The following is a 72,089-nucleotide window of genomic DNA, read 5'->3' on the forward strand; positions in this document are numbered from 1 at the left end:
CAGACAGGTAGGTAGCTCACGGGCTCAGCTTGAGAGAGTTTGCTGCCACCAGCCCTAGCAAGAACTGCGCTTCGCAGAATCTACCACTGAATCTAAACCGGAATAGCCTTTCGAGGATAATGGCGATTGGGTAGGGAACAACAATAACTCACAATTCATATTCGTTTTATCTCTACTATTATGTTTTTTTAGCCATTTCAATATAGTTGCTCGAGGAGCAATTAATGTCGACTCCTCGAGCTAATTACTGGCAATCAAAGTCGGATTTACACTAAGCGCTTTCCCAGGGCCGCGATATTTTCCACTGCTCAAACATTTGACGTGTGAGCAAAAAAATTGCTTACTGCGCTTGTAATGGACTGTAGGATTAGGACGGGCAAGGAACTTAATAAATAAACTCGCGAGAATTGCGCGCATAATTTTTTTTTTTTTTTGAAAATTTTATAATTCGCGTATAATAAGCAGGGAAAAAAGAGAATGACAAATATAAGACATTTCAAGGTAGGTGGCGGTACTTACGTTGTAGATGTAAACCTTCGGTAACCACTTAACACCAGGTGGGCCGTGAGCTCGTTCCACACAACTAAGCAATAAAAAAAAATAAAAATAAAAGTTCAATATATAAATCATTTTTTAATTCTTAAATCTCCTTGTCTTATCACGAAGCACCCGTGCGTATTCTTTTAGCATAGATAAAACATTTATAGCAAGCAAATACATTGAATAAACATGACTAGATACTGCTTGCTCTCTCTTCTGATTTGATACCTTGCTCGTGTCATTGAACTTTACCTTTGCTCTGTAATTAAACTTAAAATGATAAAACTATCGTTTATGTTCGGAAAATAACGTTTTTTTTTTGTCGCGTTTCAATGACGTTTATTTTTTTTCCCGCGAAATTTAGAAGCGACCGAGTCAAGCCGAGCGCAGCCGAGGTCAGCCGAAATAAAACTGTCTGGTGAAGTTAAAAAAAAAACAATTAAAGGTTAAAAAATATTTTAAAAAATCGTATTGCGTATTTGCACAATATAAATTGCATTAGATAATAAACGGTAGGGAGTATTGTAATTCCCTACAGTGAGTTTAGTGCGAGTAAAAACCTCTCGAATTTTTACGCGATCGACAAGCTAATTATAAAATTCGCACTAAGCACAGGAGATGCCACCATTCTGCCTATCTTTGTAAAGAATCTACCACGCGTATCGGTTTAATAAGTCCGATAGCCGCTATTTAATTCAGTCCTTATTAATATTATATTATATTATAATTGAAAAACAGTAGTAGTGATTGCGAAGCAACACTTTATAACCAAACAAAAAAAATCTAGTAGATTTTGATGTCTCCGTGTTCAATTAAAATACTAATTTAAAAAATTGAAAATTCAAAAAGTGTACTTATCATAAGTTTTTAATTCATAAATTCATCGTTATTGTCAAAATTTGTCTTTTACGGATGTTGTATTGCGACTTTAATATTAATTCAAAATTACCTATTTATCATCCGTCAACTCAAAACTCTGTAGTCCTTAATAAGAGAAATACCGCTAATCGCTTGCCTTAATATCAGTTTATACATTATGATGTTATCTCACGCTCACTGCAATGATGCGGTAAATAAATGTGTGTGTTAATGTGTAAAAAGCTAAGTCTTTTATGCGTTTTACTGTAAATAATACGTAAATACATTAAATTTAAGATTCTCTTGTGTATTTACCGGATCAACAGTGTACATCTAAAAGTTATATAAAATTAACGCAATTGACTTGTAGTCAACGCAACTGGCAGTAAGTACCTAAGTCGTATTAAAATTACTCGAAAGGGGGCGAGCACGAATGACTATCGAAAAAAATCGGTTGTCTGTAAAGTCGGTTTACTGACGACAACATCATAAGAAAATACTGATGGAATGAAATCATTTCTTTCGCTTCGTTTCAGGTGATCCGTTCGCTGTTTCGCTTCGATTACTAACTGCTTCCGTGACACCCCTGCAACGCTTTTATAGCAGATATGACATCCCTAGAATTATCGAGAACATTCCTCACAAGCCGAGTATTTTCGATATGCGTTTCCGCCATTTGACAATAGATGGCGTTGTACTTGTCGAGCGTTATCGAATTTACCAGTTATTTTGATATTCGTTATATTCCATACAGTCTTGAGAAAATGCTCAAACCCTGCGCGGGTTATTTCTTCAGCATATGTATTGCAACCAACAAAGATTTTTCTTTTTATTCTTTTTGGCGTTTTTGGTTTTATGATTCGCATTTTATTAATTATTAGAAACGTTACATTAAAATTTATATTTTTAAATACCATAATGATAAAAGTGTCACACATTCCAATTGTCGAAAGAATTTTCAGAATTTTATTATTTCTAAACTCGATTTAAATTTTGAATTAAGTTTAATAAAGCTCTGTTTTTAAATTAAGCACATCACGTTCGTGTCGCTTGTTTATCGCAATACGCAAAAATTAACAAGTAATAACCGTCAGTATTTGGTTTTTACGGATGTTCCGTTATAACTACTGAACCATGCATCCGATTGATTTGAAATTTGGTATCCATGTAGAAAATACATGTACTTAATGGATAGGCTAATATTTATATGAGCGTTGGACTCCCTACGCCAGTTGCGGGGGCGTTAATGATGAGAATCTTTGTGGGGGTGAGAAATAATAATGTTAATTTTAAATGCCCAGCGAAGCTCACGGGCACAGCTAGTAATATAATGGAAATTTTGTTTTGATCCACGGACACAACCTTTGACAGTTCAAGACAACCGTACGAACTCGGCAAAGAGTTCGACATGCAACCTAGTCCGCTGAGTTTCACGCAGAATTTTCTCAGCGGGTCACGATTCCGATCCGGTAGTAGATTCATTCGCGAAGCAGCTGCTCTTGAGTTGTTAGGTCTCCTTCGGAGGCGCTCGGGTAGCTGTTGACTGATCCCACCCCTCCTGGCTGAGCCTTTGCTCCTTGAGTCCTGGTGAAACTGTAAAGGCCTCCGGGCCACCAGTAATCCTTCAAAGTTCAAGTTTTGATATAAACAACGAAAAATCTTCAATTGATTTATATTAAATTCATAAAAAAATAATCTTTTTAATTTTATGCACATGTAGTTTGAGGTTAATAAATACCTTTTGCTTGTCAGGCACAAGTCAAGATACTCATCGAGTCACGCGTCACGTAACACGCGTAATACGTCACGTGATTAAGCCACTACAACAATGCGGAGATTCTGAATCGTGCTATCTGAAAATAGTCACAGTACGCACTAATGATAAAAAAAACTTTTTTATTTCTTAGATGGGTGGACGAGCTCACAGCCCACCTGGTGAAAAGTGGTTACGGAAGCCCATAGACATCCACAACGTAAAGGCGCCACCCGATATAAGTTCTAAGGTCTCAGTATAGTTACAACCGCTGCCCCGCCCTTCAAACCGAAACGCGTTACTGCTTCACGGCAGAAACAACCAGAGTGGTCATATCTACCCGTGCGGACTTACAAAAGGTCATAAATGCGATCTTTGATGGTTTTTAATGGCTGCCCTGGACACGGGGCCGAAATTTGTTCCCAACGAAAATTTATTAGAAGAAAGAAGATACTAACAATTGTTTGGTGGACCACGATTGCCGATGGAAGTTGTTAAAGACATACATATATATAGAACATCGGAATATATATCGGAAATTCGCAATTCCGGAACGGAGGCTGGTGATTTTACCTACGTCGACTTAGGACGTTCAGCTATTATACACTGCACGACAGACTGTCACTGAATTAGAGAAGCGGTATGCGGAAGATTTTCTTCACGTCCAAAATTTACTGGTGGTAGGACCTCTTGTGAGTCCGCACGGGTGGGTACCACCATCCTGCCTATTTCTGCCGTGAAGCAGTAATGCGTTTCGGTTTGAAGAGTGGGGCAGCCGTTGTAACTATACTTGAGATCTTAGAACTTATATCGGGTGGCGCATTTACGTTGTGGATGTCTATGGGCTCCAGTAACCACTTAACACCAGGTGGGCTGTGAGCTCGTCCATCCATCTAAGCGATAAAAAAAAATATACTCAGCAGATTACACTTGCTCAATTCAGTGCTTTTAGAACTAGAATCAGATGTAACTGCATCAGATGAAGCAATCGCCAGCCTTTTTTGCCCATACCTCGTAAGAAAGACCTCATAGTCTAGTCTTAAATAGTTGCGGGAACCTATGTAGATCAAGAACGTAACTTCGGTCACCTACCTTGAGAATTACATATGTTCATATAGTTCTCAAGAGAGCTTAGCTCCCGACGGGCCGTGAGCTGACATGAGTCTAGTGTAATATAAATACCGAAAAAAGGGATACTCATTACTATGTGGGATGTGGTGTTGGCGAAGAATGCTCCGCATACCGTGGACCGCCAAGAGAACAAGCAAATCTGTCCTCGAGCAACTTCGTATAGAAGCTAGACTGTCGACGATTTGCTACCAGAAGGTTCTGGACTACTTTTTTTTTTTATTTTTATTGCTTAGATGTGTGGACGAGCTCACAGCCCACATGGTGTTAAGTGGTTACTGGAGTCCATAGACATCTACAACGTAAATGCGCCACACACCTTGAGATATAGTTCTAAGGTCTCAGTATAGTCACAACGGCTGCCCCACCCTTCAAACCGAAACGCATTACTGCTTCACGGCAGAAATAGGCGGGGCGGTGGTATCTACCCGTGCGGACTCACAAGAGGTCCTACCACCAGTAATTACGCAAATTATAATTTTTTTGGTCATATTACTCGGCGTCCACCAGACTACCTTGAAAGATTGATTGTGGTGGGCAAGGTAGAAGGGAAAAGACCCGCCGGCCGGCCACCAAACCGTTGGTCGGATCAGATAACTGCGCTCACTCTCTGTTACGAACGCCCTGAGAGAAGCCGAAAACCGAAGCAAATGGAAGCTGAGGGTACAAAGAGCCACGAAGGGCTTTCAAGGACACGACCTTCAGCAATGAAGTATTAAAATAAGAAGAAGAAGAAGAAGAAATACTATGTTTGTTATTTTGCTTCATCCTAGTGCATCTAGGCAGCGGCTTGGCTCTGCCCCTGGCATTGCTGAAGTTTTTTTTATTTTTTATTTTTTTATTGCTTAGATGGGTGGACGAGCTCACAGCCCACCTGGTGTTAAGTGGTTACTGGAAGTCCATCGGCGACGGTAACCACTCACAATCAGGTGGGCCGTATGCTCGTCTGCCTACAAAGGCAATAAAAAAAAACTTTTCTACTTGGATCTTATGCATAGGGCTCCACTCATTGGCCTCACATAAAACTTTTATTTTTACACAAAACGCGCGATGTGTTAATTAATGTTTTTATGCCATTTCGTGGCGACAGTAAAGCAATTTATCGACATAAACATTTAATATTAAAAATTACGAGATTAAGCAACAATCAGAAACAAAAGATCAATGTTTTGTTTGTGTGGTGGCTGCTAATTGGTTATTAGGATGACATATCTGTGATGTTTCGACATTCCTCTTTTTGTATACCGATTTGTAAGACTTAAAGTATGCTGTACGATTTAGAATGTTTAGGAAACTGCCAACGTCTAACTAAATAGTTTGTTGCCATAGTTGGATGAGTCGCTACCTACAGTTTGAGTAGCTATGAATGATCGCTTCTTAGGATCTATCAACTTCCAATAAATTCTAGTTCAGTCGCGTTATGAATAATTTTTTCTCAGGCACGGCGTATACAATCATTTTCTTGAAGGCACTTCAGAGCGGAGGCTTTGGTCATCAGTGAGAATAGGGCGTTAACTGACAGTGACGCTGTCATCTAAAACAAAGGATATTATGGCAATAAAGCCGTAGACATGAGTAAGTATAGTTACGATGATTTGTCTAACCTCTACACGAAGGCCGCGTCGTACGAATTTGTTTGTTTAGCGATCTCCGTTGACTTAAGCGGCCTACACACGACCCTAAAATCAGTTGCAATATCGGGACAGGGGTGGGGAGAACCTTAAATCGTACACTAAATCACCTCTTGTATAGGTGATAGGTGACGTGTATAGGTGATAGGAGATAGGTGGACGTGCTCACAGCCCCCCTTGGCATTAAGGGGTTACCGGAGCCCATAGACATCTACAACGTAAATGCCGCCCCCCACCTTGAGATATGAGTTCTAAGGTCTCATTATATAATAGTTACAACGGCTGCCTCACCCTTCAAACCGAAACGCATTACTGCTTCACGGCTGAAATAGGCAGGTTGGTCGTACCTACCCGTGTGGGCTCCATAAACACCAGCTGCGCATTGAGTTTGTTTAACTATCAAAAGAATAAACAAAATTCGTAGCACTAGTGCTTGAGGTAGTACTGGTGGTGAGCAAATCACATATTGCTCGTGGAACAGATGACCGCTGGGGCCAAAAAGTAATCTAGTGGGGAAAGGCGAAACGTGGATATGCCTCCTATAAGGACAATCTGATGGATGCTTAGGATCGGTCGTTCTGGCGTACCTTGAGGTATATGTCCAGCAGTGGACCCCTGTTAGCTAACAGAAGAAGTACTTAACGTCTTCCGGAGTTCCTCGGTTTCATTGGGTTAAACGGATTGTCTTCAAGATCTTACGACCAAAAACCAGCATATTTTTATTACACATACTGTTCCCCCAGTAGTCGAAATTCGACTATAATTAAGTGAAATTATAAGTTTGAACATTATTATGGTTTTATTGTCAAAAACTATTAAACTTACTCATTAACAGATTTCGCCAAGACTACGCTATAGACAAATAATATTAAAGAGAAACAATATTAATTTAGGTATTCTCAATTTGACCACAGACTAAACAATAACAAAAGTTTGACAATAAACAAATATATATTAAATGTGTGTTGTGTCAAATACATGGTAGTGTGTGTAATGTTTATTAATTTATTGATTTAATGTATTATTTATGTATAATTAAAAAAAATATTAACATTCTGCACTCGTTCTCTAAATTCGCTATAAGTGTGGGAAATTTCATACTCCTCCGTTCGCGCACGTTTCGGAAAAAGGGTACAAAGTTTTTGCTTCACGTATTTATATAAAGACGATTCTTCTGAAAGAAATATACTTTGATTTTTAAATTCCTCGACATACTTTGCATAATTCGTTCCGATCATGGCTAATTACAAGACCCGATGAATTTCGAAATCTTCTTATTCTAAATCTTGACGTCTAGTCACGACCGTAGGTAGGTACGACCTTTTCTATATCAAATCACAACCATTAATCTAGTCTATTGAAGTTTACGATAAAATTAAATCAGCGTAAAAATTGTATTTACGGAAACTAGAAAAGTTATATTCTCATCAGCAATGTGTTTAATCATTATGTTTATTATAGAATATTCTCTGGACCTTGTCTTCTCAACGGACTCCGGCGAGGACGGCTATGTTCAAAATAATAATTAATATGATATATTTGCGCTCTGTTTTTAAAAACAAAGGTGCTTAAAAGCGAAAATGAAGAACGTGTAGTTTTTAATCTGTCAAATTTCGAATAAATCTTCTTTGTGTTGTCGTAGTGTTTGAGCTTGGTAATACTGATATTTGGAACAACACTTTTTAATCAACTAGTAATTTAAAATGTTATTAGAACACTGTCTATAGTGTTCTAGTTTTTAAATAAACAAAGTATTTCATACGAGAGCTTAATGAAAATAAAAAAAAAATCTATCTTTTAGCGGCACATGTATATTTCGATTTAAGACGTTAATCTTTAAGATTAAGCAGCATCGCTTATTTCTTTTTCCAGATATAACCAACCAACGATAGTTTGGTAACACACATTTATATTATCTTTTCTTCAACGGGTGTAGAGCTCACAGCTTATCTTTTTTCTTTATTGCTTAGATGGGTGCACGAGCTCACAGCCCACCTAGTATTAAGTGGTTACTGAAGCCCATAAACATATGCGACGTAAATGCGCCACCCACCGTGAGATATAAGTTCTAAGGTCTCAAATATAGTTACAACGGCTGCCCCATCCTTCAAACCGAAACGCATTACTGCTTCATGATAGAAATAGGCAGGGTGGTGGTACCTACCCGTGCGGACTCACAAGAGGTCCTACCACCAGTAATTACGCAAATTATAATTTTGCAGGTTTGATTTTTATTACACGATGTTATTCCTTCACCGTGGAAGTCAATCGTGAATATTTGCTGAGTACATATTTCATTAGAAATATTGGTACCCGTCTGGGATTGGAACACCGGTGCATCGCTCAACACGAATGCACCGGACGTCTTATCTCTTAGGCCACGACTTCAAAATCCGACGTTAACTTATACGACGTTAAGTGGTTACCGATCCCTTAGACGCCGTAGAAAATAAATGTCGCCACTTACCTTGAAACATGCGTACTAAGTCTCAAGTTATAATATAATGTGGACCATTTCGAGCATGTTAGGAGCGTATCTTTTCCCAGTACAATCAAATTCGAGCGACGTTGATTGTATGACCAAAAGGGATACATAAATCTCTTAGTTTCAAAATGATTAATTCGTTTATTTCACAGCTAACTGTACTAAACTTTAAATCGTGCTGACTCGCTTCTTAATGGCTTACTAGTCTATGCTCCGGAAACGGATATATTCCGTGATGGTTTGCAGAGATTTCTAGATGTTTCTAGAAGTTACTTAAGCTAACATTATTAACTTACAAACGTTCTGGTTCAACTGTTAGTTTGTAAGAAGACCGAAATAAATTGTGGTAGGACCTCTTGTGAGTCCGCGCGGGTGGGTACCACCACCCTGCCTATTTCTGCCGTGAAGCAGTAATGCGTTTCGGTTTGAAGGGCGGGGCAGCCGTCGTTACTATACTTGAGACCTTAGAACTTGTATCTCAAGGTGGGTGGCGCATTTACGTTGTGGATGTCTATGGGCTCCAGTAACCACTTAACATCAGGTGGGCTGTGAGTTCGTCCACCCATCTAAGCAATAAAAAAAAAAACATAAATAAATGGATACTGTCAAACTGAATTCAGAACAGATAACTTTCTTCGATGAGTACCTATATTTAAGAAACACTGATTGTGTGTAAGCCTTTATTTATTTCATCTTTGTTAAAAGCCAAAAACCGAAGCCTAGTGTTAGTAATGCTCACAAACGAATCACAGATAAGCATGCCTAAAATATAACGCTTGGCGCGCTGTTTCGAGTTTAGTAGTCGTATAAAAATTTCCTCTAACGAGTCACCTTAAGTGTTTTTTTTTTTAATATTTAAAAGTCATGACTAAGTTCTGATTTCCGAATAATAAATCACGAAACCGCAGATATAATTTTTCACGAATGTCAAAGTAATAAAGGAAATACACAAAATTCGCCAAGGCTCTCTTATCGATTATTTTACATATTTTCGCCGCGCAAGCCACTAGGAAATAGCTCTGTATTTACCCTGCCGGTGTCTTTAGCCTTTAAATACGGCTACTCCGTCAGATTCGTCACACACTTTCTGGTCGTTTCTGATCGCCTGGTACTCGGTACGCGAAATTGAAGTTTAGATTTTTTTAAAAGTTTAAATTAAAAGTTCAATTAATTGTGCATTTTAATAAAGGTGGACGGACATTAAAAAAATCGAAACCCAAACAAATAAAAAATGTTGTTTGTCAGTTTGTGTTTTGTATTATTGATTACCGGATTGAAAGCCAGAACGTATTTCGAGGATGAAACTGATTCAAGAGAGGATTATTACCCTTTCAATTTTCTCGATTTAGAAGATTTAAATGAGGTAATAGATCTTTCAAGTCTCGGTCCTGCTGCCTATGGTGAACCGCGCAAGGAAAGTGGTAAGTAGATTTTTTTTATATTCACTTGATCAGTCGATTATATTACTTAGCGACCCTCCGACCTTAATCGAACGGAAATAGGCAGGTACGTATGTTAAAATAGGAAATTTAGCTAACAGAAGAACAGGTCATACTACTAATATAAATAATCCCGTCTTAAATGACCTTACACCAATCGTCGTGGCCTAAAGGATAAGACGTCTGGTGCATTCGTATGAAGCGATGCGCCGGTGTTCGAATCCCGCAGGCGGGTAAGAATTTTTCTAATGAAATACGTACTTTACAAATGTTCACGATTGACTTCCACGATGAAGAATAACATCGTGTAATTAAAATCAAACCCGCAAAATTATAATTAGTGTAATTACTGGCGGTAGGACGTCTTGTGAGTCCACACGGGTAGGTACCGCCACCCTGCCTATTTCTGCCGTGAAGCACTAATGCGTTTCGGTTTGAAAGGTGGGGCAGCCGTTATACTGAGATCTTAGAACTCATATCTCAAGGTAGGTATATTTTTCCTAAACTGCATACGATCCTTCTAATATTCCTCTTGCGTTACTACCTCATAACTTCGCTGAAAGCCCGGGTCAGTTTGTGGCTGGGGTCACATTTGATTTAATCGATGGCAGGAAAAAAATATTATCAATCTTCTGACCGAAATATTAAATGTAATACACCTAGAGGTTCTAAAAAAAAGTTATTTACTTGAATCAATTAAATTTTTGGTTCAATATCGTTCGATTACTCGGTTTTTTTTCACGCTTTTATCGACCTATGTCTCTATATCTATGTAATGGATATTGTTAACGTAATTCTAAACTTATTTCTAGAAGTCCGATGAAATTTTACACACGTATCGTGGGCCGATGACAGTACAATAATTGCATTAAATTAGCCTAACGTTCTCTGTGCCACCATTTTTACCAGGATAAATAAAAGATTATTGAATTATTATTATATTATTATCTGTGAATTTTTTGTTCGGTTTTATATTTAAGCTCTCACATCTAACTAAATATCAAAGTCGATGTGTGTATGTCCCATATAGACCCCGAAATGACTGGACTGATTTCGTGGATATTAATAGGAAACCTTTAAGTTCCACCATCCTATTTGGTAGCTTCTTTTTTTTAAATATAAATATAAATATTTACTAACAATCACGCCACGTTAACTGGTCCCGTGCTAAGTTCGTAAAGAACTTGTGTTACAGGTACCAGATAATGGATATAAATGTAAGATTTTTATTATACACATACATATATTTAAGATACATCCATAACCCTGGAAAATACATTTTATATTTATCATACAAATATCTTTCCTTGGCGGGATTCGAACCTGCGACCCCCTTGTGTAGTGACCATGTCACTTACCACTACACCAGACGGCCGTTAAAATAAAATAATAAAAGCCAAGTTATAAAAGCCAAGCGAATAAAAGCCAAGTCAAAGATCGGTCAGCAAGTCAGGCGCGGCTCGATTAGTTACCCAATATATTCTGGATTTAGTCTTAACTTCTTCTTTGGACTTATTTGGCTGGAACGCGAGGAGTGAACCTTTTTTTTAAATTCTTAGATGGTTAGACGAGCTCACAGCCCACCTGGTGTTAAGTGGTTACTGGAACCCATAGACATCTACGACGTAAATGCGCCACCCACCTTGAGATATAAGTTACAACGGCTGCCCCACCCTTGAAACCGAAACGCGTTACTGCTTCACGGCAGAAATAGGCAGGGTGGTGGTACCCATCCGCGCGTACTCACAAGAGGTCCTACCACCAGTAATTACGCAAATTATAACTTTGCGGGTTTCATTTTTATTACACGATGTTATTCCTTCACCGTGGAAGTCAATCGTGAACATTTGTTGAGTACGTATTTCATTAGAAATATTGGTACCCGCCTGGGATTCGAACACCGGTGCATCGCTCAACACGAATGCACCGGACGTCTTGTCCCTTAGGCCACGACGACTTCATATTTGTGTGAATTGTCAATAATTGTGTGATTTGTTTTATTTAGTCTATTTAGTGTTTCTTCAGGTTTAAATGTGTAATAACGGTGGTTTATTAACTGTTTAATATCTGTGAAAGTGCACAAATGTGCGAAAATGAAACGAAGCCACTGGATATAACTTATCGGGATCCTCCAAAAAGTCCACTGAAAAAATCTCAGTAAATGACCAAAATTTAACTGAGATCACTCCATATCATCTCATCTCATTTCGTTTAATTTCATTCCAGTTGATTAATGTCACAAATTAATCATCTTCATTTTATTTCACTCCTATTATCATTTTTCATAAAATTAAGAATATAATTTAAAATAAGATATGACTTAAAGGTCTTAGTTACCAGGTCATAAAATCCCTTAAAAAAAACTTCTTCTTTGTCGCAACAGTTTTGGGTACAGTGCTTTCGCTGGTAGCCATGAAAGAGGTTATTCCAGCTTCTCGCGGACGGGTAGGTGAGCTCACAGGCCCAACCTGAGGAAATTTGCTAACACTAGCCCTAACAATAGCAGTGCTTTGCAGAATCTGCCACCGGATCGGAACCGCGACCCGCTGTTCATATAGGAGTGGGATGATACATATGGGAGTTAATTTTGAAATTTTCCACTATTCCAAAAAGACAATCGAGCTTAGCTCGGATTTCAACATGGCACTGACTCTAGCTGAGTCATGTGTTCGTAATTAAAAAGCATGTTCACGAGTGCTTACGACCGCAACTATCCTTCTAGATTGGTTACATCATTAATTACGGCCAATGGAAGCCGCTGACCTGCCTAAGATACATGTTTTAATTTCTGTTTGATCAACAAAAACAAATGGCTACACGTTATTAACATAGGCTTACACACTGCAAATATAACACAGTAGTAAAATGGGGCGACGCTCCGAGGTGACGATAGTTCAAATATATGTCTATGAAAAATTTCCAATATATTTTGCTGAAATAATAATTTTTAGCGCTTTTTTTTTCCTACCTAAGCTGATGGTCTAGAGTACTCTAGAGGCTAGAGAGACCATATCAGCGTCACCGAGCTAGTAGGTGAGCTCAGGGGGCTCAGACCTGACGATGTTGCTAACACGAACCCTAGCAAGAGTCGTGCTTCGCAGAATCTAGCACCAGATCGGAAACGCGACCCACTGAGAAGAGCCGGCGAGAAACTCAGTGGGCTACTCTCAATGTGTGTGTTTGTCTCTTTTAATACGCTTTTATTAGCTTCAGCTTCAGCTTTTATTATTTACAAAAAGTATCGCGACAGCATAATATGTCTAACTATTGTAATGATGCCGCAATAACTGTTCTTTTATTTAAAATAATTAAATATCGTTAAATATCGTTGAATTTTTTGTTAAAGACCCGAGCGGAGCCGGAGCGGGCCGCTAGTATAATATATTTATTATTTGTACAGACAATTGATATTCATGATGACTTGATGAATTTTTTTGGACTGTTATAAAGAGACTACTGGATAAGAGAATAACTCTTTTCTAATACTATTTAAATTCCGTCAATGTTCCTTCGGAGTTGTCCGATTGCGCTGAACTTATTTTAAGAGAAATAGATGTTTTTTCTGATTGTCTCACTATTTACAGGAAAAATCTGTCGCGGATCATCTCCCAATTAAATTAATCTTAAGCAATGAATGAAATGTATTCAAATCTTAGCTGTATATTTTTTTTATTTTTGATGTTAATGCACTGTCGATTGCACCTATAATTGAGGTGACATCTGCCATGAACTTTTGTCAATTTGTCAATGTTTTGTATTGATGATCACTTTGTTGGTGCAACTTAATAAATAAATAAATAAATAAATAAATTCGAATTCAAAACCAAAATCTATTCAAGATCTATTATCAGACTGGCTAACGAAGTCGTCTTTGTTTTGCACCATGTAAGACCGCTGGCGTGGAGACCTGGCATTGTCAATGGCAGCTTTGCGTAAGCTATACCAAACTCAATAATGCTTTTTTATCCTGCCTATTCGCTGGCAGCGTAAGGGGCTATTAGGTGATAGGTGAGCTCACGGGCCTTAACCTGAGAGAGCTTGCTAACACTGACCTTAGCAAGAGCAGTGTTTCGCAGAATCTACTACCGGATCGGAAACGCGACCCACTGAGAAGATCCGGCGAGAAACTCAGTGGGTTGTGTTTATAGTAATACTTCGACTAGGCGATAGTCCTGCGGTTTTGCCCCGACCTAAAAAAAGGAGATGCCATAAGCCGGCCGGTTTTTTTTATTTTTATTTTTTTATTGCTTAGATGGGTGGACGAGTTCACAGCCCACCTGGTGTTAAGTAGTTACTGGACCCCATAAACATCTACAATGTAAATGCGCCACCCACTTTGAGATATAAGTTCTAAGGTCTCAAGTATAGTTACAAGGGCTGCCCTACGTCTTATCGTTTAGGCCATGACGACTTCAAAACATGTACAAGACTTAATTTAGCATTGTAGCTATCAGCGAAGGCTCTAGGTCTTGTGATAAATTTGACGAGCGTTGCAAACCTTCAGTTATGTTTGCGTGGCAAACATGACAGTTGACAATGAGAATTTTGAGATAACGTTGACGAACGCGTGCGACCAAGACAGGCCCATAAACTCGCGGTTGCGATGTCCTGACAGGCTTAATTTGCTGATAAGATATACCCATGTTTTTTTTTGTATTTAATAGGCGCGTTTTTAATAACTTTCTGTTACGATGTGAAACTATTCCGTGAGCTGTGAGTAAAACTCATCGGATTCTGCTCGGTTCTTGTGAAGCTTTCGTAAATTACTGAGGTGTCTGTGCCTAGGGGGCAAGCGGGGTGCGTGGAACTTGATAATCTGCAGATGTTGAGAGCAGACCGCGGGTCTAAGGATGTTTTTAGGGCCCAACCTAATCAAAAGACTGACCCTGCACTCTCTTATCCGACATTCGATCTTCGCCCGGTCAGAATCCGGTCAGAGTAGGGTGGTTCCTGCGGTCAACACTTCAACCAGACTCGCGGAGCCGCCCGTAGGACTCTCGACCGACGGTTCGTCGAGACGTTAGTCGACGATTCTATATCGGCCGCCTCCGTACGGCAACCCATCAGGCCGCCCCAGGCAAACTGATAGATGTAGGTAGGGATAACACTAATTAAATAGTTTATAGGTAGGGTTTAATGACGGAGGGAAAATCACGTCGGGGTCACCGGTATGGGGATATACGACAAAGGGAAGAACTTCCACCGAGGGGGTGATATTTCTCGGTAGACCGACGCTCCGTATGTTGTTGTTTGGAACCTGTATAGACGCAAGCTTATCTTGAAAATGTCGTAAGCAATGTTCGGAAATCTGTCAAATATCTTGCGTTCCGTGATGGCTACCGCTACAGTAAGTACCGCCCAGCCTAGCTCTGCTCCGTAATGCGTCTCAAGGGTGGAACAGCCACTGCAATAGGAATACTGGAGCTTCGAACTTATGTCTCAAGATGAAACCATTTAACACCAGGTATGTCGTGAGCTCGTTCACATATCTAAGCAATAGAAAAAAAAGGCCATTGTTGACATTACTGAGGTCAGGCCAAGCCCTGTGAGTATCACGGGTAGCCGATTGTGAGTTATTTAAGACAACAATTTTTAATGAATCCCGAAATCTCGGCGCTGATACAATAGATGCGTTGAACAAGTGCTTGTAATGTATAATAGATAAAAATGAATTGCTGTTCGTTAGTCTCGCTAAAACTTGAGAACGGACCGATTTGACAAATTTTGGTCTTAAATTATTTGTGGAAGTCCAGAGAAGGTTTAAAAGGTTTATTTTATACAAAAGCTTAGGTATTTAATTTATCGATTGAGGCACTATGAAGTCTGCCGGGTCAGCTAGTGTATAATAGATAGCTGCGAAAACATAAAACGATTTTTATTATATAAATGGGTGAACCGGCCCACCTAACGCTAAGCGTTTATCGGAATTAATAGATATCAAAACAATTCTTGAGACAAGTGCGCTAGGCGACTTATTTTTATCTGTCTGTCCTAACTTTTTTTTAGTGCCTTTGTAGGCAGACGAGCGTACCTTATGGTAAGTGATTCAAATCAAATCAAATAAAAAAATATTTATTCAACATAAATGAAAGTACATACTTGTTGAACGTCAAATACGTCATTACCGTCGTTCATAGAGGTCAGCAATGCCATGGACAGAGCCAAGCCCCTGCCTCTCGTTAAGTACTCTCCACAAGCATCGTTTGAAGAAGGACATGTCTATTCAAACCAGCTAAGTCGCTGCCTATTTATCTATATATTAATACGTGAAGAAAAAACTTTGTATCCCTTTTTAAGAAAATTGCGCGGACGGAGGAGTATGAAATTTTCTACACTTATAGAGAATATAGAGAAGAAGTGCACAATGCTAATATTTTTTTTAAATAATGCATAAAAGATACATTAAATCAATAAAGAAAACATTACACACACTACATACCGCACGTATTTGACGCACACACGCATGCATACTATTTATTGTCAAACTTTTCTTCTTGACGTCTGTTGTCAAATTGAGATTAAATTTTGTTTGTCTTTGTTAATATTTTTTATAACGTAGTCTTGGCGAAATTTGTGATTATAGAAGTATAAAATACAATCATAATAGTGTACAAACTTACAAATTCCAATTAATTATAGTCGAATTTCGACTACTGCGGGACCTCTAGTTATATTTGTTATATGATCTACCTACTATTTTTATAATATGATCTTAATATACATTCAAAGATCGATGCGTATTTGTACGTTCCCTATAGACTGGAATGGATTTCGATTTTCGTAAATGTTCTTATTAGTCCAACTGGCGACCTTGTCTGTGGTCTGATAACGATCGGACCAAAGTCATATCAAAAATCGGCCAGCAAAGCGGGCCGGGCTTGTTTAGTTAATCACAAATAATAAATAATAGTTTAAAAAAATTAACAAAATACGCTTTTATAGAAAATTCAACTAAAAAATAAATTTTAATATATTTGAATTAAAAATAGTGTAAGAAAAAATGATTATATTGTAAAAAAGCGTGGGGTGCTTTTTAGGATATTATCGACATAACCCTTTTACTCATCTGTTCATAAAATATTTATAACTACTGATACCATGCACCCCACGCTTTTTTTACAATAAAATAATTTTTTCTTACACTACTTTTAATTCAAATTTAAAAAAACTATTTTCTATTTTTTAGTTGAATTTCAATTTTTTCAATTTTTTTTTCAACTTTTTTAAAATTTTGAATTGTCACCGGTCCTTAATAAGTATACCAAATTTCGAGCTAGCCCGACGTTTTGAAGGGGGTCAAAATCATGTTCAAAAGTTCCGTTACAAACATACGTCTGAAGCTAATAAAAGCATAATATTAAAAACTATCGGACCGCTCCGGCTCCGCTCGGGTCTTTAACAAAAATTTTAACGATATATGACGTTTTATTTTTTTAAATAAAAGAACACTTATTGTGGCATAACTATATGAGTTAGACATATGCTGTCGCGACACTTTTTGTAAATAATAATGTGTTCTACAAAGTCGTAGTACATTATTTTATTCTGTCATCAATAGTTTTCGCAGGGCACGCCATGTAAAGAATATTTTAGGTAGTTTTTTTACACCTTGGGTTACATTATTGGAGTTTTTAGAATGGATCACTAATTCAAAAAAAAATTATAGCCTGTGTCACTCGGACATAATGTAGCTTCCATTCAGTGAAAGAATTTTTCAAATCGGTTTAGTAGTTTCGGAGCCTATTCAATACAAACAAACAAACAAATCTTTCCTCTTCATCATATTAGTATAGATATAGATGACTAAGTTAACTTAAATTGTTCCATACAGGTGATGCTGTGGCGCTATGGTCGGAGTCGTCGCTTATGAACCCAGAGGAAGTGGGGGGTTACGTCGAAGGCGACATCCTGTTGTCGTCCTCGCGGGCCAGGAATGGCGTCAAGGAACAATCATTCTTATGGCCAAAGGGACACATTCCTTATTTAATCGATGGATATTTCAGTAAGTTTTATTGTAAATTCATAATTTTCAATAGGGACATTTATGAGCGTAATAATGTCGGTAAGTACATATTACCGTGCGATAAACGGTCTATGATTCGAATAAAAAAATAATTAAATAATAAATATTTACTAACAATCACGCCACGTTAACTGGTCCCGTGATAAGTTCGTAAAGAACTTGTGTTACAGGTACCAGATAACGGAAATAAATGTAAGATATTTTATTATACACATACACATATTTAATATACATCCATAACCCTGGAAAAGACATTTATATTTATCATACAAATATCTTCCCTTGGCGGGATTCGAACCCGCGATCCCCTTGTGTAGTGACCATGTCACTTACCACTACACCAGACGGCCGTTAAATATCATAATATAGGCAATATCATGTAGCATTTTCTTTACATGCCCTAGATACATCCTGACGGATCCATCAGATCCAATGACCCTTGCATTAGACGCCTTCAGCTCTAACGCTAGAGCAGGCTTATAGACCCGTCACCCTACTCGAACTCTTAGCCGAGTTCGACCAATCTAAGTTCGTGCAACCTAACCCATGCATCAGCCCGCTGAGTTTCTCGCCGGACTTTCTCAGCGGGTCGCGATTCCGATCCGGTAGGATATTCATTCGCGAAGCAGTTGCTCCGTAGTTGTTAGGTCTCCTTTAGAGGCTTTCAGGCAGCTGTTGGCAAATCCCACCCCTCCTGGCTGAGCCTTTGCTCGCCCACCTGTTCTCGTGAAACTGGAAACTCCTTTGGGCCACCAGTAATGCCTCATTCATAAAAATAAAAAATAAAAGCATTTTCTGTGTGAATCACGTAAACTGTGACGCATTTAAAAAATTGGAAAGAATGTAATGACATGAAAAAAACGCAAGAACAAACGGTAAGAATAGTTTTAATAATACGCGAAGCAAAACTTTGTATCCCTTTTTACGAAAATTGCGCGGACGGAGGGGTATGAAATTTTCCACACTTATAGAGAATATAGAGAAGAAGTGCACAATGCTAATATTTTTTTCTAAAATAATACATAAAAGATACATTAAATCAATAAAGAAAACATTACACACACTACATACCGTGTATTTGACGCACACACGCATGCATACTATTTATTGTCAAACTTTTGTTCTTGACGTCTGTTGTCAAATTGAGAATAGATTAAATATTGTTTGTCTTTATTAATATTATTTTATAGTGTAGCCTTGGTGAAAATTGTGATTATAGAAGTATAAAATACAATCTTAATAGTGTACAAACTTACAATTCCAATTAATTATAGTCGAATTTCGACTACTGCGGGACCACTAGTAGTTTTAATTATGTCAAATTAAACGATTCATGGTTTGGTAAATTAATTTAATTTAAGTTTTGTCCATTCTGAACATTAGGCGCAGTGAGTGTAAGGACGTTATTCCGACTAAGTGCTAAGGTATCCTTTAATGTAGATAGATGCTCACGAATGACCTCCACGATGAAGGAATAATATAGTGGTATTAAAATGATTTTAAAAATTACAATTTGTCTTATAAGCCCGCACAGATAGGCAAGAAAGACCACTCGGCCTATCTCTACCGCAAAGCAATTAGGTGTTTGGTTTTGAAATCAAAGAGTCTGAATTCTTATATACTATATCCATAATACCAGGGTCAAAATATTATATTAAAAATGTTGCATCGGTACCAGGACCGCATAATTAAGAAGAGCTTATTTTTTTCGATAGACTCTGAACAACGCGAAACTATCATGAAGGCCATCGCTGATTACCACCGGCTAACTTGTCTGCGCTTCGTTCCCTACACCGGCCAGCAAGACTACATCGTTATTCAAAGCAAGAACACGGGCTGCTGGTCCAGCGTTGGAAGGATGGGTGAGAGATACCTCTTGTTAATTTATGCTTCTCTGGTAAATTGAAATATTATTTTTGTTAAAAGAGTGCAGCAGTTTTGAATGAAATTCTGTGCCAGAATGCTAATAATTCACTCAAACATGTTGTTGCTTATACGAAAACATGAAAAAAAAAACATTTTAATTTAAGGACGTCGAAATATTGCCTCAGCCATGAGGCCATAATCGCCAGGCTTGGCATAAGGTTTGGTGATCGCAGTATGCTGCTATAATAATCGGAGAAGGTTGCTGTCTATTCTCTGGAGGATTCCTTAGTCGCCTTTTACGACAACACGGGAGGAGATGGTGTTATTCTTTTTTGAGGCCAAAACCACATGGTGACGTAAAATGTGTAGGCTTCCTATAAGGTGAATCGAAGACCTATTACGGTTCGCAGGGATCCCCTGGACGCAGGCAGTGCAGAAACGATCGCAGACGTTTGTGGGCTGAAGTTTTTTATTTATTTTTTTATTGCTTGATTGGGTGGACGAACTCACAGCCCATCTGGTGTTAAGTGGTTACTGGAGCCCATAGATAACTACAACGTAAATGCGCCACCCACTTGAGATATAAATTCTAAGGTCTCAGTATATTTACAACGGCTACCCCACCCTTCAAACCGAAACGCATTACTGCTTCACGGCAGAAATAGGCAGGGTTGAGAGCTCGTACATATATTCGAGTAAGCACATAATTAAAACACCTCTGACAAACATAAAAATGTCGGTATATTAACAGCAAACAATCATCGCTGGTTCTAGAATGTTCTTCTTTGCAATGGGTCTGAGTCTAGAATGGTGTCTCATTCGCCTCGTCTTAAAGTGTAGACCATTAAAGTGGTGTCATCTCGTTTGAATAAACGCAAAGGTGAGGATTGTGATGACCATTGTGTGTGTTGTGTGGTGGTACCTACCCGTGTGGACTCACAAGAGGTCCTACCACCAGTAAACGTTGAAATGTTTTTATAATTATACATTAATGATAATTCTTCGCCACAGGTGGACGCCAGGAAGTGAATCTGCAGGTCCCTGGGTGTGTCAGTAAGAAGGGCACGGTGCTGCACGAACTGCTTCACGCGATCGGCTTCATGCACGAGCAGAGTCGGCCAGAAAGAGATGACTTTGTCTATGTCCATTACAACAACATTAAGCCGGGTAAGATCCCTTAAACCTTCTTAAATCTACCTACATATAAAGTAAAAAAATATATTTAGGACCGTTGCGATTTGAAACTGGCCATTATCATCAACCCACATACGTCTACTGCTGGATAATATAAGACCCCAACGGTTGTCACAGTGAATGCTGTTTACTGGTGGTAGGACCCCTTGTGAGTCCGCACGGGTAGGTACCACCACCCTGCCTATTTCTTCCGTGACGTAGTAATGCGTTTCGGCTTGAAGGGTGGGGCAGCCGTTGTAACTATACTTGAGACCTTAGAACTTATATCTCAAGGTGGGTGGCGCATTTACCTCGTAGATGTCTGCAAAAGAACGAAAGATCAGTCTGAAGGTTTTACTTCTACTGCACACAGCTTTATTTCAATACCTTCGATAGGAGACGACCGTATTGGAAGAAACATTAACAACTGGACGCGAATAAATATTGGAGCTATATTTTTTTTTAATTGGATGACCGTGATGTTGAGGTCTGTAAGTGAGTTCTTGTCCAGGTTCGGAAGGTAACTTCAGGAAGGCTGACACGAAGAGCTCCCACGGGTACGGCGTGCCGTATGACTACAATAGCGTTATGCACTATTCTGAGTACGCTTTCTCGAAGAATTCGCAGAAGACCATCACTCCTAAGGTTGGTCCTCTCATGTGAACATGGATGTATTATATTGAACATATGAGCGCTTGTTTGTTGCTATGGGCAACTGCCCTCAAGCTTTGAGGTATGTCGATGGGCAGCACCATTGGAGCTGTGAGCAAGTTTCCTATCCAAAAGTTTAAAATTACCATTTAAAAGCGTTTTTCCCAATAAGAAGGTAGGAGTTTCATATGTGGTTCACTGGTGGTAAGGACGTCTTGTGAGTTCGCACGGTTAGGTATCACCACCCTGCCTATTTCTGCCGTGAAGCAGTAATGCGTTTCGGTTAGAAGGGCGGGGCAGCCGTTGTAATACTAAGACCTAAGAACTTGTATCTCTAGGTCAGTGGTGGCATTTACGTTGTAAATGTCTATGGGCTCCGGTAACCATTTACCACCAGGTGGACCGTGAGCCGTCAATTCAGCTAAGCAATAACATAAAAAAAGGATTGTGTGGTTTTATGAAACCACGTTAAAAGTGAAACTTTTTTTCACATTATAGACATTTAACTCTGACAAACAACATTTACATTAAACACTGACAAAAACAAACAAAATAGTGTGGAGCACTGGCACAAATGAGTAATAGTCACTACACTACACGGTCAGCTGCTGCGATCTATAGGTGCCGCCATATTGGCCTTGGCTGCTCTGACGAGCGCCTTTCGCTTTATCCCTACTCCGCAGCCGACCGTCACGCGACATGCAACACACAGATATACAATATGCAATACATTTTGTAAAAATAATGTATGAATTGCAGGTGAGCAGCGCCAAGCTCGGACAGAGGGAGGGACTCAGTCGGGGCGACGTCAGGAAAGTAAACAACATGTACAACTGTAAGAAAGAGTAAGTGTTCACGCGTCAAAGTCACACGAAAGACGTAATGTACTCGTGTGTGGAGAATGGGACTTAAACAATGGAAATATATAGAGCAGAGTCGTCGCTTGCGACGAAGCGATCGACGAGTGAATTAACCCATAGACACAGCCCACTGGGTTTCTAACCGGATCTTCTCAGTGAGTCGCGTTTCCGATCCGGTGGTAGATTCTGCGAAGCACTGTTCTTGCTAGGATTCATGTTAGTAACGTCGTTAGGGTTGATTGACTCGGTGGTGCAGTAGTTAGAAAGAACCTTTGATTGTTGCGCCGGGGTTCGTGAGTTCGACTCCCACATCGGACAAACATTCGTGTGACGAACTGGTCTCTCTCTCTCTATCTCTCTCTCTCTCTCTCTCTCACATTATCTATTAAAGTAGGTATATATTTCAATGTATATAAAACTATTTCAGTCTTTGCTACCCATAACATAGGTAATCCTAAATTAAGACTGGATGACCGTGCGTGATTTGTTCCCAGATTTAAATTATTATTTTTTAGTGACGTAATAATCCGTGAGTAATCCCTCAGCACGTGCTGGTGAGTTATTACCGCCGTTTGTAGACGCCGGCAATATCAGGGGCCGCTGCCTAAGTCTTCAACTGATAACACTAAAGTTCTTCAATGGTTACTAAACAAAAAAAAATCGCTCGACAAACAAACGAGAGAATGATACAGCCGTTTCGTCTTTGCCTATTTAGATATAGATAAGATTTTGCTTCACGTAGAATTGTGTGCGTGTTTCTAACGGCTTATAATATGAAATAGTTGAAATGAATGTGCGATAAATGTAAATTAACTAGGGTTTATTATATATTTTTGTTCCAGAGAACCCCAAACCGGCTGGCTCGGCGGAATCTTCCAGAACATATTCGGAAAACCAAAGAACTACATAAGTTCGTTTTACTACTAGTGAAATACATCGAACGGTACACTCGGCGGCCCGACCAACCAAGATCTGATCTAGTTTTTAATAATTTAACTTCTTTAATATCCTAGTCTCCTAGTACGTAAGAGTTGAAAAATTGAATAAAATAATAATTTTGTTGTGTTCATTCGTTTTTTTTTTACATCCCATGCGTAATATCCGCCAGACACCATTTCGAGCCCCAGTGTGGTCAGGGCGCGGAGGGCCCAATCTCTACGGTCCGTGCTGGAGTCATGGTCCAGGCGGCTAGCCGATCCATCGTCTGGTCGAAGGACCGTCGAGGCGATTCGCTTGGTCCTTGTGGATTGGATGAATTGTGACAGAGGACGCCTCACCTACCGGCTCACGCAGGTGCTCACTGGGCATGGTTGCTTCGGTGAGTTCACTGTGATCTCGTCGCAAAAATAGGAAATGGCTTGTCGTTGCCGAGTGTTGTGACGTCGCTGCTCGGCGGCGACGAGTCGTGGAAGGCGATACTCGACTTCTGCTTGTGCAACATCTCGTGGAAGGAGGCGGCGGGGTGCGTGAGAGACGCACGAGCCTGTCGCCGTCGAGTGGGGGCCAGGGAGGCGGATCTCGCCTAGCCCTAGCCCTCTAAGTGTTTCGGGTCGGTCGAGGTCGGTTTGAGGACCGGCGAGGGGGGCCTAAGAAGATGACATGCAAGCTGCTCTGTACGCGTTTTACGCAAGAGCATCCGGGTGATAAAAGGCTGGCTATCCTCGACCCGCGCTGGTTCTGACCAAGCGGGGTATTCCGTAGGATAAACCACTCTAACCAGCGCCATCTAGGCGGGCTCCGGACAGCCTGCCGACCGAGGGGGAGGGTGATGGGAGATATTATGTACTCCACACTAAGCGCTTCACTCTCCCTCCTTTGCCTTTTCATGAGTTCTGTCTCATGCGAGGCTCGGGCGTGGGTTGTTGAGCGACAGGAGGTTTAAGTCGGTTCGACTCCGACATACCTGCCCACCATCCCCAGTGGAGGATGTGAGTCCGGCGATTTCCTCCTGACCAAAAAAAAGCCACCATTACGAAACGGCAGTTGCTGATATATTTATAACTGAAATAAAGAATGTAGAAAGAATAAAACTCCTTCTAATCTAAGTCCACGCGTAGAAGATTCTCCCATCCGCGAAGCAATCATGAAGTTACGCACATCTTGAAGCATTTATCTATGTTAAATTTCAGGCTGGTCGTGCACGCAGTATGGATAGCAGGGCACAAAGATTACACGCATTTACTATCTCAATGACGTACCTATATTTAGAAACTTTTATATGAATAAATGCGTCTGCGTATCGGAAACTGCAGCCTGGGTGGAGCTTCAAGAGGTGGACCGAATCTACTGGATGTGAGCTTCATAGAACCGGCCGTTATGGCGAGCCTTGGAGATATTCAATAGTGTACATTAGTGGGCGGATGATGATGACGAAAATAAAATTAAAAAAAACCCAGTTGCAATATTAGTACTCTAATGATTATTTATTTATTATTTATTGCTTAGATGGGTGGACGAGCTCACAGCTCACGTGGTGTTAAGTGGTTACCAGAGCCCATAGACATCTACAACGTAAATGCCGCCTCCCACCTTGAGATATGAGTTCAAAGGTCTCAGTATAGTTATAACGGCTGCCCCACTCTTCAAACCGAAACGCGTTGCTGCTTCACGACAGAAATAGGTAGGGTAATGAGACCAGGTTATGTTGGCCATCAAATGAATGCATCAAAATAATGTAAATAATAGTATAAATCTAAAATAATTCCCTCAATAAAACGAAATTCAAGCATTCATTGATTTTAATTTAAAACTCAGAGGCCTAATGCGTAATATTTTTAATTTTAAGAACAAAATCATTATCTGTCGCTTGTGTTGAATCAATTCTTTTCCTCGTATCTGTCAATCTCCATGTACATGAGACATTTCACGAAATTGTATGCCTTTTCGCATCTGCATTTCTCATCTGAAATAAAATTTCAAAAATGTGTTTATGTGTGTATGTGGGCATCCGGTAGAATCCAGGTACGCGCCAAAGACATTTTCAAGTAACATAAATATGTCGCTTTCGCGTGAGTACAATTTGTCTACGAGATACAAACGTTGAGGACATTTACAGTCTAATAGGGTAGAATGAAATAAAAACGTGTGCTCAATGTGCTTAGTGCGAATTTTTCCGGTCACCGTACTCGTCGAACCCGTCGCTTGCGGCGAAGGGCTCGACGAGTAAATTAACCCAAAGACACAGCCCACTGAGTTTCTCGCCGGATCGTCTCAGTGGGTCGCGTTTCCGATCCGGTATTAGATTCTGCGAAGCACGGCTCTTGCTGGGGTTCGTGTTAGCAACGTCGTCAGGTTTGATCTCCGTGAGCTCACCTACTAGTTAAGGTTCCGCTGAAATTGCCTCTCAAGGCTATCAGCTTAGGCAGAAAAAAGAAAAAAAAAATGTATATAGGGTTCAAACAGCACCCCTAGCGGAAAACGGCAATCGAGAAATTAAAAGACTCGCACTAAGCACACTATCGTATTGTTTGACTTGATCGTTATCAGCCTGGACAGTATGTTTGAGTAGTGATTAATTGGAAACTCCAAATATTAAAAGACTACGAGTATTACTTTCTCGTTTGGATCTGTGCAGTGGGTCCCACAATTTTTTTTTTCCTACCTATTATAGTAACCTCGAGGGATTATTCTAGATTCACCGCGCTAGTAGGTGAGTGTTGCTAACACTGGCCCTAGCAAGAGCAGTGCTTCGCAGAATCTACAACCGGATCAGAAATGCGACCCACTGAGAAGAGCCGGTGAGAAACTCAGTGGGCTGTGTCTATGGGTTAAGAGCCCGTAAAGAGTGGTCGCGAGCGCTATAGTTTTGTCAGCCGCTCCGACATACATATATCTATTAACTCAATACATTTTTGTAATTGTAATGGGTAAGCCAACATTCGGGTGTGCTGCTCCCATTAGTTTTAAATTGAGAGGCGCGAATGTTTCGCGGCGGAAATAGGTAGGACGGTAAAAGCATTCGAACAATACGTCCTGCTATCGAGCAAATACCTCAAATGCGCCAGTGGAAGGGCTACTCACGTCTATCAGCGCACGCCACAGCCATCTCCTCAAGGTCGGACATCGGTTTTCCGTTTCTCTCCCCCGCAAAAACAAGCGCCGCTCTGGCTGGATTCAAGACGCCCTCTTCTGACAGTATTTCTGTTTTTTCCAGGACACAGCGAATATAACACTACGCAAGAAAGTACCGTTTTATTTTATTTTGAAGTCGTCGTGGCCTAAAGGATAAGACCTCCGGTGCATTCGTATGTAGCGATGCACCGGTGTTCGAATCTCGAAATCGGGTACCGATTTTTGTAATGAAATACGTACTTGACAAATGTTCACGATTGATTTCCACGGTGAAGGAATAACATCGTGTAATAAAAATCAAACCCGCTAAATTATAATTTGCGTAAATACTGGTGGTAAGACCTCTTGTCAGTCCGCACGGATAGGTACCACCACCCTGCCTATTTCTGCCGTGAAGCAGTAATACGTTTCGGGTTGAAGGGTGGGGCAGCCGTTGTAACTATACTGGGACCTTAGAGCTTCTATCTGAAGGTGGGTGGCGCATTTACGTTGTAGATGTCTATGGGCTCCAGTAACCACTTAACACCAGGTGGGCTGTGAGCTCGTCTACCCATCTAAGCAATAAAAAAACTTTCATTGCAATACACACTTTAATAGAGACAGCCTACTGAATTTCTCGCCGGATCTTCTCAGTGGGTCGCGATTCCGATCCGCTGCTAGATTCAGCGAAGCGATACTCTTGCTAGAGTAGATGTTAGCATTCTGTCAAGCTGTGCTCTGTAGCTTGCTTATCAAACAAGGCAAAGCCAGAATAGCCACTCGAAAAAAATAAACAATTGAAAGTTGACTACTGTTTTCCGTAAATACTAGTTTAGGGAATAATTTTGTTATAAAGGTTGATAATGTTACTTATTTGCTTAGGACATAAAAATATATATTTAAAACTATCACTATGTTTTATACCGCAATTAATTTTCCATAAATTTCATTATTAACTGTTGGAGAACCAAAAAAAAAGTACCTTCGGCGTCTTGTCGGTTTCATCGGGGAAACTGCCGCTATCGTTCAGAGATTCCAAGTACGCTGAAAAATCACATTTCATTACACAACTGATATGTAATAATAATATTCTTAAATCGATTTTAAAGTCCTTAGTGTTATTGAACTTCTCCTAATTTATGTTGTCCTGGTATTTTTGTTAGGAAATATGAAGTTAATTTTTAACTTTTACTATTTTCCCACTTTTTTTCGTTTTCCTTCTTTACATCATCCTCGGTCGACTAATCCGTGGACTCTGACAATGACAGGGGCACTCTCAAATTTACATAAAATGAAGTGTCAAAAAAGTACTCCTAAAGTAAGTATTAATTAACACTTGAGAAAAATATTCTGTGGATAATCTTAGTAGTTTTCCAGACAGTTAGGAAGACACCCATCCTCGCAACTGGTGGTCTGGTGATGTCGGGACATAATGCGATCATTTATTGGTAGATTATTTCCTCAGGGCCTTCTACTTGCCGTGGAATAAATTCTATGAAACTTTGTAAACTGTTGCTATTGTATTTATTACTAGCTGACCCGGCAGACTTCGTAGTGCCTCAATCGATAAATAAAAAACCTAAACTTTTGTATAAAATAAACTTAAAACCTTCAAAAATTTCCTATTTCTTTACCTTTTAAACCTTCTCTGGACTTCCACAAATAATTCAAGATCAAAATTAGCCAAATCGGTCCAGCCGTTCTCGAGTTTTAGCGAGACTAACGAAAAGCAATTCATTTTTATATATAATATACAGATAGATTTTAAAGAAAACTGCGCATTCAAGTATCTGAAAAGAAACTTTACTGACCATATTCAATTCGGAATGATTCGTTGCACGCCGACATTATCTCTTCCATATCTAATTCTTCATAACCCATGTTGTCCTGGTCATTGAATAGTGCGGTTTTACTTTTAGGGGCCTCCGTACTTTTTAATCTTGCCATTGACAATGTCATTAGAACGAATGTGAGCAACAGAACGAGATTGGCCATGTTTGCTGACAATGAACGACATTGGCATTGTCATGGACAGTTTCATCGAGAGGCACTTTAAGAGAAATCATCGTTGCAGATGCTACCAACTTTTGTGTTTCTTTGTTGAATTTTTGTTAACTGTTTGAGCTTTTTATGAGTATATTGTTTAAAAAAATCTGCGTCCTTTCTCTGAAATTATGGATTGTTATACACTGGTGTTCATATTAATTAGTTCGCGCTCAGAGTTTAAATTAGAAATGTTTTGAATCTTAAATATTAAGTGTATTGTGTCTATGGTTTTGAGGTTATTGATATGATCAAATCAAAATTTACATTTAAGCCGTTTATAGAGTATATCAATATACGCTAAATTATTTATATGAATAAAGCCACTGACTATGTAATTTAAGAATAAAATCAAGATATACATCTTTGTTATATCTATATATTAATACGTGAAGCAAAAACTTTGTATCCCTTTTTACGAAAATTGCGCGGACGGAGGAGTATGAAATTTCCTACACTTATAGAGAATATAGAGAAGAAGTGCACAATGCTAATATTTTTTAAAAATAATGCATAAAAGATACATTAAATCAATAAAGAAAACATTACACACACTACATACCATGTATTTGACGCACACACGCATGCATACTATTTATTGTCAAACTTTTGTTCTTGACGTCTGTGGTCTAATTGAGAATAGATTAAATATTGTTTGTCTTTATTTAAAAAAAAATATAGTGTAGCTTTGGCGAAATTTGTGATTATAGAAGTATAAAATACAGTCATAACAGTGTACAAAGTTACAATTCCAATTAATTATAATCGAATTTCGACTACTGCGGGACCTCTAGTATATATAAACATACATATTTGTTTAAAAGTATTGGTAATTAAAAATGAAATAGATAAGATGAAAAATATGATTAAAAATTCTGTAATCAGCTAGCCCATTCCTCTAAAGTCTAAATAGATTTGAAACAAGGACAAAATTGAAAAAATGGTATGAGCAATTGAAATAACAGGACCTTTTGCAGCTATTAGGCCATGGCCTGTTGAAGACGTGCAACGTTCTATCTCAATTAAATCACCAACTTAATTTAAAAAAAGAAAAACAATGTAATTAGATTACAATCAGTCTAAGATTTCAATGACATCACGTACTGTTTTTGATATGCAAGTCGGGGATGACGTCATCAACTATAATAATAACATCGCCTTCATTACTACTTACCAATTTTATAAAATTTAATAAATATAATTTAATGAATATATTTTTTTATAAGGTATATATAATTTTTGTAAGGTGGTAGGACCTCTTGTGAGTCCGCGCGGGTAGGTACCACCACCCCGCCTATTTCTGCCGTGAAGCAGTAATGCGTTTCGGTTTGAAGGGTGGGGCAGCCGTTGTAACTATACTGAGACCTTAGAACTTATGTCTCAAGGTGGGTGGCGCATTTACGTTGTAGATGTCCATGGGCTCCAGTAACCACTTAACACCAGGTGGGCTGTGAGCTCGTCCACCCATCTAAGCTATAAAAAAAGTATATATAAATTTTATTTTAGTAATAACAAAAAAATAACCTAACAACGGTAAATAAAAAGGAACCAAGTTATTTATTGTATTGACAATGTATAATTCTCCTCCTCGCGTTGTTTCCTCACTGCTGAGGGTCGTGACCATTATAATTCGACATGATTTTACTCCTTGTGATGTCCCGCCAGCGCCTCCGATCATTGGCCGCATGAAGGGCGTCGTGGAATGGGATCTCTAGTGTGGTGCGGATTTGGTCGAACCACCTTGTCGGACTGCGCCCGCGCGGTCTCTTTCCCTCGATCTTGCCTGTCACGAATAGTCTTTCTAAGCTATCCGGTGTTTTCCGAGCAATATGACCGAAGTACTCGAGTGCGCGGCGAAGGCAGAGTGTGGACAGTCTAGTCTTGATCTGCAGTTGATCTAAGATAGACAGATTGCTTCTCTTCGCTGTCCAAGGTGTCCGGAGCATTCTTCTCCAGCACCACATCTCAAAAGCATCCACGCGTTTGCGATCAGCCGCTTTAAGGGTCCAGGTCTCCGCTCCGTATAGAAAAATGGAAAAGACCAGAGTGAGCACCAGCTTTAACAATGTATGATATGCTACTAGAAATAGGTTACTAACCTCGTCATAAGAATCAAGTGTATATACATAAATATTAGAATGATTGTTTGTGTGCGGGCTTAAAATATTCCATCGTATAAGATTTCAGGTGATATCTTATATATTTTATTAATATATTTTGATAGTTATGTCAGTTTTAATATGTAAGGTGATTTAAGTTTGTTGTAAATTGTTGTTGATTCCTGTTCGCAGTCACAAGTCACGTAACCACATTTGAACGGAAACATCGTTTATTAAAACTAGTTGTTGTAACTGAGTTTGCTTGTGTATTTTTCATCTTCTATCTATATAGAAAGTAAATTGCGCTGGTTGATAGATTCAACAAAGCAGCATAAGCAGTCGGGGTTACAGAGTCGAAATGCTAGCATTAGATGCCTTTATATCTGACTCGGTGGTGCGGTACTTAGCGCTCCTGACCGTTACGTCGAGGGTCGTGGGTTCGATTAACCACATCGGGCAAACATTTTTTTATTTTTTTATTGCCTTTGTAGGCAGACGAGCGTACGGCCCACCTGATGGTAAGTGGTTACCGTCGTCCATGGACTTCAGCAATGCCAGGAGCAGAGCCAAGCCGTTGCCTACCGCTTAATACTCTCCACAAGCCTCGTTTGAAGAAGGACATGTCATAGCGCTCGGGAAACACCGTGGAGGGGAGCTCATTCTATAGCCGGATGGTACGTGGCAAAAAAGACCTCTGGAAACGCACTGTGATCTTCTCAGTGGGTCGCGTTTCCGATCCGGTGGTAGATTCTGCGAAGCACTGCTCTTGCTAGGATCAGGGTTAGCAACCCTCCGGTTTGAGCCCCGTGAGCTCACCTACACACGTTAAGGCGAAACTGAAATAGCCTCTCAAGGCTATCAGCATAGGTAGAAAAAAAAAGCGGTCGACTGTCGAAATTTGAATTAGGATATTGATAATTTAAAATAAAACAAACAGACCGACTTGCATTCATTTCGAATATATTATTAGTTTTCAAGTTCAGCACTTAGTTGTAACCATCGATAATCGCTTCGAAACCACAATCCTGTCATCTCATTACGAATTGCCACCGAACATTGAATAGAATCGTTTACAAGTCAATTTTATGGATTGAACTATACTGGCGTAATGTATTGTATACATGGCGGCGGTCAAATTAACATAATTAGCCCGGAAGTTATTGATATTTGTGGATGAATGTAAATCATAGTTATAAAGATAGCGAGTAGTTTTTTATTTATCGCTTAGCTGGGTGAACGATCTCACAGCCCACCTGGTGTTAAGTGGTTACCGGAACCCATAGACGACTACAACGTAAATGCGTCACCCACCTTGAGATATAAGTTCTAAGGTCTCAGTATAGCTACAACGGCTGCCCCACCCTTCAAACCGAAACGCATTACTGCTTCACGGCAGAAATAGGCAGCGTGGTGGTCTTACCTACCTGTGCGAACTCACAAGAGGTCCTACCACCAGTAAATGCCTGTATGTATTTTTTACCTATTATACATAAAAAATAAGCGGTACAATTTCGGTTATTCCCATTTATTGTTTGTTCATAGTGCAAAATGTAATCATTTAAATAATTTTAAACAAAAATCTCGTTATCGCGTTGTAGAAGTACCGTGTTTTAAGAGGGTTTTGGAGATTTTCTTCTCTTCGTGTTAAGAGTCGAACCGTGTTGTAAAAAATACCTTGTTACGAGTATAGAAGGCTCACCTGTGTTACAATTTTAGTATAATAAGTATTATAGTGTTAGGGACCAACATTGAAACCCTAAATGTTTCTGTCACTTTTATCACAAAGAGAACGTGCATGCCTATATATTTATATATATAAAAAACAAAAAAGCAACTGAAATTGGTAATTAACTTTGAATTGTAATTTTAACGGAACCCATAACTCTGCGTGGCTAAAAGGCACTTCAACGGTTTTTAAAATGGATTCATAAGCATAAACATTGTCTGATTAAGATAAGAATTTGCCCCCTTTTGTTTTTTGGAATTTAACTGGTAATTAGCTTGTATCTTATCAACAACTGAAGATATCCTTACACAGCCACAACCTTTCATACTGGCGAGCGACTTAGTCGAAGATGATTGTGGATACACGAATCATTTTGCCTCTGTCTGTCTATATATTTGGTAGTTGCTATGCAGGTAAAATAATTTGTACTAAATATTAAAAACTATTTTATATACCCTATGCCTATTACTCACTTAAGATACACAGACATCGACTGATAAAGAAAGAAGAGTAGTGTAGAAATTGCATTTTGAACATATAAATATGGTTCCATCTACCCAATAAAAAAACTTGTCCATATCCAAATATTTGATCTACCTAGATATAAGCATAATAATATATATTTAGTTAAATCAGCTCAGATCCAAATATTTTTAACACATAATTACTTATATCATAACTATATACGTTTATATCTAGGAAGATCAAATATTTATGTGTATTTGGATATAACGATATCCAGAAATGTATGGTTGGATCCAAAAGTTTAAACTTATGTTTAATATTCAGCAACAGAAGACGAAACGCACTCAAAGATCGAATACATACAAATATTTAAAAACATTCCGGCACTCTTCGAATACCTACTTGAAATGCTAGAAACAAGACCAGAGATACTCGAGAGAAACGATGTGACAGTTTTTGTGAAGAATAAACAAAACCTCAAAAGGGACGTGCGAGAATCTCTAAATCATGAAAATGATTCAAGTTTAAAAAAACAAAACATTATCCCTAAAACCAACGAATTAAAAAGAGATACAGTGTATGTGAATACAAATAACAGAAAAACCAAGAAGCTTGTCAGGAGTTTTAATGGAAAAAGGCAAAAGCTTAATGATTTAGCTAAAGAAAGAGAACCAGACATTGTCAGACACGAATACGGAAACAGTATCAAGCATTTGGATGGCCATAATGAAGACAAACATATTGATGGCGCAAAATTAAATACCGTTGGCAAGAGAGATAACTTAACCCCTGTCACCGACACGTCTGTACAACTCAATACGCAAGTCAAGGATTTTTTTAACGATAACATTAATATGTTTAGGGTTAATTTGCATTACTTATCTCCTGAAGAAGTGGAACAACAAATGCTATCAGTCGAGCAGATGCTCGAAGAACATAATTCAAAAGATGATAAACAACAGGAGTAATTTTATTGCATATTTTTAATTTCCAGCTGAACTATCACTATTAGGTATGTTGTGATGCTGCCCAGGATCTAAAACAATAAAAACGAATATCATTAATATTATTAATAGTCTTTTTATGTAATAAAATAGTATCTGTTTTTATGTACATGCGTGAATAAATGATTAGTTAAAGTACTTAAAAGTTTAAATCAATGTATACAAATTGTTGTATTGTCATGATAATATTCAAATAATTGAACTTTTAAGTGTTGGTTAAAATTACGTAAAATTCCGTTACTTAGATATGTACATGAGGTCAAGATATGATTTGCATGAGTTCATTAAGTGAGCTTAATAATAAAATGAATCGTGAATGCAATGAGATTAAAGTAGCTACTGGTGGTAGGACCTCTAGTGGGTCCGCGCGGGTAGGTACCACCACCCCGCCTATTTCTGTCGTGAAGCATTAATGCATTTCGGTTCGAAGGACGGGGCAGCCGTTGTAACTATACTGAGACCTTAGAACTTATATCTCAAGGTGGGTGACGCATTTACGTTGTAGATGTCTATGGGCTCCAGTAACCACTTAACATCAGGTGAGCTGTGAGCTCGTCCACCCATCTAAGCAATAAAAAAATAAAAAGTTAAATTACCGTTGCCACTAGGGATCTTGTGAGCGTGCAGACCTTCAGTGGAGCATATGAGGCCTTATTCAGGACCAACTGCCGAAAGAACATCTCCAGCTCTATGGAGATAGGGTCGCGAGGGTCTGCGCTGCACATCACCCGACTGACCAGCTCGCGAGTTATTTCCATCTAGATTTAAAAGACAACCAACATTTTTTTTTTAAATAAATATCTCTCAAACCCATTTCAGTTCACTCTTACATTAAACACGGTACATTATATTGGTCGGCGTCGGTTCCGCTTCTGGCCAGAAATACGCAAAATGATTGGTGTTCAGTTCATTATTCGGATCTATTTACAAACATGAATTAGATACGGGTTCTTTGTAAACAACAATACTAGCTGTAGGATTCATTTGAGCATCAAAAAGCCTGTATCACTCGATACGAATGCCCCGGTATTTCAGATTGATCTAGCTTGTGACCCTGTGAGGTCTGGTATACCAGTCTGGGTCTTTTATTATCGACTTTATCTATATTTTATTATCGATCTATAGATCGGCCAGGAATGTCAATAATAATAAGATAATCTATAATTTAATAGTATTATTTCGAGATGACGAAAGTATTACCTCTTCATGCGTTCTGTGACACGGCTCAATAATCATGACGAGACCAAACGTGTGGTATAAACACCACACCGTTTGCAAAATGGGATTTAAAACTTTTTCGAAGCCCGTGTGCGGAGATTCAGTTACTGTAAGAATAAAAACAAATCCAATATCGGTGTGAGCTCAAGCGCCTTGTGTAGTGACGATGTTGATAATAAAGTCGACTTAAAAACGATTTAAGGATACTTAAGCTTAAAAACGAAATATAAAGCTTCTACGTGTATTTTTGATCCTTGGCCCAAAATTTATAATTATTTAATAAATAAATATATCTTATGTCAAAGCCGTCAATTAGTTTTTAATTTATTTATTTGAAAAAGAATTTTCAACGCTCCAAAAAAGTACCGGCTGTCATAAACTTGAAGAACACACCGAAAGAAATTATGAGGTAGTACGGAGTCACGACCAAATGCAGTAAGAACGAGGCCAGTAACAATAATACTATGATTCCGTTATTGTTGTCGATCTGTCTCACCACCTCGCAGATTGAGCCGTATGAAAGAGCGAGACGCCGTATGGTTCTCTGATCCGTCCATCCGGCAGTGGGAAAACGTACTGAAAAGAAGAGGAATCAACTGAATTTTGGACTAAATCGGTAGACGACCTCTTTGCTTACCTGATGTTTAGCAGAGATCATAAAAATTACAAGGTGGATGAACGCCACCCGTCTTGAGATATGAGGCCGAAATTTCAAGTGAATCGGTTATATTTTCTTAGAGAGTTTAGTAGGCATATGCCAGATTCCCTTGAGAATTGACACTTGATTTGAATTTTCATCTGTATCTTTGGACGAGCTATTGTCAGTGAACCATCGCGCTTTCTTAAGTTATGATTAATTATTTTATAATCTGTGTTTCCCAACCTTTTTTGTGCCATGCCCCACTGTAACATTTCTAAAATTTTTATGTCCCCCATACATAATTGTTAACATTAAAAAATTGATTTGCTCACATAAGAAACATAAATGATAGGTTTTATGAAGAAATCACTGTGAAATTATTATCAAAACAGAGTAAGTAATATTTCAAACATATAATAAAAAATTGAAATTTAAATTCAAAATAATTTTAATGCAGATTTTCTTTATTAATTTAGTGCGATTGCTCCCCTAATGATCAAATTGCCCCCTTATGGGGCGTGGGCCTCACGTTGGGAAACACCGGTCTAGATGCACTCCTTGCGCTTTTAAGCATTAAACATTTCCAAAAAGTCTTAATGTCTTATGGTTTGAAGGGTGGGGTAGCCGTTGTAACTATATTTGAGACCTTAACACTTATATCTCAAGGTGGGTGGCGCATTTACGTTGTAAATGTATATGGGCTCCAGTGGACCACTTAACGCCAGTTGGGCCGTGAGCTCGTCTACCCATCTAGGCAATAAAAAACATCTAATATTTGTTTCGTCTCGGTTTTCCGAGTGGACAAGCTAAATAAGAAATAATATTACTAATAATATTAAGATTAATTTACTACTAGATGTTAACAAAATAAGTCCAAAATAATTTGCTGTAATGTTATTAATGCATTATTTATAATTATTTGCGAATTTTTAATGAGCTTTTTACCTGAACGTTTTGTCACGACGAAAGCGAGTGTGTCAATAAAATTGTTGACAGATTTTTTTGGTGGTTGTGGAAGAACCGCATTCGCCGCGTGCTGTTCATTAGAGTTCGGAATTTCTGTTAAAGCTGAAATAACACTGTACATTGCATTACATTAAATATAACATCAAAATTAGGGGTTGTCTGTAATTACGTTTAAAATAATACTAGACTGAACAAATGTTGTGTATATTGTCTCTTTGAGAGCGAACCGTCGATAGATCAACATTCTTTTAATGCAGTTTGATTATAGGTTTTAGGTATCGACCTGTACGGACGTGTCTTGGCGCGCGCATGTAAAACTTTTTAATAAGTCAACATTTATGAACAACCGTTTAAAATTATTTTACTGGGATTTCAGCACTGATTTTAATAATTTTTTTAATTAAAGTTTTTATAAGTTAGGTACTCTTTTTCAAAAATCCTTTAGCAATTCCTGCTAAATATGTGAAAATATTTAATTTCAGTACTAAAAAGGTTTTAAGTAAGCGAATAAAGAAGTAGTGTCGGTATCGACTATACTGTTGTTCATTGTGCTTATTGAGAGTTTTTAATGTTCTAAACAGCGTAAAAATTAACTCAAATTTGTATGGAGTTGAAACATTCGCCTATGTTAGCTGATAAGGGCGCTGTTCCTGCTGCATACAAATTTGAGTTAACTTTTACTCGATCGAGAACGTTAAAAAACTTGCACTAAGCACACAGATTATTTTAAAATTCATACCTGTTTTAGATAGAGATAGCCGTAAGAAGTAAAAAAAATCGTGAGCCCAATTAAAAAAGTTACCATTAGCGGAAAAACTACCAGGAAAACAGAAAGCGTAAGAACTAACACTCGATCCCGCTTTGGTGTAGTAGTGTCCTCAGTCCGTTGTTGACCAGCTTCAAGGAAGAGAGTGCCAGTGCCGCGATCAGTACGAATTGCATCTCCAAGAGATGCGCTATGAAGTAGCTGCAGTAGTAGCACCAGTACATTATGGCAATTAGCACTGCGGAATGAATATAAGAATTAAAAAAAGGGGTTTTTTCTTGAGTATGTGCTTAGAAATTCACTATTTCTTCAAGTTTTAAATGGAACTGTAGCGGGCTTAGCTTCGACAGTCTGTGTCGAGTCGTCGCACAATAAACAGGTTGCAAACTGTCTTGCCTTATTAATAATTATCACCACTATAATCACGCCTCAGTCACGTCGTCAGCAAATCACGTCGGGGTCACCAATGTGGAGTCTGTGCTTATATAGAGCGTGTGTGGTATTATGTGGTGATAATTATTAATAAGGCAAGACAGTTTGCAACCTGTTTATTGTGCGACGACTCGACACAGACTGTCGAAGCTAAGCCCGCTACAGAACTAAAAAAATAAATTTATTATAAAAAAAGAACACAACATTCCTAACCTAAAAGTACATGTTATTATCCGCAACATGCTTCGTCAGTTTTAAATTGTATAATAGTGATCTCTTAGATCTCTTAGCGGGAATTAGTACGAGTCTAGGAGAAGTGAAATAATTCGCTGGACGTGGCGTCTTGGGCTGTTCCAAATAGCCCGCTGAAGTTATAGTAAAGTCCCACCATTTTACTACGATAACATTACATTCTCTCTCGTCTAGTTTCATCCCAATGATTTTAAATAAATAGCCTTCACCTAATTCTGCTCCATGTTTCATATAACAGAACGTGTATTCGTATGTATTGAATAATTCAACATATTTAAGATACAAACTCGACAAAAGTACAATAGCCTAGCCAAAAGCCAATTGTGACTTAAAAAAAATAATCTAGCAAAAGGCTTGACTCATTAAAGTTTCTCATTCTTACGTTGCCTATGGTTTAAGTCAGCAAGGTACATGACGAACGTGAAATCGGTCACTAAAATTACAGAGGTAATTAATAACATTCCAATAGTCAGTCTATGCAGCATCTTGTCCGTAAGTGATGAGCTGTATGTTTCTAAATCAGAATTTATCTGAAAGTAAAAAATATATATTATATTATTAGTATGAAAGAAACAATTGAAAAAATGGTCAGCCTGCAACTTGGTTTTTTTATTTTATTTTATTATTATTTGTGTTCATAGCTTAACAAAAAATACTAGGTTAATATTAATAAATGTATCACTATGTTGTCGGTGCACGTTAAAGAAGTGAAACTTCTTTTGCGGGGTGTAGTATTGTGGTTTTCTTCATTTTTCATCTTTAAATCAGATTGTTCTTGTAATAGGAAATGCTGTGTATAAGAGAAACAACCTAGCTCGCTTTATCCTTTCCCTCTCTCCACGGCCGATTGGTTCGCGAGACGCTCTGTCTATTTTCCCACTCTCACTTTTCCTAAATTGTATCTTATCTCTCTTGCCGTAACGAATCTGTCGCTAGTTAAATTTTACACGCAACGCGCCTAAAGAAGTTTCACTTCAATAATTTTTCTGCTTATCCCCAGTGTAATTGTTGAGTTCATAATTGAATAAATAAAGAAGTATATAGTTTTTCCGTATATAACCTTATGTATTCTGTGAAGGTAAGCGATCAGTCTCCTCATCTGTATGGGCGCCGTGTACACCCCAACGCCGCTAAGCATACCCACAATAACGACGTCTGCTATCCACACAAACCTCTTGGTTTCTGTTTGCATCCGAATCGATAGTTTTACGGGCACGGAAAAGTCAATCATAACAGCTATGAGGGTACATACGTCTGGAAAATAGAGTAATGTTTTATTTACATTAAAAAACCCCTACGTACATACACTAGAAATACAGCCGATATCCATTTATGTAGCTAATACACAAAAAAGACATTTAAAAAAAAAAAAATAATAAATGATATGTGATTTTGAAAATCAAGCAGTAGTTATATTTTAAAAGTCCTGATACTTTTCATTTAAGCACCATCTATGAGGCAACTTTGAAACTTTGCGATCCAATTTTTCCTCTCAAACCTAAGTTTATTATTATTTTATTCAAGGCTTTCTATTTGATTATACGGTCGAACACAACAACTGATGTTTTATATTTCGAAATTTCACCACTGAACGTGCTTAGTACAGAAAAATAAATACAGATGGCGCTGTATAGTGTTCTCATTTTTAATCCAACTTACAATAATAAGTTTATTGTAAAAGCATACTTACTCAGAGCGGTAACAAGTAAATAGCTGTATACACATAAGCTGGTGGACAGACGTATCATAATGTTACTCTGTTTAGCGACGAATTTCAAGGGTGCGATCCCGGCCAGTCTGGAAACACGCAGCGCAAGGCCCAAAGATGGCGGGACCATGCACTGTAGACGGGGTTTCATTAACCTAATAAAAATATATTAAATTTATTTTATTCGTTATTGCCCTAGTGGGCTGACGAGGAGCATACGGCCCACTTGATGGTGAGTGGTTACCGTCGCCCATGGACTTCAGCAATGCCAGAGGCAGAGCCAAGCCGTTGCCTACCGTTAACGCCGTTAAGTAATCTCCACAAGCCTCGTTTGAAGAAGGACATGTCATAGCGCTCGGGAAACAACGTGGAGGGGAGCTCAATCCTTTTTTTTTTTTATTGAAAGATTACAGGTGGCCCGGAGGCCTTTCCAGTTTCACCAGGACATGTGGGCGAGCAAAGGCTCAGCCAGGAGGGCTGGGATTTGCTAACAACTGCCCGAGCTCCTCCGAAGGAGACCGAACAACTCAAGAGCAATTGCTTCGCGAATGAATCTAGTACCGGATCGGAATCGCAACCCAGTGAGAAGATCCGGCGAGAAACTCAGCGGGCTGATGCATGGGTTAGGTTGCACGTCGACCTCTTTGTCGAGTTCGACGAGTACGGTTACCAGGGTCCCTAATCCTGCTCCTAGTGTTAGAGCTGAAGGCGTCTAATGCAAAGGTTATTGGATCTGATGGATCCGTAAGGACGTGTCTAGAGCGTCGACAGTGACTGGCTCCTGCATGATCAGGATTCAGGGAGTAGTCAGCGGCGGCAACGATGAGGCGATTATCGTGACGCATACCCTTATTGAAGTACCGTTCCGACGCTGACTTCATGTATTTCTGGACTGATTCGAGGCCCAGGTCGTCGTGTAGGTCAACGTTCCTCACGAACCACGGAGCCCCGACGCCTAACCTGCAAAAGCGGGATTGTAGGGATTGGAAGGGAGCTCATTCCAAAGCCGGATGGTAGGGGGCAAAAAATATCTCTGGAAACGGCCTCTTGGTCGAGGTAGTATATATCACTCTCTTATCCATAAACTGCCACTTGACTTTGGCCACACTCGTAATTATTACAATAGATTTAGCTTGGATCACGTCATTTACCACAATAGACCTGGATGGACTCTGGACACAGTAACATAATAAATTGTGGTCGGGAATTTTTTTTAGCCCGCAATGAAAAGCATATATTGAACATCGCTCAATCGCTTCAGATTTCTTTATCCTTTTACGAGACAATCTTGGATCCGGTATTGAGTTTTCTTCAAGCTTTGTGCTTTTATTAATTATTACTTACATATTTTAAACATAAATTGTCGTAGCCAGAGAAAGACAGGTCCGATCGTATTTAGTTCTTGTCAATAAACCAGTTGAGATGTTACTTCAAGTTAAACTAACTTATCATTTGGAACTCCACACATTATGTCCAACGAAATGTTATCTAAAATCTTCGTTTACTGTTGGTTTTCTTACGCAAACAGCTCGGTATTTGTGATTGATTACTTTCAAATGTTACTTGGTTTTCGGAGGTGTTTTTCTAACAAAAACTTTGCAGGTACTATACATTTATATAGGGCTCTGTAGAGTTTCTTTTTTAAGTTTTCTATACTGCTTAGATGTGTGGACGAACTCATAGTACGGTTAAGCGGTTAGCGGAGCCCATAGATATCTACCAGGCCACCGTCCATCTTGAAACATGAGTCCTAAGATGTCGGTTTTTACAGTACAAGAATTGCCCCACCCTTCAAATCGAAACGCATTACTGCTTCAAGGCAGAAATAGGCAGGGCGGTGGTACCTACCCGTGCGGACTCACAAGACCTCCTACCACCAGTAATAAAATTACAGGGTTTTTCATTAGTTGCTGTTGTATTGTCATGTGTTTATGGAAGGTCTTGTTAGAAACTGCATTGATGACCATCAAATGTTTTATTGGATTTTATTGTCAGAAAAACATTTTTAACCTCAAAAGAAACATTACATGCCGATTCAAAATCGAATCGCCATCTGCGTTGTGAGAGGACATTAACTTCGCGCGCCAACTGTTAAGCCTTCGTCAAACAGAACGCGTAATTAGCGCGCGTCAGACCGCTAAACTGACGCCGCGCTATGACGCCGAGATGTGTTGTACTACTATGGTAACATACCGTCAAACAGAGCCCCAGCGCTATAAGTACGTAGCGCTCTGTCGCGGCGTTAGAACGCTTTGACGTCAGGCGTTGTAATTTTTTACAAATTTTATTTTAGCGTGCGAGTGAATGTGTATTAAAATACTAAATAATGCCCGAAAAAATGATATAAATAGTTAGAAAATACCCATGCTTATACAATGCCAGATCTGAATCACTCGATTTCTTAATACTTTTAAATTTTCACACTGCTATCGAAAGGCACTATGATTTGGCGAATGCGTTGCATCAAGGAGCGTTGGACTCATCTAGTCAATTTGAAGAGCGCGACGTTAAGTACGCGGCGCTAAGTACGCGTTCTGTTTGACGAAGGCTTTAATTGTGTTACATTGCGTGTTTTGATTTTCGAAAACACGAATTATGGAAAAACAGCTTTAACTAGTGGAACAAGAACAATAATTAAGCTTGGTTAAGATAGACGGGACGATGAAGTGAAGAATGCTTTTGAAATATTTAGGATGTCCATCTCGACATTAGGTATAACTGAAAAATCTTGTGCCGCAATCCACGTTAGTGTTAATAAAACAAAAGTCCGTTGCGTTTTCACTTCGGAACCACAGAACCGAGTTCGAAGACATCGTTATAAAGTATGGTACACATGGGCGATGCCGCGAAAGGAAAGTTTCATATATTTCGTAAACAACTTTAGGAACACATTCACTGTGTCAGTATTTGGTTGATACGTGGATGGTCTAGAGACGAGAGCAGTAATCCGTGCGAGATTGCACCTGTGTTTTGTCTATACTAATATTACTAGCGACCCGCCCTCGCTTCGCTTCGGAAACATTAAAACACACATGAAACCAAAAAAAGTAAATAAAAAATAAATAAAAAAAAGTAGCCTATGTTCATCAGGGACAATGTCGGCTTCTAATGGAAAAAGAATTTTTCAAATCGGTCCAGTAGTTTCGGAGCCTATTCGAAACAAACAAACAAACAAATCTTTCCTCTTTATAATATTAGTATAGATAAAGAGGAAAGATTTGTTTGTTTGTTTGTATTTTTTTTTTTTTTTTTTTATTGCTTAGCTGTGTGGACGAGCTCACAGCCCACCTGATGTTAAGTGGCTACTGGAGCCCATAGACATCTACAACGTAAATGCGCCACACACCTTGAGATATAGTTCTAAGGTCTCAGTATAGTCACAACGGCTGCCCCACCCTTCAAACCGAAACGCATTACTGCTTCACGGCAGAAATAGGCGGGGCGGTGGTACCTACCCGTGCGGACTCACAACAGGTCCTACCACCAGTATTGAATAGGTTCCGAAACTACTGAACCGATTTGAAAAATTCTTTCACTGTTTGGAAGCTACACTATTCCCGAGTGACATACTAATAGGCTATAATCTTTTTTGAAAAAGTTAGGGATCCTTACTAAAACTCCAATAATATAATCCAAGGTGTAAAAAACTTACCTATAATATTCTTTACATCGCGTGCTCTGCGAAAACTATTGATGATAGAATAAAATAATATACTACGACTTTGTAGTCGCGACAGCATGTGCCGCAATAAGTGTTCTTTTATTTAAAAAAATAAAACAACGTCGTTGAAATTTTTGTTAAAGACCCGAGCGGAGCCGAAGCGGGCCGCTAGTATAGAATAAGTCTTATATTTAAATAGGCAAAACACATTCCTAAGTGCATTCTTAGGCACATTCCTCGACCCTGTTCAAATGATTTTCTTTCCTTTTTTTTAATCATAAAATTCGAAATAGTGTTTCTTTCTACGTAATGTCAATAACATAAGAGTAATTAGAATACACACGACGAACTGGTAGTAGCACGTGTTGTGTCTCCACACGGGTAGGTACCACCACCCTTTTTTTTTTTTTTAACGCTGGGGAATCCATTTACGGATACCCGGTCGAGGGGGGTAACGGACCGGGTTATGTCGGACTCCGGCGCCTCCTGAGAGGAAGAAGGGGAGAAGAGAAGGACTGAGGTCCTTCACCTCCCCCAATTTCTCACAGGAGACTACGCCTTGAAAAAGGCGCGCGAAGCACTTGCCCCGCAGAACGACTACCGACTAAACCCCATTGAGCTCCACCACACCGACTACACGAAACTTACGGTACCGCGATGCGTGCCGAAAGTCTCGCCTTAGGCGGTACCCGTACTGATGTTAAGACGGGATTTCATCCCCGGGAAAATCCCGTAGAACTTCGTCTCGGGAGACACACCGTGAGCGGCGCACAGGAGCCACCTTGCACCGCTTCACCACCGGACCAACAGTCGATAGTCCCTACGAGGGCTGAGCGGCGGCCTCTCGCACGCGCCGTCCACCCCGCCTTCTGCGCTGAGGAGCCGAAGAGGGATCCCATTCCCTTTCGCGCTCCTCAGCCTCACGAAGCGCCATGACCAAGTCACAGAACCCAGCCATGGCCTCCCACGAACTCCGGTCCTCTACCATACGGGCGACGATAGCCCTCAAAGAGAGGTCCTGCCCCAACACCGCGACGAGGTTTCGCCGCGGGTGCTCCCACCGTGGGCACGCTTCTAGCGCGTGCTGGGCGTCATCGTTCGGGTGCCCGCACTGGTGGCAGCCCGGATGTGGCTCCCTTCCGCAGACTCTCCACAGATACCTCCCGAAGCATCCATGCCCCGAAAGGACCTGGGTGAGGCGAAAGGAGAGCTCACCGTGTCGCCGGTCCGACCATGCCTCCAGCACAGGCACCAGTGCCTCGAGCGTGCGCTGACGAGTGGCCGAAGTTCGGCCGAGCTCCTCCAGCAAGCGCTCTCTCCATTTGGCATACGCTAGACCACGCGCAGCACGCCTCCATCGATCGACAACCGACGGGCCGGGTGTCCGTTCCCGAGTCGAGGACTGTGTTCTCCGTCGGTATGTCGCGGCCAAGATTTCGGCCTCGAGGTCCCACGGTAAGGATCCGGCGAGGGCACAGCCCACATCCTGAGAGATGGTACGGTACCCCCTGATGACCCTCACCGCGAGCGCCCGCTGAGCTCTGAGCAGCAGAGCCGCGTTTCGCGCGGTAAGTGCGGGCGACCACACGGGAGCACCGTACAGGGCCATACTGCGCACCACCCCCAGGTACAGTCGCCGGATACCGGCGCTGCATCCACCGGTGTTGGGAAGAAGACGGGTCAGCGCACCCGCCGTCCCCATCAGCCTTGGAACCAGCATTTTGAAATGGTGGTCGAATCTCCATTTGCTGTCCAACACAAGGCCCAAATACTTGAGCTTCGGCTGGACAGCAATGGTGACACCCCCGACTACGAGATTCGCGCCTTGAGGCGGCCCCTCCCGAGCCGAGTGGAAGCACACTGCTTCGGATTTATGAAGGGCCACCTCGAGGCCGAGTCTCTTTATTCGACTCACCACAGTCGCTACACCTGCTACAGCCAGGATGGCCGCTGACCGGTAGTCGTCTCCGCGGGCCGTCACCAGCGTGTCGTCAGCGTAGCAAACCACTTCGACGCCACGCAGGTTAGCCCCACGGAGGACCCAGTCGAAGCCTATATCCCACAGGAGCGGACCCAGTACCGACCCCTGTGGAACTCCCCGCGACACTGTTTTCCGTACCCACCCACTCCGCTCGGGGAAGATTACAGCCCGCCCTGAGAGATAATCTTCGATCAGATTGCGGAGACCGGTGGGCACGCGGTGAAATCGTAATGACTCCATGATCGTACTCCAGGGGATCGTGTTGAAGGCGTTGGCTATATCGATTGACACAGCCAATAGCACGCCCCCCCCAGAGCACGCCTGGTCGGTAAGGTCACGGACGCGCAAGACCGCGTCCACGGTCGACCGACCTCTCCGGAAGCCAAATTGGTTGGACGCTAGATTCGGCCCAATATTCTCCAGGTGCTGAACAAGACGCTCGGCAACGATACGCTCAAGGAGCTTACCGGCCTCGTCCAACACGACTATCGGGCGATACCCGGAGGGCTCATCTCTAGGGCGACCGTCCTTCGGGATGAGCACCAGCCGGCCCGTACGCCACGGCTCCGGGAACCTGCCCTCTTGGAGGCATTTGCTAAAAAGCCTTCGAAGTGCAGGTCCCAAACCATCTTCAGTTAGGGCCAGAGCCCATGCCCTGCTCGACAGACCGTCAGGGCCGGGCGCTGTGCGCTTCGAGCGCATATTCGCCACCACCGCCTTGAATTCCGCCTGGGACACACCTTCCAGCTCTCCGCCGTCAGCGACCTGCACCGCTGCCATTACAGGAGGGATGAAAGCCGTTCCGGATGAGTCCGGAAATAGACCCCCGACCACCCGGTGCAAAATCTCGGGCGGCAGTGTGCTGGTCGTAGGGAGAGCCCAAGGTCGAAGCGCATTGCGCGCCAGCCTGTAGGGCCGCCCCCATGGATCGCGATCGAGCGAGGCGAGTAGATCGTTCCAGGCGGCTTCCTTTGCCATTCTGATGGCCACGCAAAGGGCCCTCACCGCTGTCCTGTACACTACGTAAAGGCGGTCTTGCTCCTCCGGGTCTCGATGCATCCTTCGACGTCGGCTCCGTTGGTACGCACGACGACTGACGTTGCACGACTGGCGCAGGTTGGCGATTTCCTCAGTCCACCAATGTACGCGGCGCTTAGGGGAAATAGGTACCTCCACCCTGCCTATTTCTGCCGTGAAGTAGTAATGCGTTTCGGTTTGAAGGGTGGGGCAGCCGTTGTAACTATACTAAGACCTTAGAACTTATGTCTCAAGGTGGGTCGCGGTATTTACGTTGTAGATGTCCATGGGCTCCGGTAACCACTTAACACCAGGTGGACCGTGAGCTCGTCCATCCATAAAAGCAAAAAAATATATTTAAATCTGGAAACTTTAGTGTTTTTGGTCGAATTTTGATCATTCCGCGAACTAGTTGTTATAAAATCACAAATGAGGTTTGTATATACTAGTTGAGTGTATAATACATAGTGTCTTGAAAATCTAAGAGTTGCCGCGTACAGATTATGAAGAAGTGTGCACTGTCCTCAACATTAAAAAATGTACCGATACGGTCTCCTTCAAATATTTAATGTTGTTGGACAGTCTATTTCAGTGCTTCCCAACCTTTTTTGTGCCATGCCCTACTATAACATTTCTAAAATTGTTATGCCCCCAATACATAACACTCATCACTTTTAATTATTAATCTCATAATCCTCTCGCAGGTCTGCTGGAAGAGATTTCTTAAAGAAATAAGCAGTGCCTTTGTACATAATTTTCCTATGACTCTGTACTATGTCTTCTTTTTTGTGTGTACATAAATAAATAAATAAACATAATTTTTAACATAAAAAAACTGATTTGTTCACTTAAGAAACATAAATGATAGTCTTTAGGAATAAATCACTATAAAATTGTTATCAGAACACAGTATTTGAAAACATATAATAATAAACTGAAATTCAAATTCAAAATAATTTGAATACCGTTTTTTTTATATTAATTTAGTGCGATTGCCCCCTTAATTATCAAATTGCCCCCATGTGGGGCGTGGGCCTCATGTTGGGAAACACTGGTCTATTTGGACTATGATCTGTATCAGCAGGCAAATAATCTTTACGTTTTATTGCTCAGGATCGACAGACTAGTCCAGTACACCTGTTATTAAGTGGTTAGTGGAACCCAGAGACATTGCAGCGTGAATGGCGCTGATCACCTTGAGGCATGAGGTTCCTATTCGATCCAGCTTAAAGAGGTCGTACCCGACTGGAAGGGTCACTTCTTCGCGACAGAAGCACGCAAGGCGTTGCCTACCCGTATTTTTTTTTTGGTCAGGAGGAAATCGCCGGACTTCCGCCCTCCCCTGGGGATGGAAGGCGGGGCATGTCGGAGTCGAACTGACTAAAACCTCCTGTCGCTCAACAACCCGCGTCCGAACCTCGCATGAGACAGAACCCATGAAAAGGCAAAGGGGGGAAAGTGAAGCGTTTAGTGCGGAGCACATCTCTCCCATCACCCTCCCCCTCGGGACGCCGGACCGGCGGTCGTCGGCGCCACGACCACCAGCCCTCTCGGTCGGCAGGCTATCCGGAGCCCGCCTAGATGGCGCCGGTTAGAATGGTCTATCCTACGGAATACCCCGCTGGGTCAGAACCAGCGTGGGTCGAGGATAGCCGGCCTTCCATCACCCGGATGCTCTTGCGTAAAACGCGTGCAGAGCAGCTTGCACGTCGTCTTCTTAGGCCCCCTTCGCCTGTCCCCAGACCGACATATGAAGGGGACCCGAAACACTTAGAGGGCCAGGGCTTGGGCGAGATCCGCCTCCCTGGCCCCCGCTCGACGGCGGCGGGCTTGCGTGTCTCTCACGCGCCCCGCCGCCTCCTTCTGCGAGATGGTGCACTCGCAGAAGTCGAGCATCGCCTTCCACGACTCGTCGTCGCCGAGCATCGATGCCACAACACTCGGCAACGACAAGTCGTTTCCTATTTTTGCGACGAGGACACGGCGCCACCCCTCCCATGCGGGGCAGGCGACGAGCGTGTGCTCCGCCGTGTCCAAGTCGCAACCACAATGGTGGCACTCTGCCGTCGGCTCGGCTCCGATCCGGTGCAGGAACTCACCGAAGCAACCATGCCCAGTGAGCATCTGCGTGAGCCGGAAAGTGAGGCGTCCTCTGTCACGATTCACCCAATTCACAAGAACCGGGCGAATCGCCTCGACGGTCCTACGACCAGCCGAAGGATCGGCCAGCCGTCTGGACCATGCCTCCAGCACGGACCGCCGAGATTGGGCCCTCCGCGCTCTGACCACACTGGGGCTGGGACGTGCCACGCCCTGGATACGAAGGTCAGCCCGCCACTGATAGTCAGCAGCGAGCGCCTCCGCCTCCAGGACCCAAGGCGGCGTCCCAGCCAGTACACACGCCGCCTCGAAAGAGATGGTGCGATAACCACGGATGACCCTGACCGCGATGGTGCGTTGCGGCCGTTGCAGCAGCTTCGCTACCCCCACGGCCAGGGACTGGCCCCACACGGGCGCCCCGTATAGGGCCATTGATCGCACCACCCCTGTATAGAGACGGCGCGTCACCTGGTCAGGCCCACCCGTATGGGCTTAGAATTTACTTGTAGTGTTTACGCAATTTTATAAATTCTGCACTTTTTATTACCCGATGTTTATTGGTTTATCGTAAAAGTCGTCTGTATACGCCTCGGCCCCTTACACAGAGGACGCCTTTTCCATTAGCACACCAGGGCTGCGGAATGGCGAGCGAATTATAAAAAAAACCCCATTAAATAAGCATAAAAATGTACGTCAGTAATCTCGAAAATTTAAATTTTCAAGGCGCTTTTTGACGAGATTCCGTCTTCAAATTCAGGTTTTTTTTTTCAAATAAAAACTTATCGCTATAAAAATTTTAATATGTAAAGTATTCGGAACGTCGGAAATCGTAAAATGAAAATTAAAAGTCCGAGATTGTACCGCAAAAGTAGCTTAATTGTATTTTTGATGTTTGAATATTGATTACGGCGGAGTACAGAAATTTGTGGAGTGGTGAATAAGAGCTTCGAATTTTTATTTATTGTAAATCAACTTGTATTTTTACTACAATTTTTAAGTTAGTCCACCTCCTGTTTTTTGTTTGTTCCTGGTACATTTGGTATTGCAGGTAACGTTGCAGGCCTCATAATGGCCTGGAACGTGCCTACCACCATCTCTGTATCTCCGGAAAAATTATCCGTTTGGCGTTTCACAATAGCTGGAACTCCATACTTTTGGCTACGGTCCGTAATTAAAAAACGATTCATCGGGAAAGAGCTTCTCGCTTCGTCTATATCCCTGGTAGGATCTTTCAATTTATGTGATATGTCGTCAATGCTCTCGGCTGTAGCAAAATACAGTGGCGAGCTCCTTATCTGTTCTGTAAGCCTAGTAGATGTCTGGATTTTGTCGGTCATGTCATTGGCGTAAAACGTAAACTTGTTTTCATTCACTTTGTTATTTTTAATACCAACAATCGTTTCTGTGGCCTCCGTTAAAGCGATTAAGCTTTCCTTAGAGCTCTTAGGTCTTTCTGATTTCCTGGTAAGGACGTTCTCATTTTCGGTACGTTCCAAAAGCAAAATCGATCTTAAACTTTCACTTGAGCTTATAAGATTGTTAATTGCAACGCTTTTCATTTGATTTATTAGATAATGTCTCAAATCGTTAAGCTCATTGTCTTTCGGAAGCTTTTCGAAGTTATATATAGGGAAAATGCAAAGAAATATCACGAAATATGTTCTCATGTTGATTCGTTTAAGCGAACTGTCACCAATGTGAAAAGTGTACCAACGCATAAAAAATGCTCACACAAGGCTCACGTGTAACATGATAAAAATGTTTTACCTATGGAAATTACTGCATCTACTTTCCGATAAGAAATTGAGGTTACAGACATGGCTGTCTTGATATTTAGGAAATTCAAACTTATAGAAACCATAGACTTTTAAAGTATTTGGAATTGAAATTAAGTATATAATTATATGGAATACTTTGGAATTCATAAGCAATAAAACAATTGCGTTTTCTGTTATATAATAAGATAATAATATTTAAAGCCTCTTTTAAAATCTCCTTTAAAATTAATATAAAAAATTAAACAGTAACAATATTAATAAACTATAGAGAACTCAACTCTCTTTTTACTACTGAATGACAGACAGACTTCACTGAATGACGCTGAAGAAAAAACCTTTTTAAAAACTGAAACAGTTTTAAATAATAAAGGTTTTTCTTTACACGTATCTAGCTTTTCTTAAATAGGCAGAGAATATCAATACACGCAATGCTTAGAATGCCGAATGAAATATGACCCGTTCAGTGGACGCGTCCAGAAAACAATATTGTCGCCGGTGATATCAGTACGTGAGCCGCCCGCCCAACTAACTCCACGCGAGTGCTGTAATCCTAGTAATATTTTATTCAATTGTTACCTTTCTTTAATGGGTAAGTTTAATTAGTTAAATAAATCAGTGGTCATCTGGTGGCCGAAATTCGGCCATAATTAATTTAAATTATAAGTAGCAATACTATTATGTTTCTATTGTCAAATGCTTCTATAATCACAGATTTCGCCAAGGCTACAATATAGAAAAATAAAGAATAAAGACAAACAAAATTAATCTATTCTCAATTAGCCCACGAACATTAACAATAAAAAAAAATATAACTTGACACACAGTCAAAAATGTGGTAGTGTTACACAATTAAAAATTTTTTTAGCTTTCTGCACCCCTTCTACTATAAGTGTGGGAAAATTCATACTTTTCCGTCCGCACGATTTTCGTAAAAAAGGGTATAGAATTTTTGCTTCACGTCTGAATATAATAATATAGATAAATGGGTACACATTTTGGTATAAAAAGATATTATTATGTTCTAAAGGAACTTATTTTTGTTTTATTAAATTGTTATACAACTTAATTTGTTACTGTAAATGATCAACGATTTGTATTAAACTTTAATTTGTTATAAGTAATACACATGTTTTATAGAAAATAAATAAAAAAAACCGTAATTTATTGTAACAAACAATCATTTGATAGAATTTTATAATTAGTATATTTTGATTTGTAAGTTTGATATGTATTTGTTTTAATCTAGGTACGAGTACAGAATTGTTTTAAATTTAATTTTAGGTTTTAAAATGCTTTACGTGAATACTAAAAATATTTAGTTTTAATTAAATATACTTCTACGATGTAATCTCGCGTTATTTATCTATATATATATATATAAATGAATTGCTGTTCGTTAGTCTCGCTAAAACTCGAGAACGGCTGGACCGATTTGGCTAATTTTGGTCTTGAATTATTCGTGGAAGTCCAGGGAAGATTTAAAAGGTAGGTAAATATGAAAATGCTCGGAATTAAATAAAAATAACAATTTTGTTTTTCCTTTGATGTTTTCCCCGTCGGACGAATTCCTTTTGTTTGTTTTAAGTTTATTTTATACTAGCGACCCGCCCTCGCTTCGCTTCGGAAACATTAAAACACACATGAAACCAAAAAAATAAAATAAAAAAAATTAAAAAAGAAGTAGCCTATGTTCATCAGGGACAATGTCGGCTTCTAATGGAAAAATAATTTTTCAAATCGGTCCAGTAGTTTCGGAGCCTATTCGAAACAAACAAACAAACAAATCTTTCCTCTTTATAATATTATTAGTATATTAGTATTAGTATAGACAAAAGTTTAGGTCTTTTATTTATCGATTGAGGCACTGCGAAGTCTGCCGGGTCAGCTACTTATGTATATTTATTGTCATTATATTTTTATCATTTTGTTATCATATTATTGTGTGCCTTGTCCGCGACCACGAAAGCTAGAAAGTATTCGAAATGCCGGAAATAATGACAATCAAAACGCGACTTTACACCGTAAAAATAGTTTTAATTTTTTACTGGTGGTAGAACCTCTTGTGAATCGGCGCGGGTGGGTACCACCGCCCTGCCTATTTCGGTTTGAAGGGCGGGGCAGCCGTTGTAACTATACTGAGATCTTAGAACTTATATCTCAAGGTGGGTGGCACATTTACGTTGTAGATATCCATGGGCTCCAGTAACCACTTAACACCAGGTGGGCTGTGAGCTCGTCCACCCATCTAAGCAATAAATAAATATGTCTAAGATTGGCGGATCGAAGAATATTATTAGATTTTTAAATGGGTTTTTTTCCTACCTATTCGCTGGTAGTCTAAGAGGCTATGGCAGCTACACCTAGGCGGGTAAGTGAGCTCACGGACTCAACTTGAGAGAATTTGCTTACACTGGCCCTAGCAAGAGCAGTGCTTCGTACAATCTGCCACGCGATCAGAATCGCGACCCACTGAGAAGATCCGGCGAGAAACTCAGTGGGCTTATGGGAAGCCAAGTTCATGACACCAAAAAACGTAAACGTTACCGCCCAGCTTGAGACATGAGGTTGAAGTCGCAATTGTATTCAAATGTATTATAACAAAAATCCCATTCTCCGATACATAACTCAAATAGATATATTTTTTATTATACAACAATCCTAACATACTTTTTTTTCATACCTTGTTTGTGGATTTTTTTCGATTAATATTTAAGGAAGTAGAAATTGTAAATCTGAAAGTGGCACCTGTGACAGAGAAGCTGAGGAGTGCACGTTTGGGATGGTATGGACATGTGATGAGACGAAATGAAAATGAGGTTGTTAAGAGAGTGTTAACTATGAATGTGGAAGGATATAGAGGAAGAGGTAGACCTAAGAAGAAATGGATGGATTGTGTGAAAGACGATATGGGTAGGAGGGGAGTGAGCGAAGAAATGGTATATGATAGAAGAGTATGGAAGGAGAAAACATGTTGCGCCGACCCCAGGTGACTGGGAGAAGGGCAGGATAATGATGATGATGATGATGATTTAAGGAAGTAGAAAAATCTGGTTTATTTGGGAAATCGGTTAAACATTAGGACCCTCTTAGTTTGGAATTAAATCAAATACCCTAAGTGTGCAACTTACTTTTCGAAAAACTAAGCCTCTTTTATGGCATAATAATGTAATTAAAAATAAAATTAAAAATTGAATTTAAATTGAATACAATATTTTCGCGATTCGTAAATATAATTAAACAAATTTCGTTTTTATTTATTCATTATCACTCACATATACTTTTTTAAGTATATTTTAAGCCCTCAAGAGACACGCACGAGACAAATACAAATTCAGTCCGTGAATATCTAATTACTTTCGCTAAGATAATAATTCCGACAGGTAATCGAATATAGATCCCGTGGTATTTTTTTTATTGTAAAAAAAAAAGCGTGGGGTGCATGGTATCAGTAGTTATAAATGTTTTATGAACAGATATGAGTAGAAGGGCTATTTTGATAATATCCTGAAAAGCACACCACGCTTTTTTACAGTAAAATCATTTTTTCTTACACTATTTTAAATTCAAATTTATTAAAATTGCATTTCTATTTTTTAATTGGATTTTCTATAAAAGCGTGTTTATTTAGTTTTTTTAAACTATTATTTATTTTGTAATGTATTTATTGTACGTAACAAAAACACTATCGTTGATTTAATACCGCTTTGAGTTTAGGCGCTTAATCAAAATAACAAACAGCAATGGTTAAAATCACGGAATAGATAAGTGGTTAAAATAACAGACGCGATTGATTAATACCCTTGTCAAATGTTCGATGTTTACAGAGAAAGGTACTACTGTCCTTCTATTGATATCATAGAACACAAGTTTGTGTTTTCTGTACGATATGTGTCTGAATAATAAGTATGTAAAAGTATTTAAAGGAATAACTAGTCAGTGTGTAATTATCTGCTCCTGTTGTAGTGCATGTGTATACTAATCTATACTAATATTATAAAGAGGAAAGCTTTGTTTGTTTGTACTGAATAGGCTCCGAAACTGCTGAACCGATTTGAAAAATTCTTTCACTGTTTGGAAGCTACACTATTCCCGAGTGACATGGTGACATTTTGAAAAAAATTCGAGATCCTTACTAAAACTCCAATATCGTAACCCAAGGTGTAAAAAAATTACCTAAAATATTCTTTACATCGCGTGCCCTGCGAAAACTATTGATGATAGAATAAAATAATGTACTACGACTTTATAGAAAACATTATTAATTACAAAAAGTGTCGCGACAGCATATATCTAACTATTATAGTTATACCGCAATAAGTGTTCTTTTATTTTAAAAATAAAATAACGTCTTTTTTTTTTTTTTTTTTTTTTTTTTTCCTACCTATGCTGATAGCCTTGAGAGGCTATTTCAGCTTACCCTAGCTTGTGTAGGTGAGCTCGCGGGGCTCAAACCGGAGAATTGCTAACACCGCCCTAGCAAGAGCAGTGCTTCGCAGAATCTACCACCGGATCGGAAGCGCGACCCACTGAGAAGATCCGGCGAGAAACTCAGTGGGCTGTGTCTGTGGGTTAATTCGCTCGTCGAGCCCTTCGTCGCAAGCGACGGGTTCGGCGAGGACGGTGACCGGTGCTTGTATTGCCTAAAAGCACCGTTAGTGGATCAGGAGGATCCGTGATGACGTGCTTTGGGCGACGTCGACGGTTTACCAAACGGTCTACAGGATCGGGTATGTAGTTTCCGGCGGCCACGACAAGAGGGTTCTCATGTCGTGCCGCCTTCTCAAAGTGGCGCAGCGATGCCGACTGTAGATACTTACTGACGGGGTCGAGCTCCAGGTCATCGTGGAGGTCCACGTTCCTCTGGAACCATGGTGCTCCGACGGCTATCCTGCAGAATCGGGATTGTATTACCTGAAGGGGTTTCAAGTTGGTGCGGGCCGCGTGAGCGAACACTACGCTTGCATACGTCATGACGGGGCGTATGCAAGTTTTGTAGAGGGTTACCTTGTTACGGAGGGACAGTTTGCTTCGTCTACAAAGCATTGGGTAGAGTCGTCCTAGTATAAACGCGGCGCGATCGCGTACCGTTTTTACGTGGGGACGGAATGTCATCCCTCTGTCGAGGGTGACGCCTAGGTATTTGACCTTCGGGGCCCACGGTATGGGCTGGTCAAAGAGAGTGATGGGGCTAACGGCGGAGGTGTTTACGCGCCTACTGGGGAGTGGGGTGCTCGAAGTGGTATTCGGAGGGCGACCCCTTTTGAATAGCACCGCTGTGCTTTTCGTGGGGTTAATGTCTATTCGCCACTTCCGGAACCACTGTCCCATGGTGGTTACTGCGGTCTGGAGTCGCCGATGAAGCAACGACATCTTCCTACACGAGTAGTAGATAGCCGTGTCATCGGCGAAGAGCGCTAGATGGGTCTCCGGAGACCGGGGTATATCGTTGATATACAAACTAAATAGTAACGGGGAGAGTGCGGAGCCTTGCGGGACTCCGGCAGTCAGATGACGGGGACGAGAACGAGTTCCCTCTACTCGATATCGAAACGAACGGTTCGACAAGAAGTCTCGTATGATGAGCACGAGTCTGTCTGGCACTCCCATGTTGTACAGTTTGTAGATCAAACCGTTGTGCCAGACTTTGTCGAACGCCTTCGCTACATCGAAGAAGAGGGCGCCGGTCGGGATTTGTTTACGCCTATTTAGCCCTATTAAGATGTGCTCCGTGAGGCGGTGCACTTGTTGTACGCACGAGTGTTTGGCGCGGAATCCAAACTGCTCGTCTATTAGAATTTTGTTCGCGGTAACGAAGTCCCAGAGGCGTTTCCGAAGGAGCCGTTCGTAAATTTTGCCTATCGCTGGGAGGAGACTAATCGGTCGGTAACTAGCGGTTTCATTATTAGGTTTGCCCGGCTTGTGTATACCGATAACGTCTGCTTCTTTCCATACCGCCGGAAAGATGCAGTGCGTCATAGCAGCATTTAAGATGGTAGCCAACATTGTTATCAGTTGGACTGGTAAGAGTTTTAACGCGCGGTTGCGGATGCCGTCGGAGCCGGGTGCCTTCTTAGGTTGAAGGTTGTCTATTACTTCTCTAACTTCGTCAGAGGTAATGGGGGGTAACGCGTCCGAGGGTGGCAGGGAAGCTCTGCGCTCGACCTCCCTGTCGACTGCCTCGGTGTGTTCGGGGTCCGCGTATTGAGTGCTGGTGGTGCACTGCTCTTGCAGTGCATCGGCCAGCAACTCTGCCTTGTCATCGTCATCGAAAGCCGGTGGTTGGCCTGAAGGGCGTACGAGAGGAGGCATAGTAGCGGTAGTTTCGGACTTGAGAGTCCTTGCTAGTCGCCAGTATGCTTGATGAGAGGGCGCGAGTCCTTCTAAGTAACTATCCCAATTCTCATTTCGGGCGTCGCTTAGGCGAGATTTTACATCCCGCTGTAGACGACGCATCCGAATCCGGTTTGAGTGCGTGGGAAGTTGATCGTAGGCCCGGATTGCCGCGTTTCTAACTCTTAGGAGGTTCCTAAGTTCGGGGGACAGTCTGATGCGGTGGAAGCTATCCTCCACATCGACTTCTTTTGAGGATCTTATGATCGCGGAAGAGATGTGATCCGTGATGATGTTTATGGATTCGACTGTGTCCTCGGGGGAGGGAGTTGAATCCGGGCCGCAGGGGAGGATTGGTGGAGCGGCATCGGCTAAGCATTTGCCCAGCTTCTTCCAGTCCACCATGGTCCTCGTAGCTGTGACTGGGTTGTGGGGGCGACCGAGCTGCATAACGACAGGTCGGTGGTCTGAGTCGAGCTCTGACATTGCTTCGATGGAACGCAAGCGCAGAGTTACGTTCCTCAGCAGTGCCAGGTCTATAGTGCTCGGACGGAGCGCGATGTTATACGGATAACATGTTGGAGTTGGGGGACCGACTACTTCAAAGGTAAGGTCGTCTATAAACGCGTCGAGACGCCTACCATTTATGTTTGAACTGTGGCAGTTCCACCTAGTGTGGTGGCAATTTAAATCGCCTGCCAGGATGACGGAGTCTCCCATGCCGAACAGTGACTCGATGTCACTGCTCAGAAGGGGCTTGTCCGGGGGGAGATAAACGGATGCGATGACGATCGGCTGGTGTCCCGTCAGCGAGATACGGCACACTGACGCCTCGATATGTGAGAGCGAGGGGGTATCGAGAGGGACAACGTGCAGGGCCCGCCTATAGTAAATGGCAGTCCCGCCTTTGGAGGCGGTGAGTCTGTCATTCCTAACCATGACGTAATTCGCGACTTTCGGGTCACGACGCGAGGGCTTCAGGCAGGTCTCCTGCACTAGCAGAATATCTACAAGATTGTCGCGGAGGAATTCGTAAATTTGATCGCGTTGTCGCGCGAGTCCGTTAGCATTGTAGAATGCTAACGTAAGGGAATATGGTTTCTCTCTAGCGTTTTGCGCCATTGATTACCGGTGATTTTAGAAAGTACGGGCCACGGACTCGTAAACGTCCATGTAATCGAACGCGGCCGCGAGCCGTTGTTCGGGGTTTACCGCCCTTCGCAACGCGTCTGCGAACGATCGCAGACGGTCGAAGTTGACCGCCGTGACGAAGTCGCGCACGAGCGTGAAGTCGTTGACGGCTGAGGGTTGCGGGGGACGGTACGCGGGCGCGGGGGGAGGTGCGAGCAGGGGCTGCGGCGCGGGACGTGTCGCGAGCGGGGGCTGGGGAATAACGTCAAATGTCGTTGAAAATTTTGTTAAAGACCCGAGCGGAGCCGGAGCGGGCCGCTTGTCTTAAATACATTAACTTATCGTACGACAGAAAACTACCGTCGCCGTGTTAAAAAAAATACGAATTAGGAACCTGGTAAATTTACGAAAAAACACCCTTTTTAAGGCGCTTTCAGATTTAAATAGGAATATCTTCTTCTTCGTCGCTTTCTTCATTGCTGAAGGTCGTGTCCCTGAAACTCGACCGTTGCCTGTCTCGTGAGCTGTTTCCATCTCATCCGGTCCTCAGCTGCTCGAATGGCGGTTGCGACTGGCAACCCAGTTAGAGCGGTTACTTGATCACACCAACGGCTAGGTTATATAATAGGAATATAAAGAACGTGAAAACGTAAACAAAGTATTCTTAAAATTGATGGCAAAACATATTGACCCAGTTGTGGTGGAAGCAATTTTCTAGATGGGATATCAAGTTGCTACGCCACTATTTTCATTTTGATCTATATTTGTCTCTCTCATGGTCTATTCTAGAATAAAGCCCCTATCCGTAACGATAGGATTTTTTAACGCTTACGGTCTCGCAAATCAACGTGATCAGGTTTCTGACTTTTTGCGTGACCATCAAATTGATATCTTTTTAGTGCAGGAGACCCTACTTAAGCCCGCGCGCCGTGACCCTAAAATCGCGAACTATAACATGGTCAGGAACGACAGGCTCTCTGCCCGTGGTGGTGGTATCGTCATTTACTATAGAAGAGCCCTGCATTGCGTCCCGCTCGATCCTCCCGCGCTCGCTAATATCGAAGGATCAGTGTGCCGAATCTCACTGACGGGACACGCGCCGATCGTTATCGCGTCCGTTTATCTTCCACCGGATAAGATCGTTCTAAGCAGTGATATCGAGGCGCTGCTCGGTATGGGGAGCTCTGTCATTCTGGCGGGCGACCTAAATTGTAAACACATCAGGTGGAACTCACACACCACAACCCCGAATGGCAGGCGGCTTGACGCGTTAGTCGATGATCTCGCCTTCGATATCGTCGCTCCGCTAACCCCGACTCACTACCCGCTAAATATCGCGCATCGCCCGGATATACTCGACATAGCGTTATTAAAAAACGTAACTCTGCGCTTACACTCGATCGAAGTAGTTTCAGAGTTAGATTCAGACCACCGTCCCATCGTTATGAAGCTCGGTCGCGCTCCCGATTCCGTTCCCGTCACGAGGACTGTGGTGGATTGGCACACGCTGGGCATCAGCCTGGCTGAATCTGATCCACCATCGCTCCCGTTTAATCCGGACTCTATCCCGTCTCCTCAGGATACCGCTGAAGCCATAGACATCTTAACGTCACACATCACCTCGACATTAGATAGGTCATCGAAACAAGTTGTAGCGGAGGACTTCCTTCACCGCTTCAAATTGTCCGACGATATTAGGGAACTCCTTAGAGCTAAGAACGCCTCGATACGCGCCTACGACAGGTATCCTACCGCGGAAAATCGTATTCGAATGCGTGCCCTACAACGCGACGTAAAGTCTCGCATCGCCGAAGTCCGAGATGCCAGATGGTCTGATTTCTTAGAAGGACTCGCGCCCTCCCAAAGGTCTTACTACCGCTTAGCTCGTACTCTCAAATCGGATACGGTAGTAACTATGCCCCCCCTCGTAGGCCCCTCAGGCCGACTCGCGGCGTTCGATGATGACGAAAAAGCAGAGCTGCTGGCCGATACATTGCAAACCCAGTGCACGCCCAGCACTCAATCCGTGCACCCTGTTCATGTAGAATTAGTAGACAGTGAGGTAGAACGCAGAGCCTCCTTGCCACCATCGGATGCGTTACCACCCGTCACCCCGATAGAAGTTAAAGACTTGATCAAAGACCTACGTCCTCGCAAGGCTCCCGGTTCCGACGGTATATCTAACCGCGTTATTAAACTTCTACCCGTCCAACTCATCGTGATGTTGGCATCTATTTTCAATGCCGCTATGGCGAACTGTATCTTTCCCGCGGTGTGGAAAGAAGCGGACGTTATCGGCATACATAAACCCGGTAAACCAAAAAATCATCCGACGAGCTACCGCCCGATTAGCCTCCTCATGTCTCTAGGCAAACTGTATGAGCGTCTGCTCTACAAACGCCTCAGAGACTTCGTCTCATCCAAGGGCATTCTCATCGATGAACAATTCGGATTCCGTACAAATCACTCATGCGTTCAACAGGTGCACCGCCTCACGGAGCACATTCTTGTGGGGCTTAATCGACCAAAACCGTTATACACGGGAGCTCTCTTCTTCGACGTCGCAAAAGCGTTCGACAAAGTCTGGCACAATGGTTTGATTTTCAAACTATTCAACATGGGCGTGCCGGATAGTCTCGTGCTCATCATACGGGACTTCTTGTCGAACCACTCTTTTCGATATCGAGTCGAGGGAACCCGCTCCTCCCCACGACCTCTCACAGCTGGAGTCCCGCAAGGCTCTGTCCTCTCACCCCTCCTATTTAGCTTATTCGTCAACGATATTCCCCGGTCGCCGCCGACCCATTTAGCTTTATTCGCCGACGACACGACTGTTTACTATTCTAGTAGAAATAAGTCCCTAATCGCGAAGAAGCTTCAGAGCGCAGCCCTAGCCCTAGGACAGTGGTTCCGAAAATGGCGCATAGACATCAACCCAGCGAAAAGTACTGCGGTGCTATTTCAGAGGGGAAGCTCCACACGGATTTCCTCCCGGATTAGGAGGAGGAATCTCACACCCCCGATTACTCTCTTTAGACAACCCATACCCTGGGCCAGGAAGGTCAAGTACCTGGGCGTTACCCTGGATGCATCGATGACATTCCGCCCGCATATAAAATCAGTCCGTGACCGTGCCGCGTTTATTCTCGGTAGACTCTACCCCATGATCTGTAAGCGGAGTAAAATGTCCCTTCGGAACAAGGTGACACTTTACAAAACTTGCATAAGGCCCGTCATGACTTACGCGAGTGTGGTGTTCGCTCACGCGGCCCGCACACACATAGACACCCTCCAATCCCTACAATCCCGCTTTTGCAGGTTAGCTGTCGGGGCTCCGTGGTTCGTGAGGAACGTTGACCTACACGACGACCTGGGCCTCGAATCAATTCGGAAATACATGAAGTCAGCGTCGGAACGATACTTCGATAAGGCTATGCGTCATGATAATCGCCTTATCGTAGCCGCCGCTGACTACTCCCCGAATCCTGATCATGCAGGAGCCAGTCACCGTCGACGCCCTAGACACGTCCTTACGGATCCATCAGATCCAATAACCTTTGCATTAGATGCCTTCAGCTCTAATTCTAGGGGTAGGCTTAGGGACCCCGGTAACCGTACTCGTCGAACTCCACAAAGAGGTCGACGTGCAACCTAACCCATGCATCAGCCCGCTGAGTTTCTCGCCGGATCTTCTCAGCGGGTCGCGATTCCGATCCGGTAGTAGATTCATGCGCGAAACAATTGCTCTTGAGTTGTTAGGTCTCCTTCGGAGGCGCTCGGGCAGTTGTTAGCAAATCCCACCCCTCTTGGCTGAGCCTTTGCTCGCCCACCTGTCCTGGTGAAACTGGAAAGGCCTTCGGGCCACCAGTAAACTTTCAATCATAAAATAAAAAAGGTCTATTCTGGAGTGAACGGCAATGAAGCTTGTGGGAATTGCGACAGCCTTTCGTTATTATCTTTATTGCCCAGAGTCCATGGACATCACAACGTGCATCAACGCGAGTCTTAATTTTATTGTAAAACGGGCAAGATAATTGTACTTACCCGAAAAGCCATCAACTCTGTAATAAAGCACTAGTTTTTCTGTATCCATATATTCTGCTTCTAGCATTGAGAAGTGATGAAGTGATGTTTCTCTAGGCCGACACCAAGTTAAATAACTAAGTTTTGTTAGCGTAGTTACGCAGTAAGGTCAGTAAAGCCTTTATATGTAAGACATCATCATCATCATCAGTCTATAGTAGTCCACGGTTGGACATAGGCCTATTCAAATACACGCCACTGACCACGGTCCAAGGCTTCTCTCATCCAGCTTTTTCCAGCTACCCTGCATTGGTCATCACTCTACTCGTCGTGGCCTAAGTCGCGGCCAAGTCGTTGTGGCATAAAGACGTCCGGTGCATTCGTATCTTGCGACGCACCGGTGTTCGAATCCCGCAGACGGGTACCAATTTTTCTAATGAAATACGTACTTAACAAATGTTCACGATTGACTTCCACGGTGAAGGAATAAATCAAACCCGCAAAATTATAATTTTCGTAATTACTGGTGGTAGGACCTCTTCTGAGTCCGCACGGGTAGGTACCACCACACCGCCTATTTCTGCCGTGAAGCAGTAATGCGTTACGTTTTGAAGGGTAGGGCAGCCGTTGTAACTATACTTGAGACCTTAGAACTTATATCTCAAGGTGAGTGGCGCATTTACGTTGTAAATGTCTATGGGCTCCATTAACCACTTAGCACCAGATGGGCTATGAGCTTGCCCACCCATCTAAGCAATAAAATAAATAAATAAAACTCTACAAGACATACCGTGACATAAATAGAGCAATTTGACACCATCTTAAAAATATAGTTTTACTGGTGCTAAACCGTTTTGTGATACCGTTATGTACCACCATCCTGCCTATTTCTGTCGTGAAGTAGTAATGCGTTTCGGTTTTAAGGGTGGGGTAGCCGTTATACTGTAAAACTGAAACCTTAAAACTCATGATTTACCTTGTTGATAACTTTGGGCTCCGCTAACTACTTAACTCCAGATTGGCAGAGATCTTCCACAGATTTAAGCAAGAAGAGAAATAAGACCACGCTATATTTATAAACATTAACAAAAGCAAAACATTAACTGTCCCCTTCACACTCACAAGCTTGACCGCGCGAGAGAGAGATGGACAGAATTTTCATGATGCGCATGCAGTGCAACGTCATACCGCGCGCTTATTCATAATCACTACACCAGCGTAACGTGTGAATGTGTTGAACGCGAGCTACATAGTAGGCGTAGTGGGGGTGTCAGGTTATTTTCGTTACGGAATTTCTGGATTCCGCTCTCAAGCCGCACGCTCAAGGCCTGCGATAAAATCTATGCAATAGCTTAAAACCAGTCGATTTTAAATTATAACCTCTACACACAAAATTCCGAGTAAATGTCAACTTACATTGTCATTGATGGATGAAGTCAATTGTAGTGGATATTCACTGATTGCTTTACACCGGCCAAGGATATTGTGATTCACTTGAACGTCTAATATAAGTTTAAGTGTGTGTACGTAAATTGTCTTGAATCAATCTACTCTTATAATAAAATTGTATATAAACTTTTGTTCGTCAGTGCACGGTTATCGAAAAAAATATGGTTTTTTTTTAAATATACAGCTAGAAGATTTTACCTCTGACACTTTGAGAATCGATGTCTTGGGCTATGTCACTGCTTATAACGGTGGGGTGCGTGGGATAGGAATACGCTCAAATGACGTAATCATGTTAAACTCAAAGCGGTGGTGTTTTTTTTAAACGGAAAACCGCGTTTTCGGGCTATGGGATGTGGAAGAGAAATTTTCGATTCATTTCCTTTCCGCATCCAACGACTTTCCGCCGTGCGCACTAAGTCGTTAGTCCACCTGGTCGGAGGACGCCCCACACTACTGGTGCCCATCCGTGGCCTCCATTCGAGGACTTTCCTCCCCCACCTGGATGCGGAAAGCGGAGGACCGCATTCTGTGGGAGGCATTGGGGAAGGCTTATGTCCAGCAGTGGGCAGATAAAGGCTGATGATGATGATTATTTCCTTTCATTTATAGTCCTACGGTTGTTTTTCTATCGAAGCGATCTCAGTCGAGAGAGAACTCTGAATAGGTACAGAGTGTGGGTGACTCACATGTATTTATTTATTTTATAATATTTTATTATAATTACACTACACAACAACACATACATACTTTATTTTATATCAACACATTCATTTATCACACAATCATACAAAACATTATTTACACTTAACAAAATAAAATTCACAAGCAAAGTCAGGCGATAACTGCAGTATAGCGGCGGCGATATATTTCGCTAGTACATCGGTCGCATTTTTACCGATCCACCGCCACCAGTCGAAATCTGACTTGCGAGCGCGCATCCCGTATTATCTTTTATGTTCTACGCCTTTTATAATTTTAGCTTTTTGTTTCGTGTACCTGCTTGTGTTGCTTGGACTATCTATTTCTTGTGTACTTTCTCCTTCTTTGTATATTTTGTGTTCGTCTTAAATAAAAACTTTCTTTGTGTACTTTTGTGTTTGCAAAGACTTTATATCACACCCAAGACGACCAAACTGGTGACCCCGGAGAACACATTCAAGAGATGTCCAGTTCGAGTGGAAGTGATACAGTTAAATCGCAAGTTAATACACGGCCACGACGACACGTAAAAATGGCGTCTCCAGTCGCAGCGACAGACTTAACAACTTTTTCGCCGCCACCCTCACATTTACGTATCCCACCGTTTTGGCCAGAAAAACCTGATATATGGTTCGCTCAAATTGAAGCACAGTTTGCAGTAATGCGTATTACGGATGATGCGTCCAAATTTTACCACATCCTGAGTACCTTAGACAGGCAGTATGCAGCCGAAGTTGAAGACATCCTCACCGGCCCACCTGACTACAATCGACTCAAAGATGAGCTCATCAAGAGACTGTCAGTGTCGCGGGAGAATAAGGTTAAGCAGTTGCTCATGCACGAACAGCTCGGAAGCCGCAAGCCTTCGCAATTCCTACGGCACCTGCAACATCTCGCTGGCCCCGGAATACCCGAGGACTTCGTCAAAACAATTTGGACAAGCCGTCTACCCACTGGATTGCAGCCAATCATCGCTTCGCAGCCATCGTTGTCTCTCGACTCACTGGCGGAACTTGCCGACCGGGTCAATGAGATCGCGACCCCGGCACCGCAGGTAGCAAGCGCTACCACGTCTACACATATTGACGAGCTGACACGACAGGTAGCAGAGCTAACAAAACAAGTGAGTGCACTGACCGCGCAAGTCAACCATCACCCAAGCAGAGGACAACGGAGACCGACAAAGCAACAGCGCAGCAGATCTTCATCTCGCCGCCGGTCACAGTCTAACTACAGACAGCACCCCATATGTTGGTATCACTTCAAATATGGTACCAAAACCGTCAGATGTGTCCAGCCGTGCGACTACAAGGCGTCGGAAAACAGTCAACAGTCCGGACAGTCGCTGATGGCGACACAAGACTGCCGCAACACCACGGGTCGCCTCTTCATAACGGACAGTAAAACTAAAAATCAATTCCTTATTGATACCGGTAGTGATATTTGTGTCTACCCAGTGTCCGCACTTCGAGAGCGTCGTTATAAAACTTCTTTTCAACTCAGTGCCGCGAATGGTTCAGTGATAGATACGTATGGATATATCGAACTTAATCTTAATTTAGGCTTACGTCGTGACTTTCCATGGCGCTTTGTTGTTGCTGATGTCACGATGGCTATTATTGGTGTTGATTTTCTTTCACATTACAACCTTATTGTTGACATCAGCCACCAACAACTTATTGATACTTTAACCAATCTTAAGTTTGTAACATCTATATGTAAAAATAATTGTCTTGTCACAAGTGTAAAAATTCCAACTGGTGGTAGTGGTAGGTATCATAACATTTTGGCACAATATCCGGAAATAACTCGCCCCGCTGGTACTCCGGGTATCGTCAGACATCACACGACACACCACATCATCACCACACCAGGTCCACCTGTATCGCTGCCGCCCCGTCGTCTCGCCCCAGATAAATTGAGAATCGCCAAGCAGGAGTTCGATGCTATGCTACGTAACGGCACGGCACGCCCTTCCTGCAGCCCTTGGGCATCACCACTGCATCTGGTGTCGAAAAAAAAAGACGACGGCTGGCGTCCATGTGGCGACTACAGGTCATTGAATGCACGAACCATACCCGACAAATACCCTATTCGTCATATACATGACTTTTCACATTGTTTGTCCGGATGCACAATTTTCTCTGTTGTCGATTTACAAAAAGCTTACAATCAGATACCAGTAGCTAAGAACGACATTTTAAAGACAGCGATCACAACACCGTTCGGATTATTCGAATTTCCGTATATGACGTTCGGGCTGCGCAATGCGGCACAAACTTTTCAAAGGTTCGCTGACGAGATGACGCGTGGACTGGATTTTACATTTCCTTATATCGACGATTTTTTAATTTTTAGCAGGTCAGCCCAGGAGCACGAAGACCACTTGCATCAACTCTTCACACGCATGAAAGAGTATGGCGTTTTGGTTAATACTACCAAATGTGTCTTCGGCGTCCCAGAAGTCACGTTTTTGGGTTACCAAATCTCCGAGAAGGGTACCAAGCCTCTGGTAAGCAAGGTCGAGGCTATCTCAAATTTTCCTGTCCCAAAAACCGTCAGAGAACTCCGGCGATTTTTGGGTATGATAAATTTTTATCGCCGATTCCTACCCAATGCTGCCCAGATACAAGCGCCTCTCAACGCATTGCTAGTTGGTTCCGTTAAAGGTGCGCAACCCGTCGCTATTGAGGGAAAGTCATTGCAAGCCTTCCAAGACTGCAAAACAAGCCTATGCAATGCAGCTCTCCTAGCCCATCCCGATACTCAAGCAAAGTTGAGTCTCGTGACAGACGCTTCGGACTCTGCAATAGGTGGAGTTCTCCAGCAACTTAAAGGTGGAGATTGGCAGCCGTTAGCATTTTTCTCTCGCAAATTGAGCCCCTCGCAGTCAAAATACTCGCCGTACGACCGAGAGCTTCTCGCCATATATGAGAGCATAAAATACTTCCGGCATATGCTGGAAGCAACAAACTTTACTGTGTATACTGACCACAAACCTTTATGTTACGCATTTCAGCAGCCGAAGCATAACTGTTCGCCGCGTCAGTACCGACATCTGGACTTCATCTCCCAGTTCACCACGGACATAAGGTTTGTTTCGGGCAAAGACAACCTTGTCGCTGACACCTTGTCTCGCATCTGTGAACTGCAGATGCCTGTTGACTTGGAAGAAATGGCTAAGTTACAAACCACAGATCCGGAGCTGGCAGAACATTTAGCAGGTGGATCATCTTTACGCCTTACTCAGATGAGCGTCCCTGGAAGTCAAGCTGTTTTGTACTGCGACGTCAGTACGCAGATGCCCAGGCCGTTCGTCCCACGAGAGATGCGTCAGAAGGTATTTAATTGCCTTCATTCACTCAGCCACCCCGGTCCCAACGCTTCAGCCAAACTCGTTGCACAACGATTCGTTTGGCCACTAATGCGGAAAAATTGCCGTGAATGGTCTAAGGCATGTTTGGATTGCCAGCGCTCGAAGGTCACAAGACACGTCACCGCCCCTGTGGGCAGGCATGACCTACCTTCAGCACGATTCAAACATGTCCACCTAGACTTGATCGGACCCCTACCGCCAGCAGGTGATTATCGGTACTGCCTTACAGCCGTCGATCGCTTTACGCGATGGGCAGAAGCTGTACCTCTAACCGACATCACCGCCAAAACAGTGGCCACAGCATTCATTTCTTGTTGGGTGTCCCGATACGGTTGTCCTGTCGAGGTTGTCACCGACCGCGGCAGACAATTCGAGTCGGATTTATTTCTACGGTTGTCCAAGTCCATCGGCTTTGATCACCGTAGAACAACAGCATATCATCCACAGTGCAACGGTTTGGTTGAACGTTTTCACCGGCAGCTGAAAGCTGCGATAACTTGCCACGCAGACGCAAACTGGACTGAGACCTTGCCACTCGTCCTTCTGGGTATTAGGACTGCTTTCAAGGAAGACCTCCAAACGTCATCGGCAGAGCTGGTGTATGGCGAGCCTCTTCGCCTACCCGGCGAATTCTTCGGCCATAGTGTCACTCACCACACTACCGACGTTACCGACTTCTTAGCGCGTATGAGGTCCTTTGCAGAGAAGATACGCCCAGTCCCTCCTCAACACCATTCGACACAAAAAACATTCGTTTTTAAAGACCTCGCCACTTGTAGTCATGTATTCCTCCGAGAAGACTTGTTACGTGGCTCACTTCAACCTACATATACAGGGCCGCATGAAGTGCTTAAAAGAGGCGATAAATATATTTCTATTCTTGTCAAAAACAAAGCTGTGACGGTAAGTATAGATCGCCTTAAGCCGGCATATATACTGTGCAATGACACCGGCACGACCTCAAACCACACATCTCCACCAAATACACCACCCACTGTACCAGATACACCACCCACTCCACCACACCAACACCTCCCAGTAAGAACAACACGTTCAGGCAGGAGAGTACACTTTCCTGATTACTATCGCCCGTAGGCACGGTCTTCGGAGGGGAGTGATGTGGGTGACTCACATGTATTTATTTATTTTATAATATTTTATTATAATTACACTACACAACAACACATACATACTTTATTTTATATCAACACATTCATTTATCACACAATCATACAAAACATTATTTACACTTAACAAAATAAAATTCACAAGCAAAGTCAGGCGATAACTGCAGTATAGCGGCGGCGATATATTTCGCTAGTACATCGGTCGCATTTTTACCGATCCACCGCCACCAGTCGAAATCTGACTTGCGAGCGCGCATCCCGTATTATCTTTTATGTTCTACGCCTTTTATAATTTTAGCTTTTTGTTTCGTGTACCTGCTTGTGTTGCTTGGACTATCTATTTCTTGTGTACTTTCTCCTTCTTTGTATATTTTGTGTTCGTCTTAAATAAAAACTTTCTTTGTGTACTTTTGTGTTTGCAAAGACTTTATATCACACCCAAGACGACCAAAAGAGCATGGTCTCTTTGACCCTTTGAGCGCGAACAGTCGATGAACCGACTCTCTATTAACTCGTATAAAGTACGGAGCGTCGGAATAATGACTATTTGCCCAGTTTTATTATAGGTATTATTAATAACAATTAAAAATAACCATTTAAAATTATATTTGTTTTTTTAATCAACTATTTTGTAAGGTACTCTTGTTAAAAAAAAATCCTTTAGTAATTTCTCCAAATATTTGAAAATAAGCTTAACATTAAAAACTTTGAAGTAGTTAAATGAACACGGGCGTTAAGTCTTGCCATTTTGTATGTGACTAATCGATCTTTGAGCGTAATTTTTATCGATGTCAAAGACGCTCGATTAATTTGAAAATTCGCACACGCATCAAGGACTGATGCTGACGTCACAATAATTTCATAACTTCGCTCTGATATCTTGAACTGCATAAAAACAAATTCAATTAGTAGTTATTTCCGTTTGATACATATAATACCATATTAAATATTATACATTCATTAACATTAACATTTCACAGAACACAAAAATAAAAACAATAACAAAAGCTTCGGAATAAAAAAATCAAAAAAAAAAGAATATGAAAACTATCTTAACCTTCAGGTTGGACAGCCTCTAGGCAAGTTTGGATCCAGGGTGCTCAACATGCACACGTGTCCAGTGTTGCATTATTGGGTAGTCCAGATCCATCCGCGAGGCGAATAGCCACAAGTAGCTGCTACTATATATGTACTATACTGTACTATACTATACTATATACTACCGTATATGTTTTTTTTTAGTTTCTGGACTAGTTATTTCTGTTCGGGTCTTCGAAATCGATTCAATATGTACGTCGTGATATCAATGCATTCAGATTTTCTGACAGAACAAAATGTGGCAATTGAGCTGTTAAAAATCAACGAAGTCAGAGACAAAGGGTTGTTCACTAAATAACTGTATTACTGTAATACTGATTATTAGTGAGAAAATAAAGCAATCTATCTATTCACGAAATAATGTTCTAAGAGCTGACGATTTTCCGACTCGCGTTTTACGTATTCACTCACATAGATAATATACTGTTATCATATTTTTGAATTGCCTAAAATGCCTTCCTGAAATTCGTCGCCAGCTCTCCGACTATAAGGAGAGTCGGTTAATGTCGATCAAATGTGTTTTTGATGTTTTGTGACACAGTGATATACAGCCACACACAGACGCTGAAACTTTGTCTGACAAGCTGTGATTATTTCTTACAGACAGCCTACTGAGTTTCTCGCCGGATCTTCTCAGTGGGTTGCGATTCCTATCCGGCGGTAGCGTCTTGGAAGCACTGTTCTTGTTAGGGCTAGTGTTAGCAAATTCTCTCAGGTTGAATCACTGACCTCATCTACACGTCCGAAATAGCCCCTAGGCTACCAGCGAATAGTAGAGAACGAAAATATGTGATTATTTTCTACCAACTTAATGTTTATAGTCGGTAATGACTTCATATTAAATGCGTACTTTGCTTATTAGCGACTAGCGGTCCGCTCCGGCTCCGCTCGGGTCTTTAACAAAAATTTCAACGACGTTGTTTTATTTTTTTAAATAAAAGAACACTTATTGCGGCATAACTATAATAGAAATATACTGTCGCGACACATAATAGTTTGACATTATGCTGTCGTCGTGAGTTTTTCATATCGGTTCAATAGTTTCGGAACCTATTCAATACAAACAAACAAACAAATCTTTCCTCTTTATAATATTAGTATAGAAGTATAGTGTAACATTTAACCCCAGGTTCCGAGGCGAAAATCTTGGCTGCTACAGAATATAAATAGATAGGATAGGATAGGTATATGAAGGATAATCTGTTTAATATTTTTGTAACATTGCGCATCGTCAGGAATCGTGTGTCAGAAACAAAATAAAACTGTAATCTTATCATTATACTGTTATATTTCTATAATAAAGTATTTATCACTCAATTGACTCTTACCATTAACATTGCCACTGGCCACTCAAGCAGTTTTCTATCAATTCACCAAATTAACACAGTATCATTATTTCCGTTTTGTAAAGAGACAATAATTTGTCTTCGTATTTACAACCATGACAATGGATTTAAATGTAATTACAGCCACTAAATGTGATGAGTTCACGTGTATTTATTACAAGGAACTGTTTTGTAAGTATTACATATGTAACCTACATGCTTAGATGAATTGATAGTTATTTAAGATATGACCTAAAGGTCTCTGTCACCAGGTCATAAAAAAAAAAAAAAAAAAAAAAAGATAGTCATTTAACTTTATCGACAAAAAGTGGGTATCGACAAAAAGGTGGTATCTTAAATTTATTTGTTTTTTCAAAGATTTGTATGGTCAATTTACTATTTTTTTTTACTAACTAACAATCACGCCACGTTAATTGGTCCCTTGATAATTTCGTAAAGAACTTGTGTTACAGGTACCAGTAGGCTTAGTGCGAGTTTCAAAAATCGAATCGAATGACTCGCATCGAGTGTACGCTTTTCACGGTGAAACGTGCGGAGCTCTGAGTGCGAGTTACTCGATTTGCAGGACGTTTATTCATCTTGAGAAGCAACAATTTTTTCTTTTATATTGGTAGCATGCAAGTTTTTTTTTAAGGCGTTTAATTGAAATGCCAAGCTTTCTAACGATATTTATAATTAGTCGGGTAATGGGTAATGTACCTGTGCTTAGTGCGAGTTTTTTTAATTACTCAGTCGATGTTAATGTTATGTTTAATTTGTGTGAGTTTGTATCAGTGCCACCTAGTGGTAAGCTTATGAATCTCATTTTGTGGGAGAGAGAAGGTTTGTTTATGTTGCTGTCTCATGTATCGAATAGCTTTACCGAAGTGAGCCTCTCGATTATTGTATGTGCGAGTGCGAGTTACAAATTAATGGATTTTGAGAGTATTTCTTCACTTTCAAGCAAGTTAAGTAGTCACTAAAAATTTTGCCGTGAAACCAATACAATATCAAGATTTTTTCTTTCGTTTTTAATAATAATGTTGTTTTTTAAGGTTTTATCTATTCTAATGGTTTATACACATATATTTTTTCGGTTAGAAAATTTTATAGACGTCTAGCTAGTTGTAAATACATATTAATTCTTTGCTTTTTCATTTAATTCTTATTAAATCATTGCTTTTTTTTAAAGAGTTGTTTGATGAGAGAGAGAGAGCG

General features: G+C 41.4%; 5 protein-coding genes across 5 annotated transcripts; 3 read left to right on the forward strand and 2 right to left on the reverse strand.

Moving 5' to 3' along the window:
• Positions 1-9,489: 9,489 nt before the first annotated feature.
• Positions 9,490-23,470, forward strand: LOC114240540 (hatching enzyme 1.2). Its single transcript, XM_089733775.1, has 7 exons — positions 9,490-9,816; positions 17,666-17,836; positions 19,573-19,719; positions 20,735-20,890; positions 21,408-21,541; positions 22,307-22,392; positions 23,250-23,470. The coding sequence occupies exons 1-7, from the start codon at positions 9,627-9,629 to the stop codon at positions 23,332-23,334; spliced, it is 969 nt and encodes a 322-aa protein (XP_089589901.1). The 5' UTR covers positions 9,490-9,626; the 3' UTR covers positions 23,335-23,470.
• A 1,657-nt stretch (positions 23,471-25,127) lies between these two features.
• Obp84a (Odorant-binding protein 84a) lies at positions 25,128-28,496 on the reverse strand. Its single transcript, XM_028170990.2, has 4 exons — positions 28,269-28,496; positions 27,440-27,501; positions 26,428-26,578; positions 25,128-25,309 (listed from the first exon to the last, which is right to left on the reverse strand). Exons 1-4 carry the CDS (start codon positions 28,450-28,452, stop codon positions 25,224-25,226), a joined length of 483 nt encoding a protein of 160 aa, XP_028026791.2. The 5' UTR covers positions 28,453-28,496; the 3' UTR covers positions 25,128-25,223.
• Positions 28,497-32,674: 4,178 nt separating this feature from the next.
• Positions 32,675-33,758, forward strand: LOC114240462 (uncharacterized). The gene is made up of 2 exons (XM_028171010.2): positions 32,675-32,738; positions 33,115-33,758. The coding sequence occupies exons 1-2, from the start codon at positions 32,675-32,677 to the stop codon at positions 33,756-33,758; spliced, it is 708 nt and encodes a 235-aa protein (XP_028026811.2).
• Positions 33,662-39,935, reverse strand: LOC114240461 (gustatory receptor for sugar taste 43a). Its single transcript, XM_089733776.1, has 9 exons — positions 39,759-39,935; positions 39,129-39,322; positions 38,451-38,598; positions 37,467-37,622; positions 36,598-36,720; positions 35,406-35,588; positions 34,995-35,119; positions 34,391-34,552; positions 33,662-33,826 (listed from the first exon to the last, which is right to left on the reverse strand). The coding sequence occupies exons 1-9, from the start codon at positions 39,925-39,927 to the stop codon at positions 33,761-33,763; spliced, it is 1,326 nt and encodes a 441-aa protein (XP_089589902.1). The 5' UTR covers positions 39,928-39,935; the 3' UTR covers positions 33,662-33,760.
• Positions 39,936-64,477: 24,542 nt separating this feature from the next.
• Positions 64,478-69,613, forward strand: LOC149501361 (retrovirus-related Pol polyprotein from transposon opus). Its single transcript, XM_089733947.1, has 2 exons — positions 64,478-68,038; positions 69,512-69,613. The coding sequence occupies exons 1-2, from the start codon at positions 64,478-64,480 to the stop codon at positions 69,611-69,613; spliced, it is 3,663 nt and encodes a 1,220-aa protein (XP_089590073.1).
• Positions 69,614-72,089: the final 2,476 nt, after the last annotated feature.

The sequence above is a fragment of the Bombyx mandarina genome, chromosome 16 (assembly GCF_030267445.1).
Source record: "Bombyx mandarina strain Sakado chromosome 16, ASM3026744v2".
In the NCBI taxonomy this organism is placed as follows: Eukaryota; Metazoa; Arthropoda; class Insecta; order Lepidoptera; family Bombycidae; genus Bombyx; species Bombyx mandarina.

Excerpts from the sequence above, each read along its gene's own strand:
- LOC149501361 (XM_089733947.1), top strand. The coding sequence starts at position 64,478 with ATGGCGTCTCCAGTCGCAGCGACAGACTTAACAACTTTTTCGCCGCCA. Across the intron at positions 68,039-69,511 it reads TTGCAGAGAAGATACGCCCA|GTTGGACAGCCTCTAGGCAA; the intron begins GTCCCTCCTCAA and ends CTTAACCTTCAG.
- Obp84a (XM_028170990.2), bottom strand. The coding sequence starts at position 28,452 with ATGGCCAATCTCGTTCTGTTGCTCACATTCGTTCTAATGACATTGTCA. Across the intron at positions 27,502-28,268 it reads ATCATTCCGAATTGAATATG|CGTACTTGGAATCTCTGAAC; the intron begins GTCAGTAAAGTT and ends GTGATTTTTCAG. Across the intron at positions 25,310-26,427 it reads TGTGGCGTGCGCTGATAGAC|ATGAGAAATGCAGATGCGAA; the intron begins GTGAGTAGCCCT and ends ATTTTATTTCAG.
- LOC114240540 (XM_089733775.1), top strand. The coding sequence starts at position 9,627 with ATGTTGTTTGTCAGTTTGTGTTTTGTATTATTGATTACCGGATTGAAA. Across the intron at positions 20,891-21,407 it reads TTACAACAACATTAAGCCGG|GTTCGGAAGGTAACTTCAGG; the intron begins GTAAGATCCCTT and ends GTTCTTGTCCAG. Across the intron at positions 22,393-23,249 it reads ATGTACAACTGTAAGAAAGA|AGAACCCCAAACCGGCTGGC; the intron begins GTAAGTGTTCAC and ends TTTTTGTTCCAG.
- LOC114240461 (XM_089733776.1), bottom strand. The coding sequence starts at position 39,927 with ATGAAACCCCGTCTACAGTGCATGGTCCCGCCATCTTTGGGCCTTGCG. Across the intron at positions 36,721-37,466 it reads ACACCAAAGCGGGATCGAGT|CTTTAACAGAAATTCCGAAC; the intron begins GTTAGTTCTTAC and ends GTGTTATTTCAG. Across the intron at positions 35,120-35,405 it reads CTACCTCATAATTTCTTTCG|TAACTGAATCTCCGCACACG; the intron begins GTGTGTTCTTCA and ends TTATTCTTACAG.
- LOC114240462 (XM_028171010.2), top strand. The coding sequence starts at position 32,675 with ATGATTGTGGATACACGAATCATTTTGCCTCTGTCTGTCTATATATTT. Across the intron at positions 32,739-33,114 it reads ATTTGGTAGTTGCTATGCAG|CAACAGAAGACGAAACGCAC; the intron begins GTAAAATAATTT and ends TTTAATATTCAG.